At 39.1% G+C, this 72,089-nt stretch overlaps 1 protein-coding gene across 3 annotated transcripts; it reads left to right on the top strand.

Moving 5' to 3' along the window:
* Nucleotides 1-27,962: 27,962 nt before the first annotated feature.
* HPGD (15-hydroxyprostaglandin dehydrogenase) lies at nucleotides 27,963-54,302 on the top strand. Of its 3 annotated transcripts, none has more exons than XM_075709536.1 (7): nucleotides 27,963-28,055; nucleotides 28,247-28,370; nucleotides 33,214-33,320; nucleotides 44,032-44,128; nucleotides 50,849-50,925; nucleotides 52,897-53,060; nucleotides 54,121-54,302. In XM_075709536.1, the coding sequence occupies exons 1-7, from the start codon at nucleotides 27,963-27,965 to the stop codon at nucleotides 54,257-54,259; spliced, it is 801 nt and encodes a 266-aa protein (XP_075565651.1). In that variant the 3' UTR covers nucleotides 54,260-54,302. The 3 variants fall into 3 exon arrangements, with proteins under 3 accessions (XP_075565651.1, XP_075565652.1, XP_075565653.1); XM_075709537.1 differs by having other exon boundaries at nucleotides 50,849-50,929; nucleotides 52,901-53,060; XM_075709538.1 differs by lacking the exons at nucleotides 33,214-33,320; nucleotides 44,032-44,128.
* The last annotated feature ends 17,787 nt before the right edge of the window (nucleotides 54,303-72,089 follow it).

Below are 72,089 nucleotides of genomic sequence, written 5' to 3'. Positions count from 1 at the left end.
GGCCTCCCCATGGACTTTGGAGTCCACCTCTCCTCACGGCCCCTGGCGGGACAGGGCCATGCTCGGTGGCCTGTGGGATCCACCGACATTGAACTTACTGGATACACACGCAGGGGTGAGGCACTTCCAAAGAGGGGATCACGGTGAGCTGAAGGGGCTGGTAAAAGGTGAAGGTCTTCCGCGGCCGGACAACATACAAACACAGCCCCTCGGTGGGAAAGCGGTGTCAGATGGGGATGGATAGTCTCCAGAGGCATACAGAAGCAACAGGACAGTTATGAAAAGTGGCTCCTACCTTGAAAACAGATCAATTTTTTTTAACGTAATGTCAGTTTTAGGCCCATTCCTTATTCTTCCCCCAGCACCCAGGGGCTGGTGCGTACTGGCGATGTGGGACCTGCTCTGCGCAGTCCCAGAGAAGTCCTAGCAGCAAATAATCCTCTTGGTGGTGACTGCTTAGGCTTCTGGGGCTTTTTGGTCTAAATAGCACTACTGATATGTCTAACCTGCCCTAAACTGAAAAAATACTAAGATACTAAGAAAATAAGAAATGTTTGATAGCTTGTGCATGCATCTGAACAGTACATTCCGCATCAATCTGCCTTTTAAAAATCTGTTTAAAATTGGAAACTGCTTAGCAGCCCTCTAAACATCATTGCAGGCCTGAAAACAGCTTTTTTTTCTCTGCTTCAGGGCTCAACAGATGGTAATTTTGCTGAGAAGATACACAGAGCACAAGGCAGGTGCTAGAGTTACAGCTTTTCCTTCTCAATCTCAGGGAAGAACAGGAAGCTCTTAAAAGGTTGCCTCTATCATTTCCCTTATTAGCACACTTGTACTGTATTTGTTTTGCATTATCCTCTGCCATTAAACACCTTTCAGCACGACTCCTAGCAATAAATTACCTTGTGAGTCGGGATACTTGGGATGGATTTTAAAGTGGAGGTTGCCATTTACTGACTTAACTGAAGATAATTTTCAGCCTGCATGGTGAACATGTCCCAGAGAAACGTCTACATGCCAAAATCCAGACCTGATGCTTTTCAGCTGAAGTTATGTAATTTAGTTCCCCTTTGAAGCTTTTCACTTCTCATGTGAGGAAGCATAAGGGCACATGTGGGGGGAAACTCAGGCTAAACATCAAGTCTCTCTTATTTGCTTTAGGCTCTTGTTCCAACAAACACTGCTAGGTCGCATGAAATACCTCAGAGCTCTTCCCAGAGACCTCTGGCCACATATTGCAGTAGAATCGCAAATTTTCAATTCTCTTCGTACTCTTTCTTACTCTTACCGATTCTTTTTAATGACACACACACACAAAAAAAAAAAAAAAAAGACAGATAAAATATTGTGCACCACTCAACTTTGATGCAATGAAAAATTTCTTCTGGACCCCAAAAAATTATTTTCAGGAACACAGTTCACACTCTACTTCCATGGCACAGTCAGGAATATAAGACAGAGCACCACAATATGTGCTGGGTATTTCACCTACTGTCAATGAAGGGAACAGGAGTTATTCTGGACAAGGTGCTCCTTCTGCTTAAGCCTGTGTTTCCCTCAGGTTTCACTTGATTTCCTTTCAGCCCTGAACACCACTCCTTGTCCCATTTTAAGAGCAAAATTGTAACTTCATCATTAAAGTAGTACTTTTTCTGAAAAAACATCTCCTTTAAGGTGTGTGAGAAAACTTTCTGTACTTCCTTGATGTATGGTAAATGCTGAATGTACTGCAGTTAAGTGGAAGTACTTTTGGGTAAGCATATGCATTTAAAAAAAAAGTATATAAAATGTTTTAAATGTAATAGTAACAGTAATAAAATGAACTTTTTTAAAGCAATTATGGCTTTAAGGACATGTACAGCCCTGAAGTAAAGAGTGGAGAGAGTTACATGACTAGAGACTGTTCCCTGGTTTATGCTGGATGATGCTAGCCAGTCTGCAGCAGAGAGAAACATTACTTACATGCTGCCAACATCCCATATTTGCTCCATTTATCTTTGTGGAGGGTCAAGCATTAGACACAGGCTTAGTACTGGGATTACATGAGGTGTCATCTCATCAGCAGGAGAATTGGTGGCTTCGTGTCTTAGGGAAATGGTCTTCCTCCGCCTCAGTAAACTCACATCTGTGCCTATGTGTACCAGAAACTCCAGATCCCTGCAGGAGATGTACACTGTTTTTCAATTTACTACTCAGCAAATGCTCATTCGGTGAAGACTGAGCAATTCAAGTTGACTTTCACTTACCATCTTTCCTTTGCTTCCTTTCTCCTGCTTTCCCACTCTGGCTCCCAGTTTCTGTGAGAACAAGATTTAGTCAGGTGATAAGGCATGATCAAAAATGTGTTAAGTTCTAAGGTTTTCCATTTCAAAAGATTACAGGTAACTTCTCTTTTGCCGTTGTATTTACTTTTCATTTCCAAAATATGTATAGAAAGCTATTAAAAAAACTATCAACAAGACTAATGAGTTGTCAGAAGAAAGCAGGACAACAGACAATAATTCCAATGCATTCCTTTTAATTTTTAATATGATGTTCCATGGAAACAAAACTTAATGTAAATGTGTTGTCAGTGTGGGTTTCTTTGACTGTTTGGTTTCTCCTAATAGCTCCTGAATGGTTTGGCAGATTTTAAACAAATCTCATAGAAGGGTGGAGGTGGTTTCCATGAGAATATATGGCCCGGGATAAAATCCAGACCATGCAGTTTTTCAAACTTTGAGAAAAGAGGCAGGGTCAATTTGTACATTAATAAACACAAACAAATCCACATGAGAGAGACATCTTATAAGTATGCCTGCCGTAAGAAAAGTTGCTGTCATTTTTAGAAACCAAGTCAAATGTGAGGCACACATTTCTAGCAAAACAGGTTAGTCCTTGAGATCATTGAGCTACCTGGGCCAAGAAACTGCAATATTTTTGAAAAAAAAGATAAAAATATCCCACTTTTTTGTGAAAACAGATTTTTGAAAATAGGCTACTCCTTGCTGGACAATTCAAACATTATTGCTTGCTACCACTCTAAAAATTATGTTGATCCTGGTAAGTATCTAAATTTATTTTGCCTCTTTAACCTTTGGTTTATGCCCAACCTATTGTTTGCTGGATTGATTCGCTGGATTGTAAATCATCTAGGGCAAGGACACAAATTAAATTTCAGAAAGTGCTATTCAACTCTGACTTACAAAAAAAATTACTAAGACATCAGTGATATGTTAATTCAGGAAAAGCTGGTAATTAAAAGGTTTTAACCTTTATTTTCTTCCAGAAAAACATTTTAGTTTCTTCTATCTAACTACACTGTTTTCAATAGACCTTATCTTAGCTTTGTTATACCAAGTGTGTACCCCTGTATCTCTGTTCCCTACAAAAGTGAAGATATCTTAGAAAAAGTCTTCAATAGCTGTATTTATTTTTCTTCAGTAGAATGCTGTCAGCAGAGCAGAAGCTTTACCTGCAAGGAAAACATTACAGCATACAGAAATGTTACAACATGACAGTACATCTCATATTAGCCTACTACATAAAAAACCAGGTGTTTTTAAGTTCATAACCCCTAATGTTCTTCTGCAATATAACTTGGGCAGAGCTCTAAATCTTTCATTAGTGACAGCCAAAAGTAAATAATCTATTGTAAGTGATGTAATTTTCAAGGCCTCTCTACTTTCTCTTTACAAATGTCATAACAAAGCCTGATGGCAGCTTTTATAGCTGACACCTCACAGAACCCCTGTTGGCAAAAATAATTTGCAGTTTTAAAAAAATGTGTTTATTAACTATAAATACCAATGAAACCATGGGAAGATTCCCCTGGGTTCCAGTGAACTTTGTGTTAGGTCACCCACAGCTTTATGGGCTTTAAGACTGGAAGGGACTATTAAGATCATTTGTTATGACCTGATACACATGGCAGATAGGTAGCAGATCAACAAGTAAATGCTGCATCAAGTCAGCAACTTGCTTTTGAATCAGAATATATTACAGTACAGGAGAATTCAGCTTCCATCAGCTAAATTTTAGGAGCTTAATGGGAACATGTTCTGGGAATACATGCTGGGAAGAGAGCTTGGAAGAGAGTCTTTACACCTGGACACTTGCTAAGAAAAGCGACACAACATTAGACTCGTTTGGTAAACCACATTTAAAGGGAAAAAAGCTGGTGCTAAAGAAATACACCTACAGGGCTAGGATTTCTGCTTCTTTTGGGCTACCCGTCCTCACTCAGAATGCAAATCCCTTTGCTTCAGGTGCAGGTGTACACTGGTCATCCCTGCAGGATGGCTGTGACTACTTGAAGAACACTTTATTAATAGTTAGCAATATTCTTTTAACATCCAGTCCAAGATTTTTCAGGGTCAGCCTATATCTAATTGTTCTTGTGCCAACATTGTTCTTTAACTTAAACAGATCTGTTCCCTCATGGTGTTTATCCCTGGGGAGAGCAATCTTATCCCCTCTCAGCCTTCCTTTTGCAAAATTAAACAAGTCACACCCTTCCACCTCCTCTCATTAGTCAGGTTCTCTATTCCTCCTGTCACCCAAGTAGCCTTCTCTGCAAATGAACTAGCTTCAGGTTTTTTTTTTTTTTTGCATGTCTGTGACTGGAGTTTGGGCTATCCCAGATGACTGCACACCAAAGCCTAGCACCACAACCCGCTCCTTGGCTCTTCTCCTGGAATTCTCCTGGAAGGGAATTTTTCAAACTCACATTTGCCTTTTTTCATGACTTCATCCCATTAGCAATTTATGCCCATGCCATGATCACCAATAATGCCTTCTATTTCTCCTCCTTAACTATTTCCAACTAAGAAGATGCAAACTTACAGCAAATCTTTTTGTTATCAGCTCCCAAATCATGTGCTCATAACCCTTGATGAAACGCCATATAGATGACATTCTGGACCAAATTTCTTCTGGACGGTTCCAAACAGTAGCAAGACTGCACACATGCATGGATAAGAACAGTTAAAGATGAAACCATGGAATTAAATTGCTAAATCTTCTCATTTAACCACAACAGGATTAAGCATGTTTGCTCATACAATAACAAGCATTTAGAGAGAGAGAGAGAGAGGAAAAAAAAAAAACCAAAACTTAGCAGCATCCCAGTGCAGAGAAATATAAACAAATATTGTGAGTCAATCTGCAGTGGCTAGATTCTTTTTTTTTTTTTTTGGTAAGATGTTTCAAGTTTGGTAGGGGTTTTGTTAAATACCAAAATATTGAATACAGTGAACTTATTACAAATTCTGCATGCTTTCATACCTTAGAAACAAGGAAAGAATGAAAAGAAATACAATTTTTACTTCCCAAAATTTGAACATATGAATAGCAAACACCAGCCTGTGTACAGAAGGCTGTTTGAGATTAAAGTTGTGAAAAATTGCTTCACAACTTGCTGACTATTTGTATCTTCCACCCCTTAAGTGAACATCCTTAGCAGTGGAAGGTGCGCTCAACTTACCAACAATGGTATTTAAAACACTGCAGTGAAATTGGAATCAAGGTGCCTCATTTCTATAGTGAATGTCCCAATGACCAAATACAGTCACTCTTCTCCTTCCTGTTTTTTGTGTCCCAATCTTCTTACTGCAGTTTCCATAAGACGGACCATAACAGGAGTAGTTAAGACAGCCATTCAGCACCCAGGTAGTTCAGGATACTCTGTCAGGAGGTAAAGGACATGATTTCAAAATGTGTCAGACAGAACAGAACACCAGACCCCTGAGTCTATGTCTGAATACCCTAGCCACCTGGCAAAAGGAAACAGGATCTTTTACTGGTTTTGTGAATACACTCCTGCCTTTCTTTTGCTTTTCTGACAAAACCTGGCAAGAATTCCTTTTGAACAAAGTGTTTTGCTATGAAATGGGACAGGAAAGTAAGGATCAAGTTCATTTCAGTACAGCAAACAGCAAGACATATTTTGATTCAATAGAAAACATTTTTTTCTTTGAATTTTCTGGTTCAGCAGCCAAAACAGAGAACTTATTTTTTGCTTCCTTTTCCATATCTTAGTCACTGCAACTTCTTGCAGCTGCATATTTTGACACTTTGACAGAAACTTCAAGGTCTGCCCAATGGCCGAGGAATGACTCTCTCACTTGGAAGCACTGTCTGAGGCATGGGAACGCATAACTTTTTTTTAAAGGGGAACTCCAAGCTTGAGTCTGAGCTAAGTTTTCCCTTACTTTTTATATCGTTATGTGTGTAACAAGGAAAGAACCATTCTTCAGTGCCTTGTTTCTTATATCAAAATGCTCATTGCTACCACCGGGGAATACTGGCCTTTTGATTTGATTCTGTATGGAATTCTGTTATTATGCTATTACCTATTACGGAGTTATACCTCAGGCACTGCCTTCAGCTCTTTCAAAAACTGCAGCTGATCAGCTAGAATTTGCCCAACAACCGCAATTTAAAAACAAGACAACTGTGTTTGCTTGTGCATTCATGCAAATTTAAGGGCCAAATATATACCATATAAGGATGACTGGTTTTGACAGTTCATACTAGACAAAGTTTACACTTTAGTCTCCCAGAACAAATCCTGGATCTTTTCTTCAGTTTCTTCATATCACTGAAGAAACATTCTGCATTTACATCGACCATACCTTCTGTGTTCACCATGGCTTTTTGTTCAAAGCCTTTTTGTTCAGAACTGTCACATCAATGTGTCTGCTTCTTTAATGTGCACCCCTTCCGGCCCTTTCGTTGTGGTCTGCGACGCCTTCAACCCAAAACATATCTTCTAGCATCAGACATCCCCCAAATAAACACATTTCTAACTTCCTCAAAGAGGGCCACTGCTTTCTTTTTTGAAGTGTTCATTATGAACATTTTCTCAAGCAGCAAGAACTGTGTTTTCAATATCAGGCAGTTTAGTTCCTGTTATTTTCTGTATGGTTCTGCAAGGTCTTGGAGGTTATCTGTCCTTTTTCCTAACTTAGAGAAAGTGCTTTCATAAGCAAGTAGATTTAGCTAGAAATGTAAAGCTGAAGTCAGTTCAGCCTTTTTTTAAGAAAATGGAGTATATATGGTTTTTAAATTCTTATCCATTGCAAATTCAATCTGAATTCTCAATGGAGTAATGGCAGCCTGTCAAAGTAGTGACTAAATTTGTACTTACCAAAAGTTTAAATTCCGTAAAGAATGTTTCACAAGATTAATTTTTTCAGACCAAATCATTCCTTTGTTTTGTATGAGAGTAGTGTAAGCATGAAGACGAGTTTTCAATTACACCATTCAGCAGTGATATTGTAGTTGTTTTTTTAATAATAATTTGGTTTATTTAGGATTTCAGTTTCCTGAAATTTTTTTTTAATTGTGGTTGTTATTTTCATTTTCACAATTAGAGAGTGGTGCATGAATTTACTTTGACTTGACAGCATGCAATTACATGATGCAGTGCATACAATCACGTATATGATTGTGTCAAAACCAGAAGAGCTGCTAGGTTAAAAGAGTTAGAGGAACACATATTTTTAGGCCATTTTCATGGTCTCATCCACAGGATTAAAAAGAAGAGGCATATGTTGCTCAAGATACGACTAAAAAAGTTCAATATGAGTTTTGTAGCAAATTTAAAGGCTAATTCTGTCTGATGCAGATACTGGCTTGAACACACATAGATTTCAGTGATGTCTATCAAGTTTTTTGGACTTTTTTTTCCTTGCATTACTGCTTCCTGATGAAAGAAAGGAAGTAGCAACTGATGCATTAGTGTTTTGGCTCCTGCATGCACAGAAATGCCAGTTTGCTAGAAGAACAAATAGTATGACTCACTTTGGGTTTCAAAGTGACATCATCCACCTGGAAAATACATCTACATATATTTTAGGAAATTTCTCATTTGTCATGCTAAAAGTTATAATTTTGTGCTGCCTATGAAGTTTTATTGTCATGTTCCAAAACCACAGCAGAAGCTTCTCAGGATCACTCATTTATGACACTGTGCTTTTCCATAGACACTATTGGGAGCATGTTGTTCTTCATCTGTTACAAGTGCACCACCTGATAAACTGTTCTTTTAGGAGAACAGGTGTTCTCCTTACCATTACCATATGTTTGTATTTGATCCAAGAAGCAGTATGATCCTACAGATGGTTGTTGGCATGGTAGGTGATCAGTTGTACTCTGCCAAGATCATCTCTGTACAGTAGTGTGCCCTTTTTAACAAAAGAGATTATGGGGAACCTGTCACTGGAGGCAGCAGCAGCAACAAAGCATCTAATGTCTCTGCTGTTCCCAAGAAGAAAGCATAACTGTGGTCAGCATCCACACACATTACATGGCCAAGTTCATAGCTCCAGGGTGTTTGCAATGATATTTTTGTTGCCTCTGAAAAGACTTGCTAAAGTCTGTTGAGCCATGCTGCTGGAATGAGCTGATGAAACCATGAGAAGCAACAGTCAGTGTTACATCCAAATTGCTAGCAGACACAGTGCTTGCCAACTTTTCACCTGAAGTAACCTTCTGGGGCAAATTTGTTTTGTGATTGTTTTTAATTTGTTTTATCATACCTAATGTCCCCACCTTTTTGGGATCACAGCCAAAATGTCTGCACAGCCGGCAAATAGCCATTGTGCCATTCAGTAGTTTTGGGTTCAAAAGCTGACAGAAGTTAACAATTACAAGTGAAAATGGTCTCTACCAAGTAATATGTCACTTGATCTCCTAGTAGGGAACTCCTCTGGCTAGGTGCTGTGGAGAAAACAAACAAACAAACAAAAACCCACCACATTCTTGCCAGAACTGAAAACACACCACTGTTACAAAATTAACTGGTAATCTCTGGGAAATGGCCGGCAACTGTTGAGACTTTGGAGAAGTTCTCTCAGGTGATCCTAGACTGGTTAGAGATGCTCTTCTTCTTCCATGTCATTAATGTTCTTAAAATGACAGGCTGTGCCTCAAGGTTAGAGTTTGGTTTAGGCTAATTCATATTCACTGATTCTGATTCTTGAGATTCATGTTGCAAAACTTCCCGATTACCTGTTCCACTTAGCAAGCTTCCAGCAGGAGAAGACTTCTTTTTGTTTCTCCTTCTGAAGTACTGCTCAGAGGAATGCTACCTGTGAACAGCCTGTACTGTTGTTCCTAGAACCATAAACATTGCTTGTGGCTTTGGGAACTGTGAGATTGCCAGATCAAGCAGCTATATTGCATTATCAGAGATAGTTCTCTTTCTTTCTTGAGACCAGGAAAATTAGTAACTCCCAATCCTCTTTTTCATCATTCAAAAAGTATACTTACCTATGCAATCAGCCTGCTCTTCCAGAGAATCCTCTTCAGTGACTGCTGCTTCTACTTCTATTCCTCTGGGCAGTCCCTTCCCTGTACAACTGTAAACAGGCACAGTTTCAAATGGACAAACTTACAACTACAATAAGGGGCAGACTTCAAGTGTTATCTCAGTTTGCTACAGTGAACCATGTGTATCATCAGTGTGAACTCACACAGTCAACAAACACGTGCAATAACATGTCTCAGAAGTAGAACTTCCTGAAATCAAACCAGAATGAAATAGTAAAGCCACAATGGTACCAAATAGACAACACATTTTTCCATCAGCTTGACCCTGCTACTGGAATTTTTTCTGAAGCCAATACAAATTACATGGCTTCAGTTTACCAGTATTTTCTGTGGAAAAATGCCATTCATGAAAAATTTGGACCAACTTCAGTGAAAACTTCTTGCAAAGCGCAGAGTAGGTTCATAAAAATTCAGAGATCCGATCTTCAGAGTATTCTCTGACTGCCTAAAAACCCTATCCTCTATTCAGGGGTGATACAATGGTGTTAGCATTTAGGACAAACTGAGGAGCTAAAATCCAGCTAAAGACACATAAGTGAATAGTCACTTGATTGTACTTGTGCAGTAAAGAATCTATATAGCAAGAATTGGCATATAGTCACCACAGCTAAATTGAACACTAGTAATGAATCCATTAAGTAAACTAAAATGAATAACAGACTCTCATGAGCCAGAGGCAACATTTTTTTAAATCTTCCATTTTCCAAATACAATTATAATATCTTCTTGGAGTCATCCTGAGGTAATAATTCATTTCATATTCTGTAGCTCTAAACATCCTGGTATGACAGACCAAATATTTAAATTCTTTTTGATTTATCACCTTATATTATTCCATGACTAGGATGCCTTTAGCATGAGTTGTTCTGAGGTGAGAGAGCACTAAGCTTAATCTAAAATTACATCACAATGGATTGAGAATTAATCATTTATGTGATCTCAAACATTTCGCACTACCATGAACTCATTAACTCCTTGCCTCTGCCTATGCATATGTATGACACACATGCACATTCACACATATGCTCCATCACCTCAGCATAATTCTTGGATCTCAGGATTGTTAAGACTACCAACAGGATATGACACTCTTTATGCCACAGAGAAACTCATTTACTTATAGGAAATCCCCACTTGTGACATTAGGGCAGACTTGAGTCTCAGGGTTATGTTCATGGTTGTTTCCACTGCTGCTCCAGAAAATCTGGGATTCTTGAATGCCCTATGTCATATCTGTCAATGGGTATCTAATATTCCTTAAAGTATCTAAAATGATGTGGATGCCTATGTTTAAGCAACAGAATCCTTCCCATTATTGTCTCTAAACTGAAGTAAAGGGTATATTGCAGAGTAAAGTGCAGATCAAAGATTTAGTTCAGTACTTGACCTTTGAGCAATAACTATTTTGATGCTTTCTGTCAAGAATTTCTGTCAAGAATTCAGAAGATCACACCAGAATAGCCACTGTTCAAAAGTCAGGATATTGGCCTTCTTTATTAGTACATGTAGACAAAACCCGTGACATACTTTCTGTTGTCACTGAACTAAAGGAAAAAGGTAGTCATAAGGGGTAAATCTGCATTTTTGTTGACTGTTGTTTATTTGCCATTGACTGTACTAAAGAAAATCTATAAACATACAAACTAATTTCTTCCAATTTGAATATGAAGTTGACATTTTCTGATGTATTTGGATAGCCTAGTTTCTTAAACATCTGGGCATGAGAGTTGAATCTATTTTTCTTTGGAAATTTGGAAGAAACATTTAGTTGCAACTTCCCTATCATAGGATACTCCATCTGTATTTCATCCTTATGCTTTACTAAATTGTGGTTACCACATACTGTGTGTTTATTTCCTTTTCTCATTTTCTGTCTCTTTCTCTCTAGTTCTGGTTTTCTTATTCTACATTAATTCTGACTCCATGTGCCTTTCACAATTACAGCATTGAAAATTCAGTTGGATTCTGTGGCCAAAAAATGTTGTCTGATTCCAGAAAATCAAACAGAGAAAACTGCTGTCCTAAAATAGGCTGATACTCAGCTGTATTTATTTACCTCATTCTTTCCCCCAAAAAAACCCTTTTTAAACACTAGCCACAACTAATTAATGTCATGATAACTGACATCTCCTGCTGATACAACTTCTAGGTTAAATGAACAACAACAATCCCAAATAAGAATTCAATAGACTCAGATCTTTCTATTTTCCTTCTGCGACTATCCCTCTTACTTCATTCTGTGCTCTTCCTGTAGACTATTTTAGCAATATCTAGATGTAATAATTAACACGGGTTATGACAAGATGGATTTTCCAATTGGAGTTGATCATTTCAGGATTGCTTTTATTCCCCACAGGGTGAAAAAGCAGCTTTTGCAAGGAATTATTTAGTTTAGAGTTTAAATGAATCATGTTGGTATATATTTTAACTTAAAAGCTTAAAAACAAATAAACAACAAAAATGCCTCACATAAGCCTGGCCGTTTCTGCAGCTACATAAAATGATCGTTCAATTTAAAATACACAGGCATACTTCAGGAAGCACTACTTAAAGTGCCCAAGTTTCAAAAGAAGGGAGGTCCCCCATACCAAAACAGTATCACTGTACAGCCTTGCAGCCTTGTGGTTAAAACACTTTCTAGGGAGATGTGGATTGCAGTTCATTCATTTTGTGGAAAGTCTTGAACCCCTTAGCCCCATATTCAATGGGAATGCTCTAATCATTCAGGTATTCCACAAAACAGAGGACAGGTCATCTCTCCTCCCTACCCTGTAAATTTAAAGAAAGTGGCCAAAACAACCATATTTTGTCTGAAGTTAATGTGAAGCAGGACAGGTAAATATTTGGGCAGAGAAATGTCGATTTTCAGACTACTGATTAGATTAAAGTTTCAAACAGCTACCAGTCTTAATCCTAACAAGATGGAAGTCACTGGAAAAAAGTGGAATATTCTGCATTAGAGGAGTTTTACTGACAAAAATACAGTCTCTAACACTGTTCAGCAGGGCTTTTGAGAATCACAGTCTTGGATTTAGGTGCTTAAGCCATCTACAGATCCACTTCGGGCGCTTTAATATTTTTGTGGATCTTGGCCTGAAACTCCCTGAGCCTTGACTTAAACTTGTACTTCAAGAAACTGTAGAGGTCTACTATGGGAAAATTACTATTATCTTTGACCCCCCATGCTATCTGCAGTCAGGCATGCCAAGAGTTATTGGTGCTAGCAGTACTCTATCAGCTACCATGAGGACTGCTTCCTCACTAATAATAATGTTTGAAAGATGTAGGGCAAAAGGCTAGTATAGACACATCTCTGATTGTTTAGGCTGATTATTTGTTCTCAGAGCAATAGAAGGAAGCTATGCAATGAATTTGTGCAATAAATTAAAAGTGTTAAGCAAAGCGTTTTCCCAATTGCTGATATTTTCTCCAACTTTGCTGAGTTCCCTAGCTCGCTCTCCCTTTTGAGTTTGCTACAATGTTAGCTATGCCTGATTAGTCATATACCTAAGTGAATCAGCATGAAATAATTCGTGTGTGTCTTAGTTTCACTGGATTACATTTAGTCATGCAATATTTGATTTGTCTTGATTCCTAGATTCCTAGTGTATGATTTCGAATTTGCACATAGTTACTGTCTAAATTTTTTGACATCTTTGCTGGCTGTTGTGACATCCTGCCTTGAACTTTCTCTTCTCCAGATGCCAGATGCGGTTAGCAACTTTCTGCTAGAGCCCAGAAACTAAAAAAAGGCCCAAACAGATATGGAAAAAGAACCTATGGTGCTGCCAAGATCCACACTCACTTTTCATGTGTAGAAGATACTCTGAAAACTTTGAGCAAATAAATGCTCCATCCACAGGCCCAACGCTGCAAAAAAAATTACCTCAGAAAAACTGCCAAAAGGAAACCTGAAGGCTCCAGCCTAGCAGTATGATTTGCACTTACTAGTCTTCTCTGATTCAACATATAGAGAGTTGACTTTTGTGCCTTACACCTGGGAAGCCCCTACATAACCAATTTCAAGAGAACATATTTCTATCTATCTACAGAAGATAGATATGAATTAAATAAAAAGGAATAACCAGGTTTACTTGTAGAAGCAAAAAGTCCAAAATAAAATAAATATATTCAGGAACAGACTCTCCAATGATAATAAGTGGCATTGTGCTGTTCTCCTTGTTCTTTACGAAGAATACTCATTCTTTTACATAATACAAGTATGTCAATAGACATTATGGAGGCAGAGAATATTTTAGCATATTTTAATGTCTGGTAACTCTATAATTTGTGAAAATAACACATTTAGGAAAGTCTGTTCCAACAAGTGCTATTCTCTTCCTTCATCCCCTATAAAATATTGGTTGTCTGTGGTTTTAAACCATATTATAAACTCTGTGGTTGAACTGTCTTTAGTGTGTGGGATCATGATCATACCAGATTCTCAGTCCTTAGAAGCATAAGAGCCACTAAATACCTCCAGCTTGTCTGAAATTAATTTAGAATCACACAGAAACTGGATTTATAGGGTTGACCTTAATCTCACAAAACCCAGGAGGAGAAAGAACAAAAACTCTTACTGTAAAAGTGCTAAAAATACCACATATCAAAATTTCTTTCTTCTCATTTAAACAAGAATATTTTTTTTAAGGTATAGAATCAGACAAGTTCATTAAAAGGCACTCTGAGATACATATATATGCTTTTCTTGGCACTGAACTCCATCAGCCCCACCTAATGTCACCTAAACCAGGAAGAAAAACACAAACTCACTCTGTAAATACTATTGTCCTTTTTCCAGGTTGTACCAGTTTGGGGAGTTCGTAATGGGCTAATTTATCTTTCAAATAGAAATTAGTGACATGAAGAACCGGACTATTTCCTAGGTATAGAAAGGTATACAGGCTATGTATATATGTGTACACACACACAGAGAGATATAATTTGATTATTGAATGCATATTGATATATAGAGAAGGACAGAATGGAATATACCTAAATTAAGTAAAAAAAAAAATCAAACATTCTTCAAAAATAATCTGTTTTCTATTGAAAAATGTTCTGAAAAATGTGTGGAATAGATTTAATTAACTTAGTAGATGTTATAGTACTGCCATAATACCCAAAACATGACTGTACTCATTCTGAACAAAGATCCACATACTCTAAAATCCTGTCTTTGACAGTAACCAGAACAGAACAGAACATATATATATATTAATTCTTCCACATTTTGCTATCTCACCTTCAGTGATCGTAATTTGGTGTCTAATTAAACTAAATTTGCCTCGTCATTTTGTGAGGCCATGTAAAATTACCACGACATCCTATGGCAATGGGTTCCCCAGTCTAACCTCATTGTGCATGTTGTAATCATTCCACCACTATTAACATCTGTCTTTTAAATAGACAAATATTGCTTTCTAGTTAGACTGATGCTGCGAAGGGGTGCTGGAGCCAAATGAACAGACACCCAAAGCACAGGGCTCAGCCCTATGCGATGCTTGGCATTCTTACTCACAAGCTCTAAGCAGCTCAGCAGAAAAGTTTCCCCTTTAAATCACCCACATCATTCTCTCCATTAACTGTATAGAAAGCATCACTTAAGTGATCTGAATCAACCAGCTGGGACTAGGAGCCTCTTATCTTGGCATTGCATCGCTTACTTGGAGGTGGTTGAACAACCGTTCTGTATTTTGGTCATTAACTGTAGATTTATACATGTGATTATATATATGCATAACAATGCCAACTGGCATCATGAGCCTGAGAAAAAAAGTTCTGTTGATGTGGACTTCTTTAATTTCAGTGCTGGATTATTAATATCTTCAGATCACCAGAACACTTTAATTAAACTCTGTTGAAGACTTCTGCTGCAATACTGTAAATTGCCTTATAGATTTTGCTGTCTCAGCTGCTTAGAAATGGATTACATAGTTCTTTACACCTAGACTGCAATTCACAAGCCAACACAAAATTTCCCTCCAAAACTGGGACGATGATGTTTTTATCATATCCTGGTATACCTAATAAACATTTGTACAGCACACGCTTCAGTATCTTGTGGGGGCTTCATGATTTAAAGCAAAAGAAAAGGCAATAATTGGAAGACATTAAAATTATGGGGGAATTGAATAGAAGATTTCACTCATGTGAATGCCATCTAGTAGTATTGTCTTTATTTGTTCTCCAGGCAGACAATCTGTCCAAAGGCATTTGTCTAACAAGCCTTAAAAACCCCTGACTAGGATGGCTGAGAATTTGAAGTTCAATTTTATGGAAAATTCTTGCATTTCACAACCACTTTTATCACTACAAAGGAATTTATAGTCAGGAAATTTCACAATTATTCATGGAATATGAAATTGGAAATTCTGGGAAAAAAACCTTCTAGGAAATTGAAAAATATCAAGAAATATTATATATAACAGAAACTACACCATGGCATAGCACAACTAATAGAATATAAAAGCCCAAATAAATAATAACAAAATAAATTCAGAATGAAATGCATTCATTTTGCCAAAAGAAATCTTATAATTACTAATTAAATAAGAACAGTCTTGTTCTAATGATTTTTTTCTTTGAAACTTGTTGAAATAAATGTGGTTCCACAAGAGATTTGGCCTTTCTTAATACTGAAACAGTGAACAACCCTACTTACAGAGAATAGTGACTTGAAACATCATGTGGTACAGGGAGCTAGAAAGGTGGAATGATCCAGTCTGATCACTTCACATTTACAAAAATACTTAGGTTGTTACCAGGGCTCATTCTGTTCTTACATGGTTCACAGATTTTTGGTAAAGTATTTCCCTGTGTTCATTCTCATATCCTTATTTTGGAATTTTAAGTTCTCAGTTTTCAGGATTTTTTTTTGACTTGTCTTTTGAAAAACTTAGAAGTGATCCTTAACATCTCAAATATTATGCTGTTATTCAGTAATGTTACAGGGCATGAAACAATGCAAATAGGAGCAATAGTTCTCGCTCAACTGATAAAGTATCTCACAAAATTAGAAAAATTTATTTAATAGCATAATGCTAAGGTATTGACAATCACCATTCCAAGAAAAATGAAATCCAGTCACGTAAGGTTGAAGGTCTAGATGTCTGTATCTCAGTTATGTATAAGTTTCATTTATATAGACCTGTTAACTCCATCAACAGCGGTGCATTATAGAATACAGAAGGGAAATTAGGTACTTCCAATAAACAGTCTGCCTAGCTTAATACAAGATTGTTCAGCTCATTCACTGTACACATTTCTAAACATGTTCAAGGGCAGTAAGTAGGAAACAATAAAAGGAAGGTATTTGCTGTGTCCCTGCCTTTATATTTCACTTTGTATCTGGCCTAATGAAATTTCATTGTTGCTCTGTATCACAAGAATACTAGAAGCACTTAAGCCCTAAAGCAGCTTAAATTTAGGTGGGTAAATGATGCCTCTCAAAGGAGAGAGATGTGGGTTTGAACCTTTCCCTCTCTCTGGTATGAAAAAGAAAAGAACCACAGACTAGGCAAATATTTTGCCATGGAATTATTTTGAAAAGTAGGAGTTGCACAACACAATCTAGCGAGAGAGGCGTTGCCATGGTATTACGTACAAAGCCCAGATCGGTATCTGTGCCCACTGCTCACATCGCAGCATATATAGGACAGGTCAGGAGACTGGAAGATTTTACACAAATGGGTTTATGTATGTACTAGACAAAGATTAACGCAAAGTTTACACATTAACACTGTCAGTGAGACAGTTTTCCTGGTAAAAACAAAAACATCCAAAGCGTGCAGCGGCTGAGCACTTGTTTGAAAACTACTGAAGTCCTTTTGCAGACGTAGCTCTGCATGACACGGCCAAAGTACACAAGACATGCAGCTGAGGGAGAAATACAATATGTATCTGTGTTTAAATCTACAAAAGATCACAAGAATTTGGAATTCTTTTTAATCATCTTGTCCTATGCTGCATTAACAGTTTGAGTATACCAGATAACATTTAATCCATATAAACATGACTAGCAATGTCCTGACCTGTTCTCATATGTTCACCTTCTCCAAGGCAACCACTGCTTCATAATCTCAACGTTGACATATTGCTTATTTAATCCCACCATCAAAAGAAATGTTTCTGGGTTTAAATGGAGTATCCCTGTGTTAAACCAATTTCCATTCAATTGTCTTTACGTACATTCGTTCCATCTTCACCTTATCTATGTCTTTGGTTTTTAATCTTTTTTATTTTAATCCTCAACCTTCTAACACACTCCTACATATGCAGTTTTAGCACTAAACATCATCTTCAAAATGTTAAATTAAAGGAAAGGTTTGGGAAATTAAATACTATTACAACATGCATTTTATCCCCAAAATGGAGTTTCCTGATTTATTTGTTCAGACTCATACAGATTTCTCAATGTTGCAGTGAAAGAGTAACCAAAACAAAATAGAACTGGAAAGTAAAAAATCATTATCAATGCTGTATTAGAAAATTAAACATTTTTATCAGACTTAATAAATACAAAAATTGAGTTAGCTGTCCTAAAGCACACGTTGGTATCATGGAGAAAATATCCTTTGTAAGATGTTATAGTCACTGTAGAGCCTTTTCGCATAGCTGCATAAGCATGGAAGGATATAGCTAGCATTGGGGCTCAGAAGGAGGAATGAGCAGGAAAGTGGAGCATCTACTTTGCAGAAAAAGGTAATGACTCATTAATTGTTCCAAAACAGTGGAACAATGTGGACTATGAAACTTCCAAGTCTTCCCTTTCCCTTCTTGTGGGAACTCCATGGCAGACCGGAGCAAATTCGAATTCCTGACTACCATTCAATGGACTTAACCAAACAAATCTTACTAGTCTCAGCTCTTACTTAACTTCTCTTTACCTGCAGTTTTCCAATTTGAAGAAAACATCTGATATGAAAATGTCTTACTTTTGCCATCGTAGAATTATGAAGAATTTTAAGTGGACTAATTCTAATGAAAAAGGTGAGACAACTTCTTAGATTGTGCTACCAACCCTGTTTAGAGTTATCCGCATAATAATTTCTGAGCAAATGGTTTATGTTCTCTTTCACGAAGATCTATAATAGCAAAAGTTAAAACCAAAATAATCTTTAAAAAACACTAGATTTGAAGAAAATAGTTTGTACACTGCAGTAATTTCAGTGCATGAACAAAATCAAGTATTTTCTGGAAGTCTTTTTTATTGTCCCTAGTTCATAAACATATGTGACCTTAATCTTTTCATACCATTCTTTTTGTGAATGTGTATATATGAGGTGAAATAAGGTTAAAATATTTTTGCTGCCAGCTGCTGTCTGATTTACCTCGAGATAGAATTAATCCAATAATTGTTCAGGGGTTTGGTTTGTTTTTTTTTTTTTTTAATTCTGTACTGTAACTACTAATTGGAGAATATTAAAACATTAAAAACAGTGTATTGGTAACTTTTCTGTCAGAAACTGTCTGACTCGACTTCCATGGAGGCGCATAGTATGCATCAGGAACGTATCTGGACAATATCCACATTGCAAATCAAAGCAGCTTCCTAAGTGAGGAAGCCTCATATGGAGTTTTCATGTAATCCAGCATACCTTGGCATTAGTGGGGTTTCTTCACCATTGTAATCAATTACTTTTCTGGTTTGAAGTAAGTGCATTGCTTTGTGGAACATCTTTTAGTTGCTGTGGTGCATGTTCAAAGGTTCCTTGTACAGTTGTATTACTTCAGTAAAAGCCATTTTCTGAAAAAGGTGGCAAAGTGGTCTGCTTTCCTTCTTTGTTTTTGCGAAGTGATCCCAGGTTGCTCTGCAAATGTAAATGCATAATGTTACATTAATGAGCTGTAGTGAGAAATCAGTTGTGCTTGTTTATAGCATATTTATGACCTTGACTCTTTTGTACACTGGAAGCATTTATAGTTTAACCACACTGATATTCATATTAAACATTAAACAATAAACAAAAAAGTACTTACGTGTATTTCAATCTACTGGCTGGTGATTTAGCTTGATAACATTACAAATGGAAAGTGTCCTTATGATATTCCCAGAATCACAAAATGTTAGGTTGGCAGGGACCTCTGGAGATCATGAAGTCTAACCCACCTGTTCAAAGCAGGGTCACCTAGAGCAGGTTGCTCAACACTGCATCCATTTAAATTTTGGCTATATTCAAGGACGGAGACTCCACAAGCTGTCTGGGCAACATGCTGCAGTGCTCACACTCACAGGAAAAAAGAATTTTCTGGTGTTTAAATGGGATTTCCTGAATGTCAGGTTTTGCCCATTGACAATTGTCCTGTCACTGGGCACCACTGACTTTGGCTGTGTCTTCTTTACACCCTGCTATCAGGTATTTACACATATTGATGAGATCACAGAATCAGAGAATGCTTTGGGTTGGAAGGGACGTTTAGAGAGCATCTAGCCCAACCCCCCTGCAGTGAGCAGGGACAGCTTTAACCAGATCAGGTTGCTCAGAGCCCCAGCCAACCTGACCTTGAATGTTGCCAGGGATGGGGCCTCTACCACCTCTCTGGGCAACCTGTTCCAGTGCTTGACCACCCTCAGTGTAAAAAATTTCTGTCTTATGTCTAGTCTAAACCTATTCTTCTTTAGTTTAAATTCATTATTCCTTGTCCTGCCACAACAGGCCTTGCTAAAAAGATTGTCCCCATCCTTCCTATAGGCCCCCTTTAAGCCTTCTCTTCTCCAGGCAGAACAGTCCCAGCTCTCGCAGCCTCTCCTCGTATATTAGATGGTTCAGTCTCTTAATCACCTTAGTGGCTCTTCACTGAACCTGCTGGACCTAGCATGCCAGATGCATCTCACCAGGGCTGAGCAGAGGGGAAGGATCACCTCCCTCGACCTGCTGGTGATGCTCTGCCTAACGTAGCCCAGGAGGCTGTTTGCCACCTTTGCTGCAAGGGCACAGTGCTGGCACATATTCAGCTTTTTGTCCACCATTATTAAAATAATTGTGAAAAAAAGCTTCACAGACAACTGCAATGGTACTATATGTTAGTTTGAATCTGTTCTTAGATCTTAAATAAATTGTTTGATTTACTTCAGACCACAGTCTTAATGGTGTGTTATGCATCTCCCTTTGCATATGACATTCTAAAATTGCAGGTCCTCATTTATTTCACAATAATTCTTTATTAGGTTTCCTGTGTTGTCATTTAAAATTACATACTGGTGACCTTACTGGGTACCTAATTATGTTACCATATTTCATGTGGCTGTGGATTTTGTTTTTATATGATTTCTGAAATGTCTTGGAAGGCATATTTATGTGGCTTCACATAAAAATTTTTGCAATGCATTATGGGTTTACCATCCCAGCAAAACTATGTCAGGAGGTTTCGAGTTTCATACCATAGTCAAAGATATAATTTTTCCAGAAGCAAGAAAGGCTTTCAGATGTCTTTAGTTCTGAAAATGGATGTTTATTTCTGCATGTTTGAATAGCAGAAATACAAAATGGAAGACAGATACCTAGTTATTTATACCATCTTAGAGGAATGTAATTATTAGTAAGATTTCCAGCTATCCTAGAATATAACGGCCAATTTGAATTTAGCTTAATAATTACATTGAGGATTTCAGTTTCTTCCTATTGGTCATATGAAGTAAACACTATTACACACACAGGAACTAATCTGTAGATCTCAGCAAATGAATTTGGCATGTGCAGGTGATGCATGACCTCCACATAGATTTGTACTAAATATTTCAGTTAGATCTTTTAATTTGGACAGAAGGATGAGTGTGGCTGCATTCATAAAAAATAAAGGTGTTTATGACAGCATAACATGCTCCTTTTACCAAGCTGCATAGATGTATTTCATGACCCTAAGCATAGAAAATAATTTAAAAACATGAACTTCTTATAAGCAAAAGTGCCACGGTGTTGACATTTGAGATTTTCAACTCATTTCTTAATTTCACCCGTAAGTGATGTGTCATTTCTAGTAAGTTCATCACTCATCAGTTCTTTTGCTTCCATTTTCATACTTTTTCTTTGAGTTTTGGTTCACTTTTTTGTATTATATCTGAAAGTCATTGCATCATTCTTCTCACCAGCTGGTATCTATAGCACATTACAAGTATTCTGTGGCACTTCCAGGTTTTTACACACAAGACAACTGTGGAAGTTCTCTGACTTCCTTAAAACATACATATAACAATCACTCTGCAGCACAAAATACTCTGCTCCACCTCAAAAAAGATCCATATGTGATTTTTTTTTTTCCTGAAACAGAACACCTAGAAACTGATGTACCTAGACAGTGATTATGTGTAGAGAAAAAAAAAAGGAGGGAGCCAAAACATTATTTTGAAAGACAACTGTCACCATCAGACCCTACTGAAATTTGGACAGCAGAATAAGGAGGATGCATTGGATTCATGGCTCCCTGCTAATTCATTATTTTTTGAAGTTGGAATGAAGGTTTTCTGGGATTTCTCTCTTTTTTTAGGTTCTTACTTTTTAAAAGTTAAAACATATTAAAAAAAAAATCCTTCTGTCTTCAACTGGATATTACTCAAAGAAAGCACATTAGTAGTATTTATCAAATCAGGTAATTAATAAGACTCCAGCATTTCAACAAATATCAAAAAGCATAAGTTTTATCTATGTGGTTATAATCCTTTAAGGAAGTAGACAACAATTCAATTGCACTAGAATTACACAGTTGTAAGAAACACAAGTTACTTTACAGGGTGGCTGGTCTGATTTTAATTGATCACACTAGCTTTTTCAGAAGCCTTTACAACTTGAGTATAAGCCTACAACAATTTCTTTCCAAATGTATAGGTATTTGCACTGCTCGATGAGTCAATAATCAAATGAATAGGGTAGACGGTCCTTCATACAGTGTGTTGCCAAAGTTGCAAGAGGCATGGGAGGGGTTCACATATTTTTGTTTTGTTTTTACTGCCAGCTGCCATACTGCTGTGGTGTTTAAAGACAGTGCCAAATTCAGGGTTTTAAAGGTTGTCCTATAATTATAGCAGATAGAGAAAGGGCAGGGCATGCTTTAACACTGAATCCTTCCTTATTCATTTAGAGCCTGGCTTGAGCCTTCAGAAGTTTAACACCATGCAGAACTGCCTTCCTAGCAAGGCCTGTACTGCCCTGGCCGTACGCACCTGTGCTCACGCTCTCATTCTTCCAGTAGACTATAATTTTTTAAAATGTGTTATTGTTTCTCAGGCATGGAATTAACCCCATATTCCCTAAGTTATCTAGTGACTTTTTAAAAGTGATTTAAATAATGCTACTCATATCCTTACTGCGCACTGTGTTACCTTAATTGCTTTGAGTTTGTTTTTTCTTTAAAAGCATTAAGTATCTAAGGTGAAGCACTAGCAGCTTATTGTTCCCCAGTTATTTGACCTCTATGCAGGACAATGGATTGAAAAATGTACCATTGTGATGCCTGAGATACAGGTAGTGGCAATGTTGAGCATGACAGTATGAATCTGATCAAGGAAAGGCATGCTAGAAAACTAGAAAGCCTCTCTGAATAGGTATCCAAGGCTGGATTCCTAAATCCCCTTGTCCTTAGCTTCCTAAGCAGCTATTTCCTACCCCTCTTCACTAGATATTTTTCACTAGACAACTTTCTTTACTCCAAAACCTTTCTTTCAGTTGCAGTAGATGTTTCAAAAGTGACAGGAAGCTTTCTAACTCTTAGCATTCCTTCTCTAATGCCAGTTAAAGGCAATCTAAAAAATCGAAGAGACATCATCACTTCTCTTACCTCTCATTTACTCTAATATCCTCCCACATCCTCTGACAAATCTTTTCACAAAACCTGCATACTTTCTAGGCATTTTTATCAGGAAAGTGCACTGTACAAGTTTCTCATCCCCTTTTTGAATGTCTCTAGTGACTCCCCTGTTCTGCTTTAGAAAGCAAGGTGATCTAGTTTTCACTTGATGATCCTCCTTAAGCTGCTAAAACCAAGCCTTTTTATTCTCATATACTGCTAAGGCATTAACTTCCATTTCTATTCTGACAATACTATTAACTTCAATTGCTATTTCTCATCTTTTCAAAAAACACATTATGCTTTCTCCTATCCTGCCTGCTATTTTTGAAAAGACAGACAACCACAGGGCTGTTTGTTTTAGCGTCTTCCTCCAAATCTCACCATGGAAGTCTTGACATTTTGAACAACTCATATAGTATGAGGTCTGGTAGTAGGTTTTTCATAACTATTTTCTTATACTCTGCTTTGATGTATCCTGTGTTCTCTTATTCTCCCCAAGTACATAACATTTTTGTGCATGTACTGCTGTTGTCCTGGATGAGCAAAATAATCTAGCTACGGACCTAGCATGAGCTGATATGATGTTGTGTTGTAAAAATGCATTTTGGCAAACCTCTGAGCCTGTTGTTCATTCAGTTTCTTGCCCTCTAAGTTAGTTTGACATTTCTGGCAGCCAGTCTATCTGTCTTGAATTATTCTGTATACACAGCTAGGTGTAATATCTGAAATAAAGCATAGCTGCCTAACCTCATCTTCTTATGCAGTAATTGCTGGCTTTCTAACTTAGTGCATAGAGAGACATCACACAGAAATCACATTATGAAAAAACTCTTGGGACATGGAAAACTGTCTTATACTTGCTGATCATTTAAGTTTCTTGTTAAGGAAGTTTTGGTCACACCACATTAAGTATGGGACCTGAAATCTGTCTTTCAATTACCCCACACAAGCTAGACATTTGGGGCATTTCTCTAGCTTTGTTTTCCGCCCAATCTTCTCAGTAGAAGTTGGGGCAATGCACTAAACTACATACCAAAGTACACATGCTGCATAACTACGTGTGGATGCCCTCCTAAATGCATTGTCTGATAATCCATTCGCAGGTGTGATACCGCTTACTTAGTTTTCATAGCAACTTGAATAGCACCTTGCAGAGTATGAACAAAAATGAGAAATGGGTTTCTTTTTGAAAAACTACTTTTGAATGAACAGGGTGACATATGTCTGAGAGAGGTCATATTCCTGTCTCCTTTTCAAAAACAGGTTAAAACCACCTGGAGTCTCTTCACGCTTTGATGCCACTATGGTCTATGCAGAACAGTGGAGCATAAGCCATGGGCTGTGGAAAAGAATAAATGTAAGTAAATGGAGGGAAATGGAAGAAGAAGCACCAACAGCCATAAAAGGAAAGCAAAAATGACATTGTGTTGCTAGCCAAAAGGTCTACTAGAAAACAGTAAATGAAATCACATTCTGCACACAAATAACATGCAAACGTTAACATGCATTTGGCATTGCACTGTTAGCAGGGGGTGTGCATGAAAGATTTAATCTGAACAGCTTCAGCATTTAAGACATTATTTAGTAGTATTGTTATTTCTTAACTTTGAACAGAAAGTGCAGATTACCTATATGGAATTACTTGTCTCTCACAGCACCCAGATCAAACATTCATGGAGTTGATATATTTTCATGCTTGTGATTTCAGATAATAGTTGTTTGTGATATTTTTGAGTCTAGCTAACATAAAGATGATTATTGTACTTTGGATAACAAACCCCTAGGACAAGTGTTAGTGCACTTTTCAGTGAAGAAATAATATGATTAGGTTTGACTCTACAATTGAATAATGCAACACAATTTTTAACTATCTCACACATCCTTAAATGTACATATCGGCTTCCCTCACACACAGAATAAGGTACCCAGAGCATATACTCAGTCTTCTGTAAGCTGGCCACTTAGGAAGATAGATCCTTTATAGTATGTTACTGCCCACTGTGACAGCTCTTCCAACTTTTTATGTGAAGATGGGTACTGTTTTTTCTTAAGGATAGAGTATCTGAAAAGGTGGAACACTGGAACATCAAAAAGTGGAAGTCCTCATGGTTCTATGAAAGCTTTCATGAAAATTGAAGGCAAGGTTCAAAAACCGTCAATTTATGAATCATGGAGAAAAAGTATTTCATAACTACCCCCCCAAGTTTCAGCAAGAAGACTGAGTTGCTAACTCTGGATTTCTAACAAACTAAATGTCTACAAAGAGCTTTCTCCTTTTCTCCACATTTTATCTTTTATGCAGTTGGTCATATTACAAACTTGGGATGGTAAAGGACTATGTTACAACAAAGTTCTTAAGAGTACCTATAGTGAGTTGGTAGCAAATCCAGTATGGTTTGAAGGACCATAGCACACACAACCCTTACAGCCAAGCAATCTCTGCTGGCTCCAGGGGTAAATCACAGAGCTATCCTTCTATTAATTCCTCCTGGATGTGGAGGATTGGCACATACTGTTCTAGCTAGGAACACTGGCTCTAATTTCAAATATATTTTGCCAAGATTACGGTTATCAACGTGGAGCCTTTTTTTGCCGTCTTGCAAGATGTGTCGTTTAGATTCTCGAACGGAATACTGGAAAGAGTCCATTCAGCCAACAAAACCAGAGTTAGAATCCCTGGGTTAGTTTATCACAATACTTTTAAACAATTTCAGCCTGTGACGCCCAGGATTATATTCAACCAAGCTGATCTTTGGGACACAGACTTATAAGATTTGTTTTACGGAAACAAATACTCAAATTTGCACTCAGATCTTAAAGCATTCCAGGATCTCTGAAGAGTCCAGATTGTTCTTGACATTCATGCCAAGTTATCAACAATTTAGAAAACAGTTACCAAAGGTCATTCCAACTACAGCTGTTTGGAAACACAGAGGGCTTTATTGATCTTTTCCTTTGCATAGCACTTTAAAAAATATTAATATGTTGTGGAAGTAAAGACCACGACACATGTTGATCATGACTTGGCCAAAGGTTGGGGGGGGGGGGGGTTATCAGGGTTGGGTTGAGGGTGAAAGACTCCACTGAAATGCTATTGTTAGGTCCCTGTGTGGTAATACTCTTCTCATGATGTGCCTTTGACCTGGCACTGTACTTGTCTCTCAACAAATTAGGGAAGCTGGCTCAGCTGGTTGGGAAAGAGCTCATTAGGCACGGCAGTTTAGGTGGCACAAATTTCACAGCTCCAAAGCAATCTGGAGCCCTCCCAGAAATACAGGTATCATATTCAAACAAATCACTAATCCCAGAGGCCAGTTCTGACTGCTTGTATGACGTACTGTGAATCATGATCTTTAGGAAAACTAAATGGCTGCTATCCAGTTTAGCAGCTGGATTATATTAGTTCATATTTTTAAGGACAAAGGTTATAATAATAATGTCTTGTGTTACTCAATTTACTCAATTAGGTAACATAGTTACCTTAATGGTTCTGTAACAGTTTGCTGGTGTTAGGAGTGATATGATTTGTTTCTTCTAGGTAATACAAAAGAAGGCAATTCCATACATGAAGGGAGCCTAGTAGAAAACAGGCAGCTGGGATAAGAGACAGGGCAAAATAGGCACACTGTTGCTGACAAGCAAGGAAAAATAACAACAGATATTAATGATAGCGGTGAAGTCTGAGTCAGAGTACTTCAGGGCCTTGAAAGCACAAGCAAAAAGTTACAACCTGATACACCAGGCAAAAGGAAACAGAGAACCCAAAAGACAAGTGTGTGCGTTAATACACACACTCACGTACATGATGTACGTATGTTTATAGAACTTAGGACTGGAACAATGGATTTTTCCCATCTACCCTACACTCCACAACATTGTATTTTCTATGGGCTAACATTTGTGAATCTCGTAATAGGCTAATGAACAAGAAAATTGACTTCAGCTTTTAGATCATGAAGATTGCTCTTATTTCTACTGTACAGTGATGTATCTTAGTACCGATAAATTTTAGTTGCACATAATTCACATTATGTAGCAGAATTTGGCTTACAAGCTGTAAAAGCGGTTAAAGATTTTTAAGGTACAAGCTATGTTATCCACAGACCTGAAAATCTCTAGAAAGCGCTTATCTTGATATGTCTAATATCCATAACGTTTAATGGCTGCCTTTTCATACAAACAGATTCTGTTTTCATACAGATTCTAGTTACTTGGGAGAATGAGAGGGAGTATTATGCTGGGGTATTTCGAAGTGTGAAAAAAGGCTCTTATGGTTTTTTTCGAGACTGAACGAACTTTCCATTCCTCGCCCTACTACTCGCGCAACTTGGGCCGACCAAAGCGCACACAGCCTCCGGAGCTGCCAAGAGCCCTTATCAGAGCTTGTAGCCGCTTCTCACGCGATTTATGGAGGCGCAAAGGCTCTCCCCCCCTCCGCGGGGAGCTGTAGCTGCTCCGGGAACCCTTCCGCCGGCCGGGAGCCGGCCCTCGCCGGAAAGCCCGGGGGGGCTGGAGAGGGGATGAAGCCGGTCTCCCCTCTGGCCCTTGACCTTTGGGGTTCATCCAGACACTCGGGAGAGGGATTTAATGACCTACTCCACCCCTGCTCCCCCCGCCCAGGCAGCTCCGGGCGGCTCTCGGTCACAAGAGAGGGGAGAGGGGGGGAATGAGCCGCAGCAGCGGCGGCGGCGGGGGGAGGAGGAGGAGGAGGAGGAGGAGGGAAGGGAGGAGGGAGGGAGGGAGGGCAGGCAGGAGGGAGGGAGGGAGGGAGCGGAGGAGGGAGGAAACCGGGCAGGTGACACCGCGCTAGGTTGCTCCGGCTCTGCGGGCGCGGGGCCGGCGGCAGCAGCGCGGCGACCATGCACGTCAATGGCAAGGTGGCCCTGGTCACCGGCGGGGCGCAGGGCATCGGCAGGGCTTTCGCCCAGGCGCTGCTGGGCAAGGGCGCGAAGGTAAGCCCCGGGGAGAGCCCGCTCCCCTCTGCTCCCGCCGGTACCCGCGGGCGCGGGGTGGCGGCACTCCCCTCCCCTCCCCTCCCCTCGGCTCGGCTCGGCGGGGGAGCCGGCCGCCTGTCCGCCTGTCCGCCCGTCCGCCTGTCCGCCCGTCCGGCCGCCGCTCAGCCTTTCCCGCCCTCCCCGGCCAGGTAGCCCTGCTGGACCGCAACTCCGAGGCCGGGCAGGAGAGCAAGGAGGCCCTGGACGAGCAGTTCGAAGCGCAGAGGACGGTGTTCATCCCGTGCGACGTTACGGATCCCGAGCAGCTGAAAGGTAAGGAGGAAACTGTCCGCGCCGCGCTCCGGCGTAACATGCAGCAACCTGAAAGAGCCTGGGCTGCTGCACCGGTAAGTGTGCAACTAAGGTTTCTGGAGGACAGCCTACTCCCAATCGCCTCTGACAGTGACTCAAAAAGGATTTGTTTCTGAACCTGCAGATGGGAAATTTTGCTACCAGCGCGCGTGTAGTTCGCTTACTTAGCACATCGCAAAGCAAAGCCAAAGAAATCATTTCCATTGAGTGCCGTGTGTGATGTTTTTGCATGAAAGCCTCTGCAGAAGATGATTGTTATGAGTAATATATATAAACTTTAAAGCACAGACTTGCTTTTTATGAGGTTTCAGTACAGACTCCAAGCTGCATTCCCTCGTCATAGGAGTAATAAATTCTGCTCTGGGTTGCAGTGCTCTTTCGATACAGCACACTGACTTTCAACGTGTGCTGCTGTAGCTGAAAGCAGAATTGGCAAAAGATGGCACACGGCTTTATCACAGAGTCCTGGTTTCAGCTGGGATACTTCATTTTCTTCCTAGTAGCTGGCATAGTGCTGTGTTTTGGATTTAGTATGAGAATAATGCCGATAACATACTGATGGTTTAGTCGTTGCTAAGTACTGCTCATGCTAGTCAAGGACTTTTCAGCTTCCCATGCTCTGCCAGGTGCACAAGAAACTGGGAGGGGGCACAGCCAGAATAGTTGATCCAAACTGACCAAAGGGCTATTCCATACCATATGATGTCATGCTCAATATAGAAACTGGGGGGGGTGGCCAGGGAGCAGCCATCGCTGCTCGGGAGCTGTCTGGGTATCGGTCGGCGGGTGGTGAGCAATTGCATTGTGCATCACTTGCTTTGTATATTCTTTTATCATCATTATCATTATTATTACTATTTTCTCCTCTTCTGCTGTCCCATTAAACTGCCTTTGTCTCAACCCATGGGTTATACTTTTTTTTTCCCAATTCTCTCCCCCATCCCATCGGGGGCGGGGGGTAGGGAGGGTGAGCGAGCAGCTGTGTGGCGCTTAGTTGCCGACTGGGGTTAACCCATGACACACAGTGTTAAACATGGGTTGATAACATTTCGCACACATTTTGCAAATGCAGGGAATGGCAAGGAGCTTCCCTCATGTATGATTTGCATTTCTGTTTTCACTTAGTGAATAAATCATGTTCCCTACTGAGTTCTTAGAGTATCATATGATGTTGATGTACCCTTCACAATATTTCATAACAGGCATGTCACTTCATCAAAGTTTCATTATTAAAGAGGTATTAAAGAGGTATTCATAGGTAGTGACTCAGATTCAGATTTTGACATCACTTTTGTCAGTGCCTTTTCCCCAGATTCATTTGTGTCAGGCTCGATGTGAACATTTTCAGTTCTGCTTTTATTCACTACGCTTCACTTTCTCAACAGCGGTGATTGAGCATATCCATTCGTCTCTCACAGAACACTGCAGCTAGTCCAGAATTCAGCAGTATTGTTTACTGCTCCAAGCTAGTGTGATTATGCCTAATTCCAGAGCTTTACATTGTCTGTCTGTAAGACAGATGCTGGACTTCGTTTGCTGATTACAGCAGATCTCCCAATACGTTTTTATCAGCTAGGCTGATTATTGACTTTGTCTCCAAATGGGAGGAGTAACCTAGGAGCAATAAAAAGCATCCTAGGGGTAGGAATAGCATGTGCTGCAGCATGGGTGTTACCTCAGTGTGCTTTCTCTCTTGTGTTTCCTCCCGTCCTTAGTGCCAGTAGTGGAGGACCAACAGGGTGTGCACTGGGAACTGGAGTGAGCAGGATGGGGAGGTTTTGCAACCAAGTTAGTAGGAAAAGAGCAATCAGAGTAGGGTCAGAATGGGCTCTTGCAAGGAATGAGAACAAGAATGGGTGTCCGCTGCTTATGCTTTTCTGATACTGCATTATTCCTGCTGCAGGTTTCTTAGCATAAATTTGCCATCATGTCTTACAGTCCTTTGGGGTTTCTGGGGTATTTTTTAGTGGTTTTGTTGGGGGGGGTTACTGCTTTATTTTCCTATTTTTTTCACTTGTAATTGCAAGCCACCGCTTAATAAACTTAGATTAATTTCACTCCTAGTGTTTAAAGTTCTTAGTGGATGCATCAAGTCCTGTACTTGCTTTTTATGTTAAAGGTCATGTGCGTGAATGAAGTTCCTCTTATTTTAACTTTTGCCCTTTCAGTATGAAACAAGTCACAGTACCAGAACTAGTATCTGTAGGTACATAAGGCTTATGGGTAGGAAATCAGCTGCTTCATCGACTTTCAAGTCTTGCCTGTGCTTTTTTCTCTGGTGGCTCTTTCACATAGTCCCCCACAAAAATCTTCAGTCTTGTCCCTCTTGATCTCTCCCACACTTTGGTATGGGAGAAATCGCTGGATGTTTGCAGTTTCAGAGCTAGGCTCTGGTGAAAATGAGACTGAGTGTGAGAGAGAGTGTTGGGACCCCCTTAGGAGGCAAGGCAAACACTGAGCCCCAGTGTTTGTGGGGCTGTGAAAGCTCTGCCAAGGGAAGGTGAGGACCAGCAACAGCTTTCAGTGCTGGCACCTTTGGTGTGGGAGAAATCACTGGACATTTGCAATTTCGTATAGGTATGAAAAATCACCATACATATACTTTTGCTTTCTATGAATATTTAGGAAGCTCACATATAACTGGTGTTTGTACTTACTTTCCACTGTTTTCTTACCTCTCCTTTAAAATGGATCTTCATCTTCATTTTTCTTTTTTCTTCATTCAATATTTCATATGATCATCTGCTTTTAATTTTTATGATTCCATAAGCACTAACTAGTGTGCAATGTAAACACAGAATTATTCTACATTCAAAAAGGGAAGAACAAGTCAGTTTACACGGATGCGTGGGTGATAACTTTATTAAGAATTTATAATGAGACTCTTCTTTTTGTGGACAAGTAATAGATAGGATTACCGTAGGCAGGTAAGCTTTTACCAGAAATATTCCAAATTTGGTAATCATTCTTTATTTTAACACAGATGTGCAAACAACTGAAAAGCATTTGGCTATTTTCTTAATGTGTAAACTAGAAAACTACAATCAGTCAAGACTGTGTGAATTTAACAAACAAATAATTGGCAAAAGTACTGTTGTTCATGGTGTTTTTTCAAGGCAAAAGGTTCTATTAAGAATGAGGTTGATGAAAGATGCTATTTAGAGAAGACTTAAAAGGGAATCAGAGAGCCAGTTTCCAAAATGTAGAAGCTAATTAAGGACCTAAATTGTATTTATTTTACTCATTGAAACTAAGTTAAATAATCAGTTCTGCTCCTAATAAAGCCAAAGGTTTTCACTTGCCCTTGCTGATGCAGGGTTGGAAAGATGAGAATGGACTGAAGAGTTAAGCTGAGAAACCAGAGTATGAATTAGCAACAAACAACAAAAGCCAAAAAGGCAGACAGCCAAAAATAGAGGCCTTAGTAATATTAAAATATTCTAGTACAGAACAAGAATATTAGAAAAATCTGTACAATAAAGGCAGTTGGACAAATAAAACCTTTCCCATCAGCTGCCCAGCTCTTCTGATGACAAGATGATGACTGTGATGGGCCTGCAGCATTCAGGCAAAGAAAATGCTGTAACAGTACAACCCCCTGGTGCAAGAAAAACAACTTTGTAAACCCCTGCAACTGCTGACAAAAAGGTAGATATCTCAAAGCTGGTACTATGCTCCTGATTGACACTAATAGCCAAAGACTAAAGATCAGAGAATTCAGATGGTCATGGGATTGCCTTTCAGTGAAGCGGTTTCATTAAGGCCTGTCAAGCATAATTTAAGTATACCTGAAATACTCTGGATTTTTAGTCAGCCACCGAATGATGTTTTTTAAAACAATATTGGGGGAGGGGTGTCTTGGTTTACATAATAATAAATATTTAGTGATGAGGAACAATATTTGGAGGGAAAAACAAACAAGCTATATGTCAGATAATGCCTGTAGTCATGGAAAATCATAGTCTGGAATGAACATCTGGAGGTCATCTCGTCCAACTATCCTGTCAAAGCAGAGCCAGTTTAGATGAGTTTGCTCATCACTATGACATCATCATGTTTTTCCATACACATCTTTTATCTTAGTTCAAACACTGTCACCTGGGAGAACACAATGTCATTGTAGAAGTTTCCCAGTTCTTTATTTTGAAATTCTTTGGAAGACAGGTCACTATTTTCATCAACAGAAGGAAGAACATTTTCATTTGAAAAACATATTATTAAAGTTACCTGACAAGTAGGATGTATAACAATTTATCCACAAATGGATAAATTTAAACAAGAATTATGATAAATTGTTTATAGTTGAAAGATTCATATTAGTTATATCACTGAATAAGAATTGCGTTCTTAGATTAAATTCAGACTCAACCAAGAAAACTGCTCTGAACACATGAAATCTTTATTTTTCATTTAAAATAGATTATACCAAATCTTGAATTCACTAGCTATATCAAACTGTTACAAATCAAGCTATAAATGCTGAATTTATATAACTACGGTGCCAAACATCCTATCTAATACAAAATGTATGGCTGCTAAGAGCTTTTGTTAGCTCCAGTAATCAGGCATTATAAAACTCAATGAAAAGGTGACTATGGTATCTTAATCCTTTCAGTTTTCCTGAATGTTTAATACTGGTGAATGGTTAGATAAAAATTTAATTGCATGTTGCTCATTAGTGGTTAAGAAAACAGTGAAGACAGTTTGGTAGGCTAATAAAACACTAATTTGTATGCATGCATTGTATTTTTATATCTTATTTCCCATAAGTGCTAAGAAATTTCACCCTTGGATCTTGCTATAGGCGCATTCGAAAAAGTAATTGAACATTTTGGAAGGCTGGATATTGTGGTTAATAATGCTGGAGTGAACAATGAGAAGGACTGGGAAAGCACTATACAAATTAACTTGGTAAGCATTATCTCCTTTCACATGTTCATACTTTATTTAATAGTGGAATAATCTTAACAGCCCTTGGCTTCTACAGATTGTGCCATATGACAGAACATGAATTACTGGATTGGTGAACACAGCTATTGAAACAATAGCCACGTAACTGCATACGTACTAACCAATAAATGTGTGCGTGGTGGGTCCTTTAAGTTGTCTATCCAAGACATACAGCACTGTGTAGAGGCACTCAGGCTAACACCAGACAAAATTCTCTTTCTATAAAACCCAGTGAAATCTCAGGTAGGTGTAATAATTCGGTGCCCAAAGCAGTAGAGCTGCATCTACAGGAGGCCAGTCTGCTTATATGAATGTTTTAGAATCTTTTACTTACTTGTGAGACTCAGCTGGCCTGCATTGGAGAATAAGTTGCCATTTCTCAGTATTACAAGAAAACTTGTTCGACTAAGAGCTCCACATTTTCTTCACCAATGAAGCAAGCATATAATCTGAGCTTTCAATATAAGCCATTTCATCATCATCACTGATAGAAGCACACCACTTAAGAGCACTTACTTGCTAAAAGCCAGTACATTCGATGAGCCGGTAAAATTTAGTTTCAGACTATTACCTGTTCTTTGATATTATCTTGTATTTCATCAGGTAAGACCACAATATCTGTTTCTCAGTTGAAAATTTTTTAATTTAGACTACACTGCTAGGAGATCTAAGCTCCAAAGGAAACACCAACTTTCTAGGTTAATAAAATTCTGACCAGCTTGTATTCAACCACCTGTGAAGTTCTAATTCGATGGTGATTCAGCAAGTCCCCCCTATGATCACACTTATAAAGTGTTATAATCTGGATCCACAAAGAAAGTAGCAAAAGGAAGTTTGGAAGAATGCAATGTGGAGTTTTCTCCAATCAGTTGTTTGAAATTTGTCAACGCAACAAGAAAATTAAAAGTTTGGTTTTGTCAAAAGTTTTAAGGACAAAGGCACCCGAGTCTTTGAATCCTAATGCCTCCATGAAAACAAACAAACAAAAAAACCCCAGGACAAGAATACAAGCTGTATATGAGACAAGTTATAGAAAAATTAATGGGAAAATATGTATTTGAAAAAAAAAAAAGTTAGATTTAATAACACTTTTTCTTGGTCTTCTATATCTTTCCAAGGTCAAATTTGCTTATTCTTGGAAGGGACTGAACTGAGATCACAGATTAAAATTTCCACAATAAGAGAAATACATTTGTTCAATTTCATTTGCCTTTTCTTTACATTTTCTTTAAGATTTAACTACACATATTTCTTCCTCCCTCTTTCATTTCTAAAATATTCTGACAAATTAAACATCAGGAAATTTCATATCGTGAAGTAACAGGAGTGTGACATCCTCAGTGCTATGCAATATCAATATCTGTTAGTACAGATCTCTTGAATTTGAAAGAAGACTTTACCTGTGTTGTAGACAACTTCTCTTTATTTTTGTGCCTGATTTAACACAGGATATAAGTTACTGTAGGCAGCCATCCACCCGTCAAATTTGCAAGCGTAGATAGTTAGTCATCACCAGAAAAATTGAAGTCCATGTGAGAAACACATTTGTCTGTGATTCACCTTTAAAATTAGCTCAAAAAATGAAGGCATTTCTGATCAGCAAATTTTGAAGATATTTAATGTCCAGGTAAATATCCAAACTTAGAGTGATGTCCAAACAATTTTTCAATGCCAAGAGCTTTAAACAGAAGGCATTGAGAACCTCCTTCTGCCATTCTTTTTGTCTTATTACCAGTGATTGGGCTGAAGCAGACCATAGGTGGGTTTGAACCATCTGAAGTAGCAGAAAAATTGGAATCCAAGTCTTACAAATCTATATGCCTAACTACCAAGCTACTGCCCCTAAAAATTTTTTAAAAAGGCAGGATTATATAGTTTATACATTATTGTATAGGGAAGTTCGCCATAAGTGTACTAATGACTTAATTCATAGTTGAAAGTTGAAAAATTTCATCAATACGTGCTGATGACTGGAATAAGAACATCTAAAATGATCAAGCAGAGTAGTACAGCCATGTGGGTTAAATCAAGGACACTCTAAGATCCAAATATCCTCATTTATCTTTTGATTTGAATATTCTTGCCCTGTCCACCCTTGAGTCAACTAGCTTATTTTCATAGGGTATATCTATCTACTTACTGTAATTTCCATAAAGCAAGATATAACATTTGTACTTTTTGCTTTTAATCTATAACAATGGAAGAATAACAGCTGCTGCATGTAATATGTTGCATTGGTTGGTTCCATAAAATATTTTTTTGCTTCTTGTAGAGAAAGGAGCAAAATGTATATGAAATATATGATTTTAAAATGTCTCTATTTCCCTGACATTGGACATTTTAAATATCCTTTGTATTATCCCTAAGAACAGGAATAACTTCTGTGGCCACATATTTTGATACATATTATGCACATATTTCCTACTCAAAAAAGGGACCCCCCACATGCCAGTCTTCGTCATTTATATATTGATACAACAAATATTCCCTGCCCCAGTTTAAAGTACAAAGTACAAAAGTAGAGCAGTACAGAGCAAGATAAATCAGAATAAACACATATGGGGTGTGTTCTTTATGGCTAAAACAGTTCACAGAACCGGTTGGTCTTCAGGAATATTTTAAAGGAGTGTAAGGAAGTTCCCTGATAGTACTGCTTAAGAAAGCATGAAGAAGCAGGTTCAAAAAGTGGGACTTAATTTAGAAGGAAAAAGAGGGAATAAAACACAATTCCTACTTGTATCTATTACAGTTTCCTGAGAGCAAGAAAAGACAGCTTGATAAAGATGGGGGGGGGGGAGGAAAGTAGCAACTGCTAAAAAGAGATTTCTGTTGCAGTGCTTTCCACCATTTTGCTATATTTTGTGCTAAACGTCAACCTTTTTGTTACTTTATTAATATTTCTATTAACTTTCTTAGTTAAGTATTCCGCCAATGCCATCCATTTCTTACCTCAAAACTCCAAAGCTGACAATGTTGACTTGATCGATACCAGCTTGATCAATGGCAGCTTCAACTACTCATACCCATACAAATGTACCCTCTTGTTATTATGGTATATAAAAAAAGATCTTGGCAACCATACAGGAATTCCACTTTAAATTGATATTACCAGCATAGTTTCAACAGTCCATCATACACACACAAACCCATACACAGAACAGCACAAGGACACGACACATACATTCTTATCAAGAGTCCTACCTACAGTCCTCCAGCATAAGAACAGTGTTTCTTGCATTCGATTTCATAAGAACTTATGCCTAATGAATCCAGAAATTTTATAATCTGACTTTTTTCTCTTCAAGTCCCTAAAGAAAGAGAAGCACCCACATCTTTATGAGCCTTGAACATATATGTTAAACACAGTTTGGAAGCTAAGAAGCTTCCCTAATTTTATCCTGTGTTGATGATGTAGGCTTTCTGGAACCACTGTAATGATAGTGGGTGCTATAACTACAGTATCCTTTCTCTTTACAAATGCACTTAGCACATTTTATACTAAGACAATCCCAAAATTTACTTGGAGGTTCCTTTTTTATGCTCTTACCAGAGGCTTCTGAAAACTGACATAGGTTGCAGTATACAATTAAATGTAGCAGTACTGGTATCACATATGCTTACATTTTAAATATTACCTGAATCAAAAGTACAGGAGCACTTTACATAACATTTTGACTCACTTAATTTTCTCTTATGCCAGCAAATTAATTATTTTGTAGGTATATTTAAAATATTTAAACTGATTCCCCAAATGAAATTAGACTCATGAAAGTATTTGACAGCAAAATCACAATTATCTCCTGTTTATGTGATGATTTTGCACATTTTAACACATTATTCTGGCAAAAATTTAAATTGCAGGCCATAACTTGGGCATGCCAAAAAACCCCATATGGATCATATGGGATCCAATTATTTAAGTGTTGCCTAGAAGGAAGTAGAATTCAAATACACATGAAAAAATTGTTCAGGTGCATGTCAGTCTCATCCTTCATTACTAGGCAAAATGTGGCAGTACCCAACAAGTCCAAGTTTTTACATTTTTCATGGGTTTGCATAATTTATTTCCATAAATGACACAGGTAACAAGTTTCTGTAAATTTAGAAAAGTCCTTTTCTAAAATGAAGTCTACCTAACTCAGGGTTTGTCCCTGCAAAATACTTAGATTGGTACTACAGAGAAGAGAATGCAACACTGCATATATATGTGTGGCTCCGTTCAATATAGCTCATGGTGAAATAAAGGTTCCAGAAACTAGCAAACCTTGCAAAATCAATTCATTTGCTCATCTGTAAGGAACAATTCCTCAAAGGGCCAATTAATGTCTCAGCAGAAACCAGAAGGGTAACTGGGCAAACTTCAGAAGTGATTAATTTTATTTATTTTTGGGACAAAGACTTCATGATCATCACAAGGCGGTTCCATCGGGCAAGCCGTAAAAGGGGTCCTTTGGGAGTATGCTGCAACCTTCTTCTGGTCCATACACCTTGCTCTCCTTTCCCAGTGTACCAGGAGAAATGACAAGGACTGAACTTTAATTCCAAAATAATGTGACCAGAACACATAGCTGGATTCAGCAGGTGGGAATTACCACCAGGTCCCACAGTACAGACAGAGTACTGTTGTAGTGTTACCAATATAGAAACAAAACAAAACAAACAGTGATATCTGTAGAAGATAAAACAGCATAGGTAAGTAATTTACCAAGCTTGCATTCTAAGACAACCAGAAATACACTAACTCTGTTGTTCAATGGCTTAGTTGCTTGTTCTTCAGCATAATTTGATGTCAGAAAGAGGACTAAGTGCCTAGGGAGAGAAGTGGCCACCAAAAAATGAGAAGTTCCACTTAGCTTGAAATCAGTGGCTTAAGGGCCAGTCCTCTAAGGGCATAAAGAAGCCTGTAAGTATAATTTTTGTTGTTCATATTGCACTAGGAAGGACACAGACTTACCTTAATTGCACAGTAAGTCAATGAACTTCTTAGCCTACAGTTTTAATGTATGCTTACAGTAACCAAGTACAATGAAAAGCAAATTTCTTTGAACTAAAATCTACTTAAGCCCAGCTACTCAAAATGCATTATTATTCCTATGTCCTTCAGGAATGTGCGGTGGGGGGAAAGTAAAGACTTCACAGTGAAAACTAAAACATAGTATTTCACTCCCACATTGTACAAAAGCTACTGATTTCTAGCAAATTATCAAATCCTACTGCACATTCCTTTCTTCTTTCTGCCTCTCCCTCCCTAGGCTTCTTGTTTTCCACAGTTTGAGCTGGAAATTCAAACTCAAGGGCCTGCAATTTCATTTCATATAGCAAGTAAACTAACCTATACGTAGGAATGCCAAGGGACTTGCATGCTTGCTACAACCTGTCTGCTTCCTAGAAAATCTACATTAAAGACAAAATCAGTCCCACCTCCCTGTCCAACAGCAAAATGCTAAAATTTTCCATGGATATCATTAGCACTGCTTCGTTTCAGACTTTTGAAGTTCTTCTTATGCAGTTCATAAAGTACTTTGAAATGTTTCCTTACAGATAGCCATCAATTTACAACATCACAGTATGAAAGTCAAATGATCTTGGGTCAAATTCCAGCTCTGTGCTAACCTGCTTTATGAAACCACAAGTCAATGGCTCTTTCATTTGTTTTTTTGTTAGGTATCCCTAGCACTGAACTAGATTAGCTCAGAAACCTACATATAATGTTAGGACTGATTACCATTTTGTTCTCTCAAAGGAACTTATACTGCTGTATCACCTTGATAACAATAGAGCAGGCATCTTCAGCACTGAAGAAATGCAGACACAGCTTCTCAGCATAAAATATTAGCCTGCATAAGGAGACAGCAGAAGTATCAGACAAGAGGTGGCAAGGAAAACCTTATTAAATAGGTATAAGAAACTATGTCAGTTGGAACACCTGCCTTGAAACACTAGAAAAAAATCGCTGTGTACTAAATTACTTTCAAAGCAATTGTCACACAAAGGATGACAATTAATGATGTTCTGGGCACCATCGCTGAAGAACACTTTTTTTTTTACTTTTTTTTTTTTTTTTTTAAAAAGATCAAGCTAAAACGAAACACAGAGTATGAAAATTGACTTACAGGTGTAATGTTGGAATACAAGAACATTGTACAATGCTGGCTAACACTGGTTCCTACTGCCATAAAAAATGAAATAGGTCTCTGCTGAAGAGTTGGAGTCTTATTAGAATCGGAGTTTCAAGACATCATTTCTTTTAGAACAATACAATTAAAACTATGCAGCCGTAAGATACATAGAAATGTCAAGAATTGCAGATTTTGTAAGTTTTGTTTCTGATTTTGACACTGATACCTAAATTGTCATTTAACAATTTGTTAAATAAGCTACTGATTACTGATGTGATACTTCCAAAAGCGACCGCAAATGTTTTGAGTATTTGCACAATTATTTTGCAAAGTTTACCATGCTGTCAGATACTAAGTTTTGGGTTTATTACTATATGGTGCTTCAGAATGCCTGATCTCAAATTTAAATCTGTAATTTATGGAAGCTAATACTAGGACATATTCCCACACTCACCATTATAACTTCATTGGAACGAATCATAAATTTTCTACTGGCAGTTGAAGACTAAAATTGCCTCTCTTGGGAGCACACTCAGACCTGCAGTGCACGTTGTTTGTCCATCTTCATTATGCGCTATAGTAAAACACTGTATTTTGGTAAGAAAACAAACAGCAGTATCACTAAGATCACAGGTTTTTCAACAGCTAGGAGGACAACCATTTAGATTATTTTCTGGTTTTAATGATACTAGTTTTCAGTAGCCAGGAGGAAAAAAATAGGTGAGAGTCAGCTGCCCCAATTTTGGCTTTACCTGCATTTAATTGCAAATTTGACTACTTTCCTACTCTTTGTTCTTGACATGTTTATGGACAATATCCGTGCAGCTAAATGCAGTTGTAAACAAAGGAATTGTAAAAAATTCAACTCTAAAATGCAACAAGCTTTGTTGTACAAAGTTAAATCTTGCAGCATATTTTCATCTTAAGTCAGATAACTTAAAATTCGGTAATTTTAAATGTTAACTTTCCCAGAATTTCTATTTGCAATAGACAAACTATGAATTACTGTTGGTTAAGAGCATGGGATTAAATTATTATTCTTAAAAGTATACAAGTATACTACACAATCTGAAGACACCTTTCATTTCTTTCAGTTTATTGAAAGGCAAACTGCAGACATTTTTCATCATATCCCAAAACCAGGAAACTGGGCTGCACAAAATGTATCATTCTTTGCCTGTTTTACTTTCTATTCTGTATTTCACAGTATAGTAAAGTAATAGCTGACAAGCTTCCATCTAGAATCCAGATGAAGTATTCTGACGTCAACAAATAGGAATCCAAAGTCACTTTTCATATGAGCGGAGGCCTGAGGCTGCAATTTATGCACGTGCAAAGATGTATTCCATAACAAAAACCAATATGCTATTGTTCTTTGGAAAACAATAGTCCAAAGAGTATTGTTCTTAGGAAGAGCTCTTTCCCATTTGAGTGGTTGGTGCTGAGATACGAGAGCCAGCTTCACTTTATCAACTCAGCTGGATTGACAGGTTCGACTGGAAAATGTCACTAAGACTTCTAAGCACACGTATGACTTTTGTACTGCATTAAGTTTAGCCACTGCTGCTCTTCTTCGAGAACTACTGAAAGGAGTTTCTTTCCTGGAGAGAGGGAAATTCTGGCAAGAGAATGGGAGATCTATCACACAAAGCCTTTCATCTGAAGTCCCATCTGCTGAGTGTGCAGACAGCTATGTTCTTCTCACCCTGTATATTTGGTTCAGAATTTATCTCCAGAATAATTCTTTATGTTACCAGCCCAAACATCAGAAATAGCCATGTCACCCGAGATCAGCCACACTCAATGAGAAGTTTTTTGCAAGGATAACAGCAGGTGTAAGGGCAATATCTGAATGAAAGTCTGCATTAATTCTGAAGACAACTTCTCACAATACTTATGTAAAGAAGGCGGCTTCCCCAGCCACTTGAAGAAATGCTAAGTTAATGGCATCTAGAGATAAACAAAGAGCAGCACAGTGATTTTGATAGGAGAGTCAAGCTACCCACTTATAATTGTGGTTTGGCCAAAGACTCATTTAGTTCTATTATATCGTTGAATGAGAAGGCTGGAGGAATAGAAAAATCTTCAAGGAACCCCAAGCTACTTCCTTCTCCAACTGATTTATTTCCTCTAATAATCCTAAGTGGAATTCTTTCTTTCTGTTCAGCAGGCTGAGCCACTGCTCCAGGGCATGATAGGACCTGCACCTGCTCTCCATAGACAGCATTAACTCCTTCTTTTCTAAAATGTCGTGTGCACAGCCCATCATATGTATATATTAAAAAACACCAGCCACCCTTAAGTCTAAGTGTAATTTCAGCTGAGCTGCCAATGAGTTTATGTCCAGAATAAGTATACCTTACAGCAACACTACTGAGCATTAATGATCTTGTTTTTTGGTAAACACTTTAAAATTTACATTAACATTAAACAGCACTTGACTACATTTATAATGGCTCTGACACTTTCCAGGACATGCGAGAGAAATCAGATTTAGTATGGTATTTTACAAGCCACTGAAGACAGTTCTTTGGAAAGTTTCTGTTAAAACATTTAATCAATAACATTCTTTGGATATTAATCAAAACATTTTTAAAAGTATGTTACTTACAACAAAAACTTCCAGGAGAAAAAACAAAAAAGCTTTTTATGGGAATATTTTGTTTAAGAAAAGTTTAAAATTAATTTTGAACTATTGATATTTTGTGATTTTTTTTACATTATTCCAGGCAATTGGTATACTGAAAAAATATTGATATTGAAAATATCACATAAAATGATGCAACTATAGAAAATGAAAAAAGCTGATTCTTTATTGAAATTCCAAAGCAAACATCATAATGAGGTCTCAAGTTGTTTTATCTCTGTCAATGGGCAGCTTAACTTCATGTTACTTGGACAATGAACAAGCAATATTAATAAAGCAGGACATGCAGTCTTCCAATCTGATTCCTGTTAAAACCAGTAAGTGTGAAGGGCAACCAAACTTGAATTAGGACTTTTACTTTATGTTTTATAACATGTATGTCTAAAACTATCAGCTAATACAAATGAAATGTAACACATGTCTTTAAATTATTCCAATTTGGTTTGGGAATTTAGATAATGGTAGAAAAATACTTAATGTTCTGATTTTAAAAGCTTTTTCTTTCCAGTACACCTAGCCACTATCCATTAGGTTGTTGTCATATACAGATTTTTTTTTTACTGTGTTTTTTTATTACGTTGGAAGATTTCCTTCTCTGTAATTCACAATTCTGTAGACCTTCCCTGGTCAAAACTCTAAGTGAAATAATTGTGCGCAGATATGAACATATTTGTGGGGCCACTTCATCTTTTGAGCATCTTAATTTATCTGGGTCAAATAAATAGCACTAAACAGTAATAAAATATAAATAGAGTTCTAATTTAAAAACTTAAATAATATTTCCAGAAAAATAGAAGTATCTCAGTACCTTTGTTCATTTTAAGTAGAAACTGTAAACCAAATGTGAACTGATTATGGAGAGATTACTAACAAAATCAGTAAATAATTATGAAACTCGTCACTAATGCAGTAATATTGCAAAATTTCACTAAAGTTAGTATCTTCCACTAGCAGCACTGTCTGCTGCCTTTCTGTTATCACTTGTTAAAGTCTCTGGTAAAGTGACTTACTCTCTGGGAAAGACTCAACTGCTTGATTCATTTAGGAGGCTGATAACCCCAGGCTCAGTATATCTTTAGGCATCTCAGTTTAAATGTCTGAAGTTTGGTGAGATGAATCCCAGCAGGTTGTGACTGCAGTAGGGTTCAAAAACAGATCTTAAGGAATCAAGATTATACAGGTCTCAGTAAAATTTTCTTCCTCAAAGATCTTCCTTTAAACAAAAATTAAAAATCACATGCTGCAGCTAATATTATACTAGCACCATGTTTCACACCTCTTCAAATGCTTTTTTACTTTATCTGTATTTGTCTGTTTGGGTTAACTTTTTTTGAGAGGAATGATAAAACTCCAGTAACTTCAGTCAGAAAAGAATACAAATTTTTAATATCCTGGGACCAGAAATATAACATATAACTTAATCCTAAAAAGAGATCTCATGCCTTGAGCTAAATGGAGTTATAAGTGTTAGTGTTATCTTCAGATTCAGTCTGTACATTTTTTATAATGTAGAGCAGCTTGTCTCAATAAAAATGCTGGGAATTGGATCAGTTTATCCACCACTATATCCTCAATAAAGTGTTTCATCTATAAATTATTTACTTATTCTGTATTTCATTTCCTTTACAGCTTTTATTTCACGTTGTAACATTTTAGTTGGATTACTGATATCTTAATAAGAAAAATAATTAAGCTGCTGTTATTTCTATGCACTGCAATTGTGCTTCTGAACTTATTAGGCTGCATTACTGTGGAATGTCATCTGTGTTAATAATCTTCCAAGTATAAATAAATCACTGGTAAAGCAATACAGGTTCTAGGCATCACGATTAAAGCAAGATTCAGTTTTTAGGAGCTCAAAAGAAACATATTCTGAATATAATCATCCCTTTCCCCTCTATAACAGACTTCTGTGATTAGAGGAACCTACCTCGGCCTAGAATACATGAGAAAAGGAAATGGAGGCGACGGAGGAGTAATCATTAATATCTCATCTTTGGCAGGTAAGAATATTTTCCGTATAAACACTTTCTACTCACTGGTTTGTTTCTAAAATAAATTAATCATACCGATCAGTCACACTTTTTCTTCTTTCTTATGGCTCTTCCCTGTTTATTCCCATTTTGACCTGGTTTTCATCATAGCAACCAAAGTAATATCAAAGGACCACAACTTCCATCTGCTTTTTTGAACTCAGTTCAATGAAAAATTCAGTAAATTTCCTAACCTATCAGTCTCATATTTAATAATCTTGAGCATGATGTAAATAGATTTTTCAGGTTTCATTACTGCCACACATTGAGCAAAACCTAACTGGCCTCAATTCACTATGCTTATTCAACACTATTCAATAACACTGTTGAATTAAAACAGTACACTACACTGTGTGTAAGAAACAAAGTCCAATGTATAGACCTAATTTGAATTCAGGGTTACTTTAAATCTGGTTATTTTTTATATTACAAATTATTTATGGGGCATCAAATATGGAAAATCAGCTTTTTTCCACAGAAAGTGAGGAAGCAGTAGCAGGTCCTCCATTCAACTCCATGGGAGCACAGCTGTAGGAATATTTAAGATTAGACTGTATCTATTTTATTAATGAAGAGTGTCACGCACCAACTCTGTCCATGCTCCAAGTCCTTTCAGATGTGATCTACCTCTGCTTGAGAGGCGATAAAGTTAACACTCATATTTCGTTGAGCTTAAGCTAGCACATTCTTTGCTCACCACTTATCTATGCTATAACTGTATTTCAATTTATTGGCCTAAAAATGGAATTATATGGTTCATATAAATCAGTCAGGGTTATTGCCGCTCAGTTGTGAGGCAGAATCCTTCTCCCTTTGCTGTGGGTATGCATGTTGCAGCGACTGGCCTCACAGCAAAAAAGCACAGCTGAAGGGGAAACGGTTAAAAGAGAATGATGTCACCTGACAACCTTTGTCAAAAGATTTGTGGGGAAATACTTGCATTCTCTCTTGCTTGTTTGAAGAGTTTGTTCACTCTTGCTAATGTCACACGGTCTGGGAAAAATAATAGGTATGCTGGCTTACAGTTGGATTGTCAGTGCTTTCTTTGGTACCCATGAAGAATACCAAATGATAGTAATTTTATTCCAGGGTATTCCTATGTGTTTTAACAATGAAAAGCCAGTAAGACAGGAGCAGCCATAGTTCCTGAGTGTGAATGGGGATTAGTGCCCAATAGGTGTGAATGTTCTGAGCACTATTAAATTCTCCTGTAAACCTTGGCTTTTGTGATGAGAAGTCCAGTTCACCCTATTGACATAATGCATGTGGATCTTGAGGATCTGACTTAATATATGCACATGCCTCATATGAGTGAGCGGTCCTTTATTAAAAGTCTCCATGTACCTTTAAGTCAGCACTTGCAATACTGCCTAACACATTGCCTACTCATGCCAGTAAGTTTATCTCCATTGGCGCAAATGGACATTGTATTTGGACCAAATTAACCCGAAGGAAACTGCTATTGCAGTACAAGAGTTCATCAACACAAGTGAAAGATTAAACATTTTCACAGAAGTGCTGATGCCCATGCAGTGCTTAAGAAAGTGCAGAGGTAGCACGTAGTTTGATTCCATTCCTAACTAGTCTCGAACACAAAATTACTTTGATTTTAAGACCTAACAGCTTGGCTTTTCTCAGTTTGGTAAGAGCTTGCAAGTGCACTTTAATTATTTGATTAAAATCAGCATTTATTTACTTATTTTTTTAACATTAACATTGTGCCGTAATGATTGTGGGAACCTGGCAAAAACAGTGTTTGCTTTGTGTGCTCTTACATAGCTTGTATTTAGCAATTGTTTCCAAGGTCATAAGGAAAAACACATTATAAAAGCTGACATACACTGATTTTTATTGTTTATTTATTTACTACTATTTGTGCTTTGTGACTCTAATTGTCCTTTCCAGTCTGAAGGTCTAAGTCCTGCAGTTTATTCCATAGATAAAAGGCAAACTCTCACTGGCTTGTTTAACATTCTCTTCTAGTGTTTTCTTTTCTCAGAGCTAGCTTCTGTTGATCATTAAACTTTTGAGTGGTTTTGATTCCCCTGTCCAAGTTCTCTATAAGATTTTATCAGATACGCTCTGCAGACAGCAAATATTCTTGTGTCTTCCTGAGCAGCAAGAAGAGTTATATTTAGTGCTTACGTAACATTCAATAATATTTGCTTTGCCTACTAATTAGTTTCCAGTTCTTCACCATGGGAATTTTGCCAATGATTTGAACTAGGGACAGAATCAAGCCTTACTGTTTCACATTTCCAAACACCCACGGAACTACTTAAATGCTTCCTATGAAGTGGATGCTTAAAGGGTTCATTCAGCTGGATGAAGGCCAGAGCGCCCACCCTTTCTTTCCAGTATTGAGTCTTCCTTTCTTTAGCGTCTCCACAAGACAGGACTAAATACAAAAGGGAGAGAAATATGTAAGGACATGCAGCAAGCACCCAACTCCTAACCCACTGCATCTCAAAGCTATAAAACTTTCTTAATTTTATGGGATTTGTGCATTCATATGAAGAGGAAGTAATGCCACTAAACAGCTGAGATAATAGGACATCTGTTTTACTGCCAACCTGCCCCCATAAAAGATAATGCCAATGGCTGCAGGTTTTTGCATTGTCATAAACTTCATTTCAAAGTTGAAGAGTAAAATGTTCTAAAATTTCTTCCATAGGAAGCTACATCCATTAATTTTAACTTTGTTTAACAGAATAGTTACAAGCAACAGAAAAAGCATACAAAACTAAATTTAACTCCTGAGATTATTTACATAATTAAATTCAGCATTGTCTCTTACCTTTTGGTGGCTGGCACCTGTACACTTTTATTCTGTAAAACTGAATTTGTATCTGTCTGGGTTCTAGTAGATTAGAAAAAAAAAAAATATCAAAGGATTCATAGAGGGTTTAAAAACTAGTAAAATATTTGCCATCAGCTCATGCTAGCTTTTTATGAGAGTTTGTTCAATGCGTAGTCTATCTGAATACCTTTCTGTTGTACAGCCGTATCAGTGGTTTAATTGCACTCAACTTCAAGCACCCAGGCTCCACAAGCAACCAGTTTGTCCTCCTCCTATAGAAGGCGTCAGCCAAAAGAAATATTTAAAGTACTCCTCACAGCAAACAGGCTTCTTTAGGACCTGATCTTATATATATTACAAGAACAAAGCTAAGCATGTGGTTAACATCGTTAAGTAAATGCAAGACTTTATCACAGTGATAACAGTGGAGCAAAAGTGTAAATGGCTGTAGAACTGGGACTTTCAGTTCAGCATCAAGAAAGAGCTTCTGTTCCCTCCTCTTTGGGAAAAAAAAAAGCATTGAGCAGAATCCACAGGAGTGAGGTTAGAAAATTTAGAAACTATGCCCTTGAGGCCTCAGTTCACTGTTAAAAAATTTCCTAGAAATTACACAGCTTGGAATTTTTTCTAGGATTTCTGTCTCTCCTTTGTTTTGACACAGATCACAGCAGTAGAACTGACATAATGAATGTGATCTTGTACCCCCTCCCTATTTTTAAGAATGAGAGAATCAATTCTCTCATCACTCTGTAGGACCATCATGCCCCTAGCTTGTTTCTCTAGTTACATATCCGCTTCTTCAAAAGAGGCTTTGGCCTTCAAAGAACATTGTAAACATATTCCATCCTGTTTATCCAGACTTTTGCCTAAAGGCGACAAAGGAGATTCCTGTAATGTGGTTTGGAAAGACGTTTAATTTAAATAAATATGGTTAAATCTTGTGATGTTATTTATTTGTAAGTATTCTATGTGTTACAAGTATATTTTATAAAACAAACCTAATATAGAAAGGAAAACAAATTACTTTGGCAATATTTCCCAACATATGGAGAGGCACACTTTTGGTTTGCTTTTAAATAGGTCTCATCAGTTTGCCAAAACTTACCTTTCAGCATTTTCACATATCTTTTTCTTAAACAATGAAAACTTAGAGTTTTAGGATGCCAAACGATACTATGATTATCACATTAGTGAGAGAAAATGTAAATACTTTAATAGAACATTTAAGTGTTTTAATAGTGAATATATTTGTCTAAAATATAACTGAGAATCGAGCTTAGTCACTGCATAATCATAGTGTAGAAGCGCTGCTTTCTGCCGAGCCCAAAGCCTCCATGAGATCAACAGCCATGTTAGAAAACAGACTTTGGTTCTTGTATTCTCTGTGCCACACTCATCCAAACATGAAGTACACTATTCCAAGAATTAATGGAACTTAAAGATGCTATCAAACAGAAATTACATTTGTTTCAAGCTGCCTAACGTGCACCCATGGAGAAAATAAGGGGTGGAAAGGTCATCTAAAAGCTAATAAATCTTATTCAAAGAAAGAGACTTGTTCAAATCTCTGAGGGCAATGTGTTCAGTGGGAAAGCATAACTGGGGAAAAATGCTTAATTCTGTATTCATCAAAGCTCTTCAGTGGACTGAAAGGAAGCACTGGTCTCAACAAAGCTTACTGATACAATTCAAGCTTATTGATACAATCTGCCACCTCTAATACTAATTTCTCAAGATGTGGATATTGAAACTATTGACCATGATAACTAAGCAGTTGTAGTGAGAAGCCTGACACCACGTCTCACATGGTAGAGTGGTCTTGACACTGTAACAACAAGGGGACTAGAGTATAACCAAGGGCAAGAGCTGTCTCTGTCAGCCTGCCAGGAACTAAGAAAAATGAAAAAAGAGCACAGTTAACACTGGCACACAGGGTTACTGCTGGTCTGCTTTAATTGGTTTTGGTAAACCAAAGGGCACCTTCAGTCGTCAGGAAATCATTTGCAATTCACCGACTAGTTCTCGATGAAGATTATTTGAGGGGAGAAGGAAGTTCCCTGTCCCCTTTCATGTAACAGTTCAGTGATGCAGCAACATCCAGAGAGAGGAAAATCTAGGCATAGTTGCTAAGTTGCTCCTTGCTAAGAGAGATTTAAAACCACATGTATCACTTCCCAGGAGTACACTGCCCCATCATCATCCATTTGAACATCCCCCCCTTCCTCCCCCCCCTTATTTTGTGCATGATATTCTCCATTCTCTTTCACCGCCATTCCAATTTGCATAAGATAATTAAATATGCATGAGAGCAGCAAATAGAATCCAGATTTTCTAAAAAATTAATGCCTTAACTATTATGCTACGAACTCATCTTTGCTCCCTGGTTAAATAAATACTCAGGCAGAGCAGGATCAATGCCACACAGTGGTTCATCCCAAAATACTTGGTAGCAGAGTCCCTAGGACACACGGCTAACAGACAGAGGTTTGGCACTCCCTGGGGCAGGGCAGTGGCTCAGAGCTGGAAATCCCACACCGTGGGCCTGGATACCAAACTCAGGAACAAAAGTGAGACAGGACTGTCATTTTTTTTGGGTGAGGGATGCTAGGGCTAGTCTTCATTGTCACTGCTTTGGCTGAAAGTCAATTGATTTCTTCTCGGTTCTTCATTTTAGCAAAAATAATAATTTCAGTTAGAAAAGAGCTGGGTTTAATGCTTTGATTCAAAAAAAAGAATTATTTGTTCCTCCCTTCTTGCCTACTTATTCCTGCTGTCTTCTGACATTTAAGTAAGTCTTTGAACCTTATTCCACTTCATTTTTGTGAGCTGTCCTTCCTTTATTTCTTGACTTTGGTTTATCTTCCCTCTCAAGCAACCAGTAATTTGTCTTACTATGTTAAAAAAAAAAAAATCCACTTATCTCTATACTCTCTGCACTGAGGTCCTGCATTCACTTCTTAGTGCTTTTTCCATTTGCTTATTGCAAAAGTGGCTTCCCTATTACATTTAAACCTCTTTAAAAAGATCACCTACAAAATATTACCAGAGTAGTATTGTAAGTAAAATAAATTTTACAGTGCCTCAGATGGTGCATCAAGTCTGAATTACTTTGTTTATAGTTGCTCCTTTGAGCAAAAACCAGTATGCAAAAGAGTATGTATTTGTTATAGTACTAACCACATTGTCAAATAAGTAAGCAGTAACAATATTGTACAGGCAGATGTATTGACTGACTGTGCTTCAGTCAGCTGTGCAGCACATTCATTCTTATCTCTTGCATTAGAGCTAGGGGAGAAGTTTTATCTGAGGCTGAGTTTTGTTACTATTCCACAGAAGCAACATAAGCAAGGGATTTAAGCCAGACATTATATTTATGTTTTGATGTATTACAAAGATAATATTAAATCGGTTACAGTAGTCAAAATGGATTTTGCTATTTCCCTTTTCCCACACCTCCTCCCTGAAATCACTGTAAATAATTGCAGTGTCCAGTTTACATACCAACAGTTAGGGTGTCAGCAAGCAAAGTTTATCTAAAATACTTTACATACTTTAAATACTTTACAGATTCATAGAAGGCTCAAAAATCTCATCCCTGTTTTCTTCCAGATCCTGTCCTCCATTTTAAGTCATACTTCATAGATACACCTTTCCTCTTAGAAGTTATACTTCTTTATTACTCTTCTTTTGCCTCCTTATGTTTTTATCTATCTCGTATCTTTTTGCAGCCTACCTCAGATTACAAAATATAATTTGCAAATTTTTACTGTTTTGTTGCATCTCTATAAATCCATCACTTATTTTTTACATTATAGACCTATATGCGCGTTTAAGGTAATCATAAATAGGAATACCCAACATCTTTATTCAGCTACCTTTTTATTTTAAAGGACTCATGCCTGCTGCATTCCAACCTGTGTACTGTGCTACAAAGCATGGTGTAATTGGATTCACACGGTCAATAGCAGTAAGTATGTGTTTTTGAAAACAGTATCAGCAGCTCCTTGGGAACATGCTAAGTTTTTCATGTTCCCTCTCTATTGTCACAAAACTGGAACTAATTTTCTTAAAGAAAACGAAGTGTCTGAAGCAGTGGACATTCCCTCCTTTCACAAATAGAATCCAAAGATGGAATAAGTAAGGCATGTGCGTGTTTATGACTGATTTGAGGTTTTGGGAGCATGGAAGAAAGATGTTGCAAAGTAATTTAAGGACAGTGGGAGGAGCCCAAAAGTCAAATTCTTATCCAAACTTTAAAAATATTTTTCATAATTCCATCCTAGTCATTTAACATTTTGGTTTCCTTATTCATAAGTCAGGTTGACGATTTTTTTTTTTATGATAAATAGGCACTAAAGTGTTCAAAAAGTAACTTGAACACAAAAAGGTTTACCGTTATTTATTCTTACCAACTCTTAATAAGCTGAAAATGCAAAATGACACATTTAGGATGGGACATGTTAGATGTTATATGACTGTATTGTAAGTCATAGCCTCTGACTCCAAAACTTTCCAGTTAAACTGAACAGGCAGTAAGATAAAATAACTTGAAGGGAGCAAATATGATTACACTTTCATAGGCTGAGCTTAAAGATAGTCTACTCATATAAGATTTCTAATCTAATTTCCAGAATAAAGTACCTGAAATGATCATTTGGATAGTTTATCCATATATTACACCAGCACCCAAATAAATACTTTTTTAGATTAACCTAAACAGATTAGTATGGATAAGTGTATCATATAACATATAACAGCATGAACCTGACGCCTGGTTTATCCATTTTTGTTTTCCTGTGATAATATAAACATCACCGTCTAAGTTCAAAAATAAAGGGTCTGCTAGAAAATTAGATGAAATGTTGCGTCTATGGAACATGAGAATGCTGAGGAGAAAAAGAATAATAAACATAGCAAATCACTGCATTTACCAGGAAAGGCAGTACAGCCTAATGGTGGGCAGGTATGATACAAAACACGTAGGACTTCAGTTTCTTCTCCAGACCAAAAGAGCAGGCTACCATATCATGAAAATGACATGTGATTTACATAATACCAGAAAGGATTCTTGTTAAATGTTCAAATAAATAGAACACAGTGTTGAACAATTATGGTTATTCTTGGATATATCAGGTATAGTCCATAAGTTCTGTGCCATCACTAAGAAAGTTCATCCAGCATTCAGCATATGACTGGGATGCTGATCAGACTTCTTTGCTACACACACGCATTGGCAGCACCACAAATGAAGGGTCCTACCATTCCCAGAACAATTTGTGCTACTTGCTTTCATCATGTTCCTGAACTGCTTCCCAAAAAAACTCCTGCCTCTTTCCTAGAGTTCGGAGACTTTCCTGTGGAGATGCTCAGTGATAGATTCATCCTTTGGCAGGGACAATAGAGCAGCTGGAAAGGTTTAGCATTACAGTTCTAGCGGTAGAGACCAAATGCCATTTCTGTTGACGTAAGAGAGGTAAATACAATCTTAGAGGTAAATCTCAATTTGCTTTCAGATAGCTTTCTTTTAATAAGAAAGTTTATAAGATTGGAAGCATACATTTGGGAGATACTTTTTACTTGGTTTTGCTTATAAGAGTTATATCATCACCCTAGAATACTGTTAATGACATGCCGAGAGCACTAACAACTAAAATATTGGAAAAAACCAGCTGCTGCAGGGAAAGAAGAATGTTGATTTCTTGTGGAATTGTTCTCCTGGCAAAACAGATGGGGTTTTTTTCTAGTAATCTAGTAAGATTACTACAGAAAATGTGCTTCAAATTTAGTTGTTGAAACAAAACAATCAGTAGAAACAAAATTTGCTTACCAGGCAAAGCTGAAAAGTACTTAGTGGTAAATGTCATTCTTTGAAAAATTACTTAACACAATACTGTTTTAAAATGTTGATGACCAATGCCTAACTTTTTCTCTTTTCTAGTTAGCTGCTCATATGGAAAACTACGGTGTGAGACTCAACACAATTTGTCCAGGATTTGTCAACACACCAATTCTTCAATCAATAGATAAAGAAGAGAATATGGGACAATATTATTCATATAAAGATGAGATCAAAAATATGATGCAGTTCTATGGCGTGATGGAGTAAGTCAAGTCAGATGCAGTGGTTTTTTGCCCTTTGTTATTGAAGAACAAGCACACACAATAGCATTTTCAGCAAAATTAAAGGGAAATGCTGCCTCAGATAAAAGCCTATCACGTGTTAACCTATACATAAGGAACAAATGGCAGCTACCTAAGGCTATTTTAAGAGTATCACCTACACAGTGATATTTCCCTTTATGAATTCCCATTTCCCAGCAAAGTGCAAACCAAATTCCCAAGTTAAAGACGGTATATTAGTTTTTAAGAGTCCTTGGTGTTCTTCCACAAATTTGTTTAATCAAACTTGTTGTGAGATACAGGGTATATAATTTGTATTGAATTTCCACAAAATTTGCAAGTGAACTAAGATAGAAATCAGACCAAGAACTGACAAAACTGGACTAAGTTCGTAAGAGCACAGTAGCGATGATGGTGGATCAGATCAAAGAGTTACCTAGCCCATTACAGTATTGCCAACAAAGGCCAAAAGCAGACAGCTAGGAAAGAGTGTGAGAACAAGACAAACATAAAGTGATTTTTTGTTAACACTTTCTCAGTCGAAATTGTACGACTGTGTTGTTTTGCCCATACTTTTTCATATGTAAAATATATTGCACCTACTGACCACAGCAAACTGCATGTGACAAAAACCTCCTTATGCTAATTTGTATGTCAGTCCTGCTACAGAAACAGGCTAAATCAACAGCAAAGAGCTGCAGAGGATTGTGTAAGGATTACTTCTGTCCATTGCTCTGACAGAGAAAAATTTGATAGGAAGCCCAGTGGCAGCTGGATGTCCACAGGGATTTAGCAGTAACTAGAACAAACAAACAATGATTTGTAAAATTGCTGCTTTACGTTGTGTGTCCTGATTGAGGAGACTGAATTTCTCTCCTGAAACACTCATACCACCTCTGCTTTTCTTGAAAATAAATTTGTTCAAATACCAGATTGTTTAATTTTCAGGGTATATAGAATTACATAGAGTTTCTTTGCTTGTCCTTTTCACGTGTTCTATTACATAATGATTCTGAAATAACAACTTTTTTTTTTTTCCCAGCCCATCAATAATTGCTGAGGGACTGATAACAATAATTGAAGATGATACCCTAAATGGAGAAGTTATGAAGATTACAGCATCCCAAGGGATTCATTTTCAACAATACAACCAAACACCTTTTACATCATCAAAGAGATAAATAATTGTTTTATGCTAATTATTTTTGGCTTTTCTTAAATATAAAAAATTTTGAAAAGAGTAATTTTTGGAAAAAAAGGTTAGTGTTGTATCTAGAGCAGTGACAGTGTTCAAACATTTGCATCCTAATAACGAAGAGATGGACAAGAAAATGTGGTGTGGGAAGACGTTACCACCCCATTTTGATTTTATAAGCACTAATAATAGTATTTATTCAGTAGAATAAACACACTGCGCTGGAGATTTTTCATTACGTACTAATAGGGGCCAGTTTTTTCCTTCTGGTAGTTCTGATCTACATACTGCAAGTGTATTTTGGTGGACCTGATTTACTTCATATAATTCTTTTCACTGTCATGTCTACTTATTTGCATCTTCAGTTCTTCACACCAGGAATTCAGTTCATGAATCTAGAACACAAATATACCTATAAGGAGTTAAGAATCTACTTTTTCTTAGGAAATGTAAAATAGAACAAGAGGCAACTGAATACGTTGCATATCACACAAGAAAGTACAGATTTTTATCTTGGATTTTAGCTATTTATAAAATAGTTCAGAAATATTTTTGTTTTCTTTTATAGATATGTATATGAATTTTCACTCTCTGTATATACAAGGATGAATACTATGGCATTGATTGAAATGTCTACTTATTAAATCTCATTTTCTAAACCTTTAAATCTAATTTCTTGCATTGATTGATTAAAACCTCAATTAAATCCTGAATAATCTGTTTTTTTCGTGTTTTATACATGTCCATTTTCGTATCATGATACATATTCTTAGATGGAGCATGTCGTATAGTGGCAATGAAAATAAAAAATGAGCTTCCTACCTCCTGAGAGCCACTGGACCTTCTGAATCCAGGTCAATCCCCAATGAAACAAACCTTGGTACTCCATGGGTTACATGCCTGCCAAAAATAAATTTTTACATGGTAATTTATTTAGGCTTATAGCATAAGAAGATTTAATAACTTCTAGGAAAGCTAGGAAAAGTTAATATTTACCCTCCTTAGGAGTACTGACTTTAATTTCACAGATGTAAGCATTGTTTTTTTCAGCATTGTAACGGAAAGAGTGGAAACAGTAATATTTACCTTCTGTGGAAGTCAGGGAGTAATCCGAGTGTGGGGAGAAGAAAAGAAGCAGACACACATACCTTGAATTACTTATCGTTCTCCCCCCGCCTCCATTTTTGGCTATGTTAGCATTATTTTTAAAGCCTATTTTGAATGCACACATGGCGCTAGCCACACCATCAGCATCCCTGAAAGCATGCGCATAACCCTCTGGACTAACAACTACTATCTGATTTGATTGTATTAATTTCTACTTTTGTCTCATTAAAATCAGAGCATTTCCTAATTTCCTAATACATGACAGAGTAGTGCAAAAGTTGTAATGTAAACTTAAAGTCAGCATGCTTCTTTAGTTAGGTCCCAACACTGATAATCATCCACCTCTGCTTCTCTCCTTGTTAAGCAGTATTTCAATGTAGCTTATAAACAAGGGAAGGCATAATAGTAATGATAGTATATGCAAACCATGTAATTAACAAACACACACTAAGTTAGTAACTCAGCAGCTTCTCTTAGTAACATACGTCAAATCATGATGGGAATATTGTAAATGTCAGTATGTATATGGCTGATATATTGTTGCCTTGATGGCTTTTGTTCATCTCTATTCCTTGCCGCCCCAAAAGAAATACCTGTTAAACAGGGAGGGTTGAGTTTTCCAAGGGATAAATGAAAGGATATATAATTTAAGAATATTAGTAATAAAAGGCCAGAAGTCCAATGTGTGCTCCCTGGAGGAAGAGAAACAGAAAGAAATTTAAACTTAATTAGAGCAAATCACTTTAAACATTGCACAATTAACTTGTGGTATTGCACTGGTACAAAATTCCAATTCTGTGAATTGGCACTGTTCTAAGAATGGATTCCATTTATGTGGTATATCAATAGTCACACAAGACAAAATTAGATTAATAAAATATGCAATTAGACTCCAGGACACATGGAAAATCTGAGCCTATATCTGGGAAAGAATTAAAGCCGTATCTTTCTTCTATGTATAGGTCTTTCCTTCTGAATTATTTTTGTAACTCAAAGACAGATGTTTTCAAATCAAAGCCATACAGAAAACTTTATGAAAGGCAGAGACTGCATTCACTTCCATCTGATAATCTGATAAGGAAGTCTCAGAATGCAATACATGCTCATTTGATCAAATAAACATTTATACTAAGATAAATCTCAAATTATTAGCTCATCTGGAACTCACTGAAAGAAACAAGGAAGTAACAACAAAGTAAAACTCTCAATGCAAATTCTAATAGGGAAAAATAGCCACCAAATTTCTACCTTTTAATTAAAAAAAAAAAAAAAATGCCCCAAACCAAATATTACAGTTTTCCAGGTTCAGTTAGTCTGTATTAAAACACATCTAAGGGTTTTATCTGCACAGGAAGAACAAGTCCTAAATACGTTTTGGAAAGGTTTCCTGTAAGACTTCCCCCCAACCTTTGGAATTCTTCCAGAAAGCAAGAAAAAGAGCCTATGTTTGATTTACAGACAGAAACACCCAGAGAAGCAATAGGTAGAAAGATGAGTTAAAGGGAGAAAGTGAAGTTTCATTTCTGCACAAAGATTGTTTTGAAACTTTGTCTTCAGTTAAAAGTCTTGACATAATTCCAAGACTTAATTTATTTTGCCTGGGAGATCATAATTTTTAAGACAACTGTTCCAGTTTTGTAGGGAAACTCAGCCAAAAGGAAAAATAAATATTTTAAATGAGAGATACTAATTGCCAAGAACATAAAATGACAAGTAATAATCTAGACTCATAGAATGATCATTATTTGTAATGGACATTCAATTCCATGTGACATGAGTTTACTTTTCAGTGGATCTTTACAGTTTCAAACAGGAATCTTTTAAGGGTAAAGAATAAATATTACGAGTGAACTCCATTTTATCAGTGTTTATGATCCTACACAAAAGCCCAAATCATAAGGCATTTCAACCACATTGTGACACAACAGTGTTACTTTACTTGTATTATTTAATGCCTTGATTCAAGGAAACCTTTTTAAAAAAGGTACATAACCACAGTCATTAACATAATTATGTGGATGACACATTACATTCTGTATAGTTTAGAAGGACCTGGAATTGACTTGTATTATGTGCATCATAAAATCATATGTGTATCAATTTTATTATTGAGGGGGTGATCCATGCAGTAACAAGTCCTCCTTGTAGTTTCCTTAAACTAAGGAAGTCCTGATATGAGAGACTAGACCTCTTCCTCTTGTTTGGAACATAAGTTTGGCAAACAGCAAACCAAAAATAAGCTTTAGTAAAACCAAACTCTGGTTTCCACTGAAATCTTGAATATAAGCCTAATCTTTAACGGAACAGCATTAGATGTCTAATGCTATGGCTTTTGGGCAGGATGGGGCTCTTCTGACAGATAATGATTTCCTTCCTCCAGTGCTGAACTGCTCTAAACTTTCTACAGGATGATTCTCCAGCTTGAACTTCCCTTTTAGCTAAGTCTATTTGCTTTGCATCAAGAGATGTTGACAGTTTTCAGCTCTGGCTCCAGGAGTCCAGATGGCTCAATGAAAGTGAAGGATAATACCATATGACCTAGATTTTTTTTTTCCCCTCTAGTACAAAAAGGAACAGCTTAATGTCAGGTCAAATTTGTAATTCAAACTGAGAGGGACAGTAAACAAGAAGAGTTATACTCTCAAGAGGACAGTAAACAGGAAGAGAACAGGTCAGGTAAAAAATATATAAGATGCAAAAAGGCTAAACCTAAAACATCTTTGAAATAAGTAACAACGCCATTGTTTATGTGGAAGGCTGTTATTATGCACTGTGGACCAAATCTAAACCTGAATGTTTTCTGACTTGTATACGGAGACAGTCTAACACACTACTCTCAGGGATTCAGAGAATAAAATGAGGATCTTCACAGTAAAAATTAACTGTAATAAAATGTCTATTTCAAGCAATTGTGCTTTAAGCAGCGAAGCATTTGCAACAGTTACATATTCAGCTCCTTTTATTTCTCCACAAGCTCTGTGCTAATTCACTGCTGGCATCTGCTGGGCAAACCTTACAGAGGTTACTACCACTGCAGGGGCAGAATTAATTTCTTGCTACAGAATTGCACTTTTTCAGCTTTTACTTTCATCAGAGGGTTTCTAGCCCTCCTGCTCTCACCCAGAAGAGAGACCACACAGGACAGGATGATCATCTGGTGACAGGGCTGACACCTAGTCCAGGATTTCTGGATGGTTTAAGGCTCTAGATTTAGCCTCATGAAGCAGAAATTCATTGTAGTGACATCCAAGAAGAATGCAAAAGATCTGTCTAATCCCTTATCTATCACCCTGACCTTGCCACCTCCTTCTCTGCATCTTTCCACTGGACTACCTTAACCACAAGCATTTCAGCAGTGAACTACACTCGAGCTACACCAAAACACAACTGCACCTCTTCAGCAGTCACTAAGAACACGTTCACTTAAGACATCACTCATTTCACTGATTTTAGACAAACTGTTTATTAGCTCACATGAGGCTCCACTCCACAGAAATGGCCCAAGGTATCTCAGTAGCATTTTTCTCTTTGCAATGCAGGCTTTCCTCAGCAGCTGCAATCTTGAGAAACTAAAGAAGAATAGGAAATAAGGCTTTCAGTTACACGGCTTTGAACTCTTTACTATAGGACATAAGAACGAGCACACTTCTGCCTGCTTTCAGAAAAAAGCACAAAGACAACCTTGAGTGCACTTCTCACAGCTGCAAACAAAACTCACAGAAGAGGAGAGGAAATAAAAGATATTTTTGGAACATAGGAACACAAAATTCTTCAGAAAAAATAGTTGTATTTTAGCTCGTCTAACCATGCCTATTTACGGAAATGACTAACACGTCAGAATCTTGCAGTGTTTGACCCTGAAGATGTATTGCTGCAATTAACACTACAAGCAGTTAACCTCACGTACACATGAATGCTGCAGTTGTTAAGAAAGACCCACAGATGGGCAGAGAATACTGAAATCTCTGCCACTTATTCTAGAACAGCTGTTACAAAAGTGAATCATCTTCCTGGTAAAAAATCCTTCTGGCAATTTCACTTCAAAGAGATATAGCGTTCCTTTATGGAGCTTTTTTTCTCCTCTTCATTTGTAAGGCTGTTTAAATACACTAAGCTTGCAATGCTTACAAATTAGCTGACACTTATCAAAACTACTGCTGATGTTTTGATTTAAGAGAGTTACTTTCCTTTGTATATATTAATGCAAGGCTAGAGAAAATGCAGCTAGATATTCATACATGCCCAATGCTACACCAGCACTTCACCTTAAACTTGCATTTTCCTAGAGGAAGAACAGTACCTATTGACTTCATACAGGGACTACTACACTGTCATTTTTATACCCTCTGTACATGACTATTTTTTTTTTATATATATATATATGTACACACACACATACTTATCTCCACATATATGTACCTATGTACCTACACACTCATAGAATGCACATACAATAGACATTATCTTTTGTTCTAGAGCAACATACACTATTAATGCATGTACCCAAAGCTAGTAACTTTTCTAAAAGTTGTAAAGCATTACTTTTCAGTGATGTTCATCTGCCAGATCTGTTCTGTGAAGTTCATGGAATATGCTTTAATCTCTATAAACTACATTTCATGGAGCGGGTTTTACCCGCTAAGCCTAAGTCCATTTTGCAATTTCATTTTTCTTCTCAGTTCCTGAATTATATCAAAATCAGATTTGCTCTTTAATTTAAAACAGTCACACATTAACTGACGTACAAACTTTGACATATTATGTATCTCTAAAATTCCACCTGCTGAGGGAAATCTATTGCCTTATCTGTTATCTTAAAGGTCTTTTCCAACCTAAACGATTCTATGATTCTATGATAATATCTTATATATTTGTTTATATATTATCATAGTTGGATCCATTTCACAGTCACTGAAATACTTGCGAATTGATGGTAAGTAGCTATTTCTTCTAGTATAGATATTTGTCTATGACATACATGGTGCAAACTCTGTGGCTAAAAAAATAAGATTCATTTGTATGAGCATCAGAGTCTGTATACTGTCCTGGTTTTGGCTGGGATAGAGTTAATTTTCTTCCTAGTAGCTGACACAGTGATGTGTTTTGGATTTAGTAGGAGAAGAATGTTGGATAACACACTGATGGTTTAGTTGTTGCTAAGGACTGCTTATGCTAGTCAAGGACTTTTCAGCTTCCCATGCTCTGCCAGGTGCACAAGAAACTGGGAGGGGGCACAGCCAGGACAGCTGACCCAAACTGGCCAAAGGGCTATTCCATACCATATGATGTCATACTCAGTATATAAGCTGCGGGCATGTGGCCAGGGGGGGCAGTGATCGCTTGTCAGGGACTGGCTGGGCATTGGTCAGTGGGTGGTGAGCAAATTGCATTGTTCATCACTTGGTTTGTAGATTATTATTATTGTTATTAAACCTTCCTTTTCTGTCCTATTAAACTGTCTTTATCTCAACCCATGATTTTTTTTTTTTTTCTCATTCTTTCCCCATGCCACTGGGGAGGGCAAGAGCGAGTGAACGGCTCTGTGGTGTTTAGCTGCCTGCCAGGTTAAACCACAACCGTCCTTTTTGGCACCCAACGTGGGGCATAAAAGGTTTGAGATAACGACAGATCTGACCAGAGCGTGTTAAAACAGATTTGTGATAAACATTCATTATATTAGGTTAATAGTCACTGGTCACAATGTTGATTCATTTGCTCTCAGAGTTGTTGTGCTTGTTCTCCGAGTTGTGCTATGTAACACCTTACTTGCCGTATGCACTCCCTGTGGTGCTGTTTATCACCTCTGGGAGCTGGATTAAAGTTATCGCTTTGCTGTACGGTGTAACATTGGTTTCTGGTATGATAAAATTATCGGTCCTGAGATTGTACTCAGCACTTCGGCCATTCCCATACTTCAGGAGCTTCAGGAGCCATTTCTCAGAAACTATAATAATTACACTTTTTACCTCTTCTCCTCGGAGAACCAGTCTATTGGGGAGACAGAGGGGGACACTTTTCCCCGCTCCTTCACCATTCCTTTCTCCTTCAGGCTAGTTACAACAGCTCTTGAGAATTTTGAATATCCTTGAGATATTCAAACCAGCATCCTCCTACTGCTACATCTCCTGAATGCTGTTCAGGTCTTGTTTAAGATTAAACAACTATTTAAGAATATCATCCAGAGATCAACCCCCAAGACAGGCACTGCAACTACTCCAACCTCTGCAACAGGCACTGCGGCTACTCAAACCCCCGTGACAGGCACTGCAGCTACCTCAACCCCAGCAAAAGGCACTGCGGCTACTCAAACCCCCATGACAGGCAATGCGGTTACTCAAAACCCCACAACATGCACTGCAGCTACTCAAACCCTGATGACAGGCACTGCAGCTACTCCAACCACTGCAATACGCAATGCAGCTATTCAAACCTCAGTGACAGGTGCTGCAGTGACTCTAACCCTAGTGAGAAACACTGCAGCTACTAAAACTCCAGTGACAGGCACTGCAGCTGAACTAGAGAACCAACCCATGCTGGTATCAGTCACCCCTATGCACAAGAACTACACAAGAAGATCAGCTCATTTAGTAAGGGTGAAGATGAACCAGGGTCATCACAAGAAGAGGAGGAAGAGGCAGAACCCATAAATGAGATGGTAACCACCCGATCCCTATTCTCGAGCAAGCTGCAAGACACGCGAAAAGACTTCAGCCATCATCCAGGTGAGCACATCGTCACCTGGCTGCTCTGATGCTGGCATAGCAGTGCCAGTAGCCTGGGATTAGAAGGCAGAGAAACCAAGCATCTGGGATCCCTTTCTAGGGAAGGGGGCATTGACAAAGTGATTGGAAAAGGGGCACAAGCCCTCAGCCTCTGGAGGCAACTCCTGTCAGGCATGAAGGAAAGGTATCCCTTCAAGGAAGATGTTATATGTCACCCAAGCAAGTGGACCACCATAGACAGAGATATCCAGTACCTGAAGGAATTAGGCATCCTGGAGGTGATTTATAGTGACCTGGACAACAAGCAGTTATCCAAAGATCCAGATGAAGTCCAGTGCACATGACCCATGTGGCGGAAGTTTGTATGGAGCGCACCATCGTCACATGCAAACTCATTGACAGTAATGAACTGCAAAGACGGAGAGGAACAAATGGTGGATAAATTGGCTGGCCAACTCTGGCAATATGAAGAAAGTCTCTCTTCCTCCCTACAGGCCTGTGTCTCAGCTGTGGAAAGACTGAAAAACTGTCCTGAGAGTTCCAGCAACTCAAAGAGGATATGTCCTACTCTCCACCTGTACGGACCAGTATCTCAGCCATTAGGAGTAAGTGTCCCTGTGCTCAAGAGAGAGGATATAGTGGATACACATCATGGGCCACCCTGTGGTTTTACCTGCGTGACCACGGAGAGGATGTGAGGAAGTGGGATGGAAAATCTACCTTGACCCTAGAGGCACGGGTTATGTGAGTTGCGAGCAAAAACAATCACAAAAGGGGGTTCTTCCAGAAAATTGCTGCTCCAGTTTCCAGCGGGCAATTCCCCAGACAGAGTAGAAGGGCTGATCTTACCCCTGATCTCAATAAAGGGAGTTCTGGTTCATATTTGCAAGAAGTGAGTAACGAATACTATGACCAGGACTAGAGGGGCCCTGCCTCCAGCCAGGTGGAGGAAAAGGACAACTGGGTTTACTGGACTGTGTGGATTTGATGGCCTGCTACACGAGACCCACAAGGAGTACAAGGCTCTAGTGGACACGAGTCCACAGTGTACCCTGATGCCATCAAGCTTTAAAGGGGCAGAACTCATCTGTATTTCTGGAGTGACAGGGGGATCCCAACAGTTAACTGTATTGGAGGCTGAAGTGAGCCTAACTGGGAACGAGTGGCAGAAGCACCCCATTGTGACTGGCCCAGAGGCTCCGTGCATCCTTGGCATAGACTACCTCAGGAGAGGGTATTTCAAGGACCCAAAAAGATACCGGTGGGCTTTTGGTATAGCTGCCTTGGAGATGGAGGAAATTAAACAACTGTCTACCTTGCCCGGTCTCTCAGAGGACCCTTTTATTGTGGGGTTGCTGAGGATTGAAGAACAACAGGTACCGATTGCTACGAAAATGGTGCTCCAGTGGAAATATCGCACCAACCGAGACTCCCTGATTCCCATCCATAAACTGATTTGTCAACTGGAGAGCCAAGGGGTGATCAGCAAGACTCACTCACCCTTTAACAGTCCCACATAGCCAGTGAGAAAGTCTAATGGAGAGTGGAGACTAACAGTAGACTATCATGGCCTGAATGAAGTCACACCGTTGCTGAGTGCTTCTGTGCTGAACATGCTAGAACTTCAACATGAACTGGAGTCAAAGGCAGCCAAGTGCTATGCCACAGTTGATATCACTAATGCATTTTTCTCAATCCCTTTGCCAGCAGAGTGCAGACCCCAGTTTGCTTTCACCTGGAGGGGCACCCAGTACACCTGGAATCAACTATCCCAGGGGTGGAAACAGCCCTACCATTTCCCATCTGGACTGCACTGGAACAGGGTGAAGCTCCAGAACACCAGCAGTACATTGATGACATCATCATATGGGGCAACACGGCAGAAGAGGTTTTTGAGGAAGGGGAGAAAATAGTCCAAATCCTTCTGAAAGCTGGTTTTGCCATAAAACAGAGTAAGGTCAAGGGACCTGCACAGGAGATCCAGTTCCCAGGAGTAAAATGGCAAGATGGACGTCATCAGATCCCAATGGATGTGATCAACAAAATAACAACCATGTCCCCACCAACTAGCAAAAAGGAAACACAAGTTTTCTTGTGCATTGTGTTTTTTTTGGAGAATGCGTATTCCAAATTACAGTCTGATTGTAAGCCCTCTCTATCAAGTGACCTGGAAGAAGAATGATTTCAAATGGGGCCCTGAGCAATGACAAGCTTTTGAAAAAATTAAACAGGAGATAGGTCCTGCTGTAGCTCTTAGAATCATAGAATCATCTAGGTTGGAAAAGACCTTTAAGATCATCCAGTCCAACCATTAACCTACACTACCAAGCCCACTCTAGACTAATCAAGGGTAGACCAGACTAAACCATGTCCCGAAGTGCCACATCTACCCGTTTTTTAAACGCCTCCAGGGATGGTGACTCCACCACCTCTCTGGGCAGCCTGTTCCAATGCCTGACCACCCTTTCCGTAAAGAAATTTTTCCTAATTTCCAGTCTAAACCTCCCCTGGCGCAGCTTAAGCCCATTTCCTCTTGTCCTATCGCTAGCTACTTGGGAGAAGAGACCAACACCCACCTCACTACAACCTCCTTTCAGGTAGTTGTAGAGAGCGATAAGGTCTCCCCTCAGCCTCCTCTTTTCCAGGCTAAACAACCCCAGTTCCCTCAGCCGCTCCTCATAAGACTTGTTCTCCAAACCCTTCACCAGCTTCGTTGCCCGCCTCTGAACACTCTCCAGCACCTCAATGTCTTTCTTGTACTGAGGGGCCCAAAACTGGACACAGTATTCCAGGTGCGGCCTCACCAGCGCCGAGTACAGGGGGACAATCACCTCCCTGCTCCTGCTGGCCACAGCATTCCTGATACAAGCCAGGATGCTGTTGGCCTTCTTGGCCACCTGGGCACACTGCTGGCTCATGTTCAGCCGGCTATCTACTAACACCCCCAGGTCCTTTTCGGCCAGGCAGCTTTCCAGCCACTCCTCCCCAAGCCTGTAGCGTTGCATGGGGTTGTTGTGACCGAAGTGCAGGACCCGGCACTTGGCCTTGTTGAACCTCATACAGTTGGCCACGGCCCATCGATCCAGCCTGTCCAGGTCCCTCTGCAGGGCCATCCTACCCTCCAGCAGATCGACACTCCCACCCAATTTGGTGTCGTCTGCAAACTTACTGAGGGTGCACTCGATCCCCTCATCCAGATCATTGATAAAGATATTGAACAAGACTGGCCCTAAAACAGAGCCCTGGGGAACACCGCTCGTGACCGGCCGCCAACTGGACTTAACTCCATTTATCACTACTCTCTGGGCTCGGCCACCCAACCAGTTCTTTACCCAGCGAAGAGTATGCCTGTCTAAGCCGTAAGCTGCCAGCTTCCCGAGGAGGATATTATGGGAGACGGTGTCTTGGGCCAGTCCAGGCAGGGCAAGATGTAAAAAAAAGTGCTCTGTGCCACAGCCAGGGAGAATGGCCCTACCTGGAGTCTCTGGCAGAAAGGACCAGGCGAGACTCGAGGTCGACCCCTAGGATTTTGGAGCTGGGGATACAGAGGATATGAGGCCTGCTATACTCCAACTGAGAAAGAGATATTGGCAGCATATGAAGGGGTTCGAGCTGCTTTGGAAGCGGTTGGTACTGAAGCACAGCTCCTTCTGGTACCTTGACTGCCGGTGCTGGGCTGGATGTTCAAAGGGAAGGTTCCCTCTACACGTCATGCAACTGATGCTACGTGGAGTAAGTGGGTTGCACTGATCACACAATGGGCTTGAATAGGAAACCCCAGCCGCCCAGGAGTCTTGGAAGTGATCATGGACTGGCCAGAAGGCAAAGATTTTTGGAATACTGCCAGAGGAGGACGTGATGTGCTGAGGAGGTCCCACTATATAATAAACTGCCAGAAAACGAGAAGCAATATGCCCTGTTCACTCATGGGTCCTGTTGTCTTGTAGGAAAACATTGGAGGTGGAAAGCAGCTGTACAGAGTCCTATATAACAAGTCGCAGAAACTGCTGAAGGAGAAGGGGAGTCGAGTCAGTTTGCAGAGGTGAAAGCCATCCAGCTGGTTTTAGATATTGCTGAACAAGAAAAGTGGCCAGTACTTTATCTCTGTACTGACTCATGAATAGTGTTAAATGCCCTGTGGGGTGGTTACAGCAATGGGAACAGAGCAACTGGCAGCACAGACGCAAACCCATCTGGGCTGCCGCATTGTGGCAAGGTATTGCTGCCTGGGTAGAGAACCTGGTTGTAAAAGTACGTCACGTAGATGCTCACGTACCCACGAGTCAGGCCACTGAAGAACATTGAAACAACCAGCAGGTGGATCAGGCCACTAAGATTGAAGCGGCTCAGGTGGATCTGGACTGGCAACATAAGGGTGAATTATTGATAGCTCAGTGGGCCCCTGACACCTCAGGCCATCAAGGAAGAGATGCAACATATAAATGGGCTCATGATCAAGAATTACTTACCCATGGACACTACTGCACAGGTTATCCATAAATGTGAAACATGCGCTGCAGTCAAACAGGCCAAGTGGTTAAAGACTCTCTGGTATGGAGGGCGATGGCTGAAGTATAAATATGGAGAGGTGTCCTGGTTTTGGCTGGGATAGAGTTAATTTTCTTCCTAGTAGCTGGTATAGTGCTGTGTTTTGGGACTTAGTATGAGAATAATGCTGATAACACGCTGATGGTTTAGTTGTTGCTACGTAGTGGTTACACTAGTCAAGGACTTTGCAGCTTCCCATGCTCTGCCAGGTGCACAAGAAACTGGGAGGGGGCACAGCCAGGACAGCTGACCCAAACTGACCAAAGGGCTATTCCATACCATATGATGTCATGCTCAGTATATAAGCTGGGGGGAGTTGGCCAGGAGCAGCGATCGCTGCTCGGGAACTGTCTGGGTATCGGTCAGCAGCTGGTGAGCAATTGCATTGTGCATCACTTCCTTTGTATATTATTATTATATTGTTATTACTACTACTACTACTATTTTACTTTATTTCAATTATTAAACTGTTCTTATCTCAACCCAGGAGTTTTCTCACTTTTCTCATTCTCTCCCCCATCCCACCGGGGCAGGGGGAGTGAGCGAGCGGCTGCATGGTGCTTAGTTGCTGCCTGGACCTAAACCACAACAGGAAGCCTGGCAGATTGATTAAATCACAATCCCACAACCTGCCAAGGCAAGTGCCATGTGCTTACAATGGTGGAAACAAGCACTGGATGGCTGGAAACATATCCTGTGTCCCATGCCACCACTTGGAACACTATCCTGTGCCTTGAAAAGCAAGTCTTATGGTGACATGGCACCCCAAAAAGAATTGAGTCAGACAACAGGACTCATTTCCAAAACCACCTCATAGACACCTGGGCCAAAGAGCATGGCATTGAGTGGCTATATCACATCCCCTATCATGCACCGGCCTCCGGGAAAATCAAACGATACAATGGGCTGTTAAAGACTACCCTGAGAGCAATGGGCAGTGGGACATTCAAACATTGGGACACACATTTAGCAAAAGCCACCTGGTTAGTCAACACCAGGGGATCTGCCAATCGAGCTGGCCCTCCCCAGTCAAAACTTTTATGTACTGTAGAAGGAGATAAAGTCCCTGTGGTGCACGTAAAAAATATGCTGGGGAAGACAGTCTGGGTTACTCCTGCCTCGGGTAATGGCAAACCCATTCATGGATTGCTTTTGCTCAAGAACCTGGGTGCACTTGGTGGGTAATGCGGAATGATGGAGAAGTCCGATGTGTACCTCAAGGGGATTTGATTTTGGGTGAAAATAGCCAATGAACTGAACTGTACGATTTTAATTGCTATATAATACTGTATGGCACCACTTTTATGGTTGCTATATGCCATATCCGCAGTATTGCAGTAAGAATCACCCAGATTAATGACGAATGAACTTTAATAAAACCAAGCAAAGTGCAGCAGTGACGGAACCACAACTGGCTTCAACACGCAACAATCCAATATCACATACCATTTCTCCTGCCCCAAAACAGTGTTATGACAGGTGGAGCCCAAAGTCATGGACTACATGAACTCAATGGACATTTTAGAGGAATGGTCCACAGACTAAGGGAATGATATCTGTGTGTATATATCAAAAGACAGGAAAAGTGGTGGTGGTTAATTGGAATTTATTGGAAAGGGCAGAGACCTGGACATGACATAGATGGTATAGAATAAGGGGTGGATACTGTCCTGGTTTCAGCTGGGATAGAGTTAATTTTCTTCCTAGTAGCTGGTATAGAGCTGTGTTTTGGATTTAGTTTGAGAATAATGCTGATTATTATTATTTTCCCTTCCTTTTCTGTCCTATTAAACTGTCTTTATCTCAACCCATGAATTCCCCCCCCCCCCCCCCCCCCCCAATTCCCTCCCCCATCCCACTGGGGAGGGGGAGAGTGAGCAAAAGGCTGTATGGTGTTCAGCTGCCTGATGGGTTAAACCACAACAATACATACTGGTATGAATAATAAGATTGCTTTTGGCCACTAATGCTCCCTCAAGTTGTCATCATACCATTGTCGTGGTTTAGCCCCAGCTAGCAACTCAGTACCACGCAGCCGCTCGCTCACTCCCCCTACCCCGATGGGATGGGGGAGAGAATCGGAGGAGTAAGAGTGAGAAACACTCCTGGGTTGAGATAAGAACAGTTTAATAATTGAAAGAAAGTAAAATAGTAATGCTAATAGTAACAGTATAATAATGATAATAATAATAATGATACACGAAGCAAGTGATGCACAATGCAATTGCTCACCACCCGCCGACCGATACCCAGACAGTTCCCGAGCAGCGATCGCTGCTCCCCGGCCACCCCCCCCCAGTTTATATACTGAGCATGACGTCATATGGTATGGAATAGCCCTTTGGTCAGTTTGGATCAACTATTCTGGCTGTGCCCCCTCCCAGTTTCTTGTGCGCCTGGCAGAGCATGGGAAGCTGAAAAAGTCCTTGACTAGCATAAGCAGTACTCAGCAACAACTAAAAACATCAGCATGTTATCAACATTCTTCTCCTACTAAATCCAAAACACAGCACTATGCCTGCTGCTAGGAAGAAAATTAACTCTATCCCAGGACAGTATCCACCCCTTATTCTATACCATCTACGTCATGCACAGGCCCTCCCCTTTCCAATGTGTTCCAATTAATCACCACCGCTTTCCCTATCTTGATATACACACAGATATCGTTCCCTTTGTCTATGGCCCATCCCTCTAAAATGTCCATTGAGTTCATTTAGCCCATGACTTTGGGTTCCATCTGTTATCACAGTCTTTCAGAGCAGGAGAGGTGGTGTGCAGTGTTGGACTGTTGCATGCTGAAGTCAGTTCTCATTCCAACATGGTTTCATCAAAGTTCATTTTCATTAAGCTGGGCAATTCTTACTGCAATACCATTGATGCGGCATATAGCAATCATAATATATAGTATTATATACTTAATATTAACCTACTATATTATTATATTAACATGCAGTTAAGAGATAACATATAGTTAAGAGATAACATACAGTATTATAAAGCAATTAATATTATACAATTCAGTTCATTGGCTATTTTCACCCAAAATCAAATTCCCTTGAGGTACACATTGGGCTTCCCCATCCTTTCGCATCACCCACCAAGTGCATCCAGGTCCTTGAGCAAAAGCAATCCCACGAATGGGTTTGCCTTTGCCAGAGGGGGAAGTAACCCAGACTGTCTTCCCCAGCATATTTTTCATGTGCACTACAGGAACTTTATCTCCTTCTACAGTACGTAAAAGTTTTGATTGGGCAGGGCCAGCTCGATTGGCAGATCCCCTGGTGTTGACTAACCAGGTGGCTTTTGCTAAATGCGTATCCCAATGTTTAAACGTCCCACCACCCATTGCTCTCAGGGTAGTCTTTAACAATCCATTGTATCGCTCAATTTTCCCGGAGGCTGGTGCATGGTAAGGGATGTGATACACCCACTCAATGCCGTGCTCTTTGGCCCAGGTGTCTATGAGGTTGTTTCGGAAATGAGTCCCGTTGTCTGACTCAATTCTTTCTGGGGTGCCATGTCGCCACAGGACTTGCTTTTCAAGGCCCAGGATGGTGTTCCGGGCGGTGGCATGGGGCACGGGATATGTTTCCAACCACCCAGTGGTTGCTTCCACCATGGTGAGCACATAGCGCTTGCCTTGGCGGGTCTGTGGGAGCGTGATATAATCAATCTGCCAGGCCTCCCCATATTTATATTTCAGCCATCGTTCACTATACCCAAGGGGCTTGAACTGCTTGGCTTGCTTGATTGCAGCGCATGTTTCACACTCATGAATAACCTGTGCAATACTGTCCATAGTTAAGTCCACCCCTCGATCACGAGCCCATTTATACGTTGCATCCCTTCCTTGATGGCCTGAGGCGTCATGGGCCCACCGAGCTATAAATAATTCACCCTTATGTTGCCAGTCCAAATCCACCTGAGCCACTTCAATCTTAGCAGCCTGATCTACTTGCTGGTTGTTTTGATGTTCTTCAGTGGCCCGACTCTTAGGTACATGAGCATCTACATGACGAACTTTTACAACCAGGTTCTCTATCCGGGCAGCAATATCTTGCCACAATGCGGCAGCCCAGATTGGTTTGCCTCTGCGCTGCCAGTTGCTCTGCTTCCATTGCTGCAGCCACCCCCACAGGGCATTTGCCACCATCCATGAGTCAGTATAGAGATAAAGGATTGGCCACTTTTCTCTTTCAGCAATATCTAAAGCCAGCTGGATGGCTTTCACCTCTGCAAACTGACTCGACTCCCCTTCTCCTTCAGCAGTTTCTGCGACTTGTCGTATAGGACTCCATACAGCAGCTTTCCACCTCCGATGCTTTCCCACGAGACGACAGGACCCATCAGTGAACAGGGCATATTGCTTTTCATTTTCTGGCAATTTATTATACAGTGGGGCCTCTTCAGCACGTGTCACCTCCTCCTCTGGTGATATTCTAATGTTTTTTCCTTCTGGCCAGTCCATGATCACTTCCAAGATTCCTGGGCGACTGGGGTTTCCTATTCGAGCCCGTTGTGTGATCAATGCAACCCACTTACTCCATGTAGCATCAGTTGCATGATGTGTAGAGGGGACCCTCCCTTTGAACATCCAGCCCAACACCGGCAGTCGGGGTGCCAGCAGGAGCTGTGCTTCAGTACCAACCACTTCTGAAGCAGCTCGAACCCCTTCATATGCTGCCAGTATCTCCTTCTCAGTTGGAGTATAGCGGGCTTCGGATCCTCTGTATCCCCGACTCCAAAACCCTAGGGGTCGACCTCGAGTCTCCCCTGGTGCTTTCTGCCAGAGGCTCCAGGTAGGGCCATTCTCCCCGGCTGCAGTGTAGAGCACATTTTTAATATCCTGCCCTGCCCGGACTGGCCCAAGGGCTACTGCATGAACTATCTCACGTTTAATTTGTTCAAAGGCTTGTTGTTGCTCAGGGCCCCATTTGAATTCATTCTTCTTCCGGGTCACTTGATAGAGAGGGCTTACGATCTGGCTGTAATTTGGAATATGCATTCTCCAAAAACCCACAACGCCTAAGAAAGCTTGTGTTTCCTTTTTGCTAGTTGGTGGGGACATAGCTGTTATTTTGTTGATCACATCCATTGGGATCTGACGACGTCCATCTTGCCATTTTATTCCTAAAAACTGGATCTCTTGTGCAGGTCCCTTGACCTTACTCTGTTTTATGGCAAAACCAGCCTTCAGAAGGATTTGGACTATTTTCTTTCCCTTCTCAAAAACGTCTTCTGCTGTGTTGCCCCACACAATGATGTCATCAATGTACTGCAGATGTTCTGGAGCTTCACCCTGTTCCAGTGCTGTCTGGATCAGTCCATGGCAAATGGTGGGGCTGTGCTTCCACCCCTGGGGCAGTCGGTTCCAGGTGTACTGAACACCCCTCCAGGTAAAAGCAAACTGGGGCCTGCACTCTGCTGCCAAAGGGATGG

This window comes from Pelecanus crispus, chromosome 4 (genome assembly GCF_030463565.1).
Source record: "Pelecanus crispus isolate bPelCri1 chromosome 4, bPelCri1.pri, whole genome shotgun sequence".
In the NCBI taxonomy this organism is placed as follows: Eukaryota; Metazoa; Chordata; class Aves; order Pelecaniformes; family Pelecanidae; genus Pelecanus; species Pelecanus crispus.
The sequence above is the reverse complement of the archived record's forward strand: the minus strand, read 5'-3'. Positions and strand labels throughout refer to the sequence as shown.

Excerpts from the sequence above, each read along its gene's own strand:
- HPGD (XM_075709536.1), top strand. The coding sequence starts at position 27,963 with ATGCACGTCAATGGCAAGGTGGCCCTGGTCACCGGCGGGGCGCAGGGC. Across the intron at positions 33,321-44,031 it reads GCACTATACAAATTAACTTG|ACTTCTGTGATTAGAGGAAC; the intron begins GTAAGCATTATC and ends CCTCTATAACAG. Across the intron at positions 50,926-52,896 it reads GATTCACACGGTCAATAGCA|TTAGCTGCTCATATGGAAAA; the intron begins GTAAGTATGTGT and ends TCTCTTTTCTAG.